This window comes from Nicotiana sylvestris, chromosome 1, assembly GCF_000393655.2.
Source record: "Nicotiana sylvestris chromosome 1, ASM39365v2, whole genome shotgun sequence".
Taxonomy (NCBI): Eukaryota; Viridiplantae; Streptophyta; class Magnoliopsida; order Solanales; family Solanaceae; genus Nicotiana; species Nicotiana sylvestris.
In genome coordinates, this window is record NC_091057.1 from 57093209 (window position 1) to 57164666 (window position 71458).

Consider the following 71458-nt stretch of genomic DNA (forward strand, 5'->3'; position numbering starts at 1 on the left):
AGCCTTACAAAATGACAAGGATCCCCTTTATATAGGAGGGGAATCCCAACATAGTACAAAATACATAAATGACAAAGAAGTTGAGATGGGACAGCTAGATGACACTCTGATTAAGGGTCATGGTAATCCACTAGGCTCTGTCAGTCCTAGCCATGTGCTTTGGGAACTCCCCATTTCTTCCGTAGTCGCGGTCAACGCTGTCCCAAGATCGAACATCGATGAACCTCGAGGAAGGAGACTCGACCATAACCTTGTAGCCTCGAGACTTCGAGATCGTCTTTTGAGGTGCCTCGATGATGAGAAATTGGGCCCTCCGATTTTACCATATACATTAGTATTATTTGGAATTATTTAACTTATGTTAGCATCCTTGATGTTGAATTGTATATTGTGGGATCGTTGTTACATATTAGTTTTCCCTTGTTGAGCTATTCTCTTTATGCCTAGCATTCTTTTCTGTGGTTATTCCTTGTGAACGAGTTCTACCGTTTCTTTGTGATTTAAATTTCTTGAGTTGATTTACTAGTCGTACCTTGTATTATTGTCATTATTGTTGTTGTACTTGTTGTGGTGATGCACGAGGTTTTTGTCATGTTGTAAACTGTTATCTCTGTTGGTTGAGCTGTATATTTAATTTGAGACTACGGAACAGTTTTTCGGTAGATCCTCCTGTTCTGCATATTTACTTTGGGACGGAATGGTATTCCGGTAGATCCCATATTCTGCATATTTACTTTGGGACTATGGAACGGTATTCCGGTAGATCCCCCTGTTCTGTAAACCTTCTACGTGTTGTTTGTTCTTTTCCTTATGCTTACTAGCTGGTATGAACTATGTTAGGACACTTGTACAAGCATACACGTAACCAAGAACCCTTATCGGATAAGAGATTTTCTTGATATTGTTGAATATAGATACACACCCTTGTTTACTTGCCTTCTATGTGAGAATGGATCTATTTGGCACGTGAGTCGTCAGTGCGGTTATGAGGTGTGATGAGGGCATATAATGCCAAGTGTTCGAGTTTAGGAATTGAGACCCGTGAGTTGTGATTTATCCGGGGTTCGGTACCTCGCAGAGCTTGTTGACTAAAATCTGATGTGAAAGCGATCGTAGTTGTTGAGTTGTTACTTGTTCTTGTTGCACCTGTGATTTTGGATTTAAGTTGTGTTTCCGTTCACTCTTCTGTATCGTTATTATGTTATTCCTCTGATACTTGTCATTTCCTTTTTATTGCAATTATGGTATTGTTAATCATATTGTGCAGTCTTTATGTAGAAATCGTACATTGTTATTCCTATAATTATACTTGTTCAGTTTATTAGACCAGTAGGTATCTTGACTGTTCTTTGTCACTACTCCACCGAGGTTAGTCTTGATACTTACTGGGCACCGCTGTGGTGTGCTCATACTACACTTCTGTATATTTTTTTGTACAAATCCAGGTATTTGATCGTTAGTAGCTGTGCGGATTCTTGCTGAGGAGACTCATGATAAACCTACTATTGTGTTCGCGGGCTTCGGAGTCACCTTCCTATTTTATATTCACACTGTTTTTACTTATTTCCAAACAGTTGTATTTAGAAGTTGTAGTAAATTCTGTAGAGCTTATCACTTGTACTACCGGTTTTGGGAAATTGTAAATTTGTAGAGGCTTCTATTTTGAGACTGTTAAATTTTAATTACTATTATTGTTATTCAGTATAAGTTAGACTTACCTAGTCCCTAAGACTAGGTGCCATCATGATACCCAACAAAGGGGAAATTGGGTCGTTACAAATACGATCCGCAGTACACAAAGTCTCCATCATGTTCATTTATATTATCCTGTCAATTTTATATTCCAGATAGATGTTGTATTATTATTGTACTTCTTAGTGGATGCTCATGTGCTTGTGACAGCGGGTTTTGAGATATTCTAGTAGTGTTAATGGTTTTGCATTAATATTGTCACCATTTTATTTTATATCTTACTAAAATTGCATGTATCCATAATTTTAAATGCGTTAGATTCTTTATTTAATAGACCTTTATGATTTTGAAAGTAATAAAATGAATAGTTACTTCGATGGTTCATCATTGGCTTGCCTAACGACATCGTTGGGTGTTATCACAACTTATAATGAATTTTGGATCATGACATTTTCAATATATATCATATATGAATGGCTGATGTATTTTTTTGGGTTACAAAGTAGAATGACCTTGTTGCAGTAGGTTTGATACCATCCATGATATTAAGGGGTCGTTCAGTATGATGGATAAGTAAATATAAGACAGAATACATTTGGAGACACTTAAAGTTAGCATCATTTTTTATTTAGACACCTAAATTGAAGGTTGTTCCTATTGAGCACTTATACTACACTAAACTTGTTCCAATTAGGCACTTTTTTGACAATTAGTCAAACTTACAAAGTGTGTGCAATGCACTCGCAGCTGACGTGGTGAATGACAAATAAAAAAAAGACATATATCATTTTGAGTTAAAAAAGAAGAAGAAAAAACTATTTTAAAATCTATTTAGTAAACAAAATAAAATAACATTCTCAAAAAGAAAAAAAAAACTTTAATTTACACCCAATTAGAAAATGACACATTATTAACAAAAGAAAAGACAAAAAAAAAAGGATACATTAGTGTTCTTGAAATCATTGTTCTTGATTTCTTCACTATCTTCATGTCTATTCTTGTTCCAACCACGATTTTAATCCAAAATTTCAAGAGAAATTTCTCCAAATTTGTTATAACTTCAACTAAAGATTCACTACCAAGACTCGAAGACAACCCCAATATTAATTTTGCAATTTTTCATCAAATCAAGTAACCCATTTTAAACCTTCAAGCTTTCTTAATGATCTCATTAATGGTGTTTTGACTTCAAATGAAGAATACGGCCCTACTTCGGTTTCAATCAACTGAGACGGTTGATGGTTCAAACTTTTGAGCTAAATTAATGGTGGAGGCGCAACAACGGTGAAAGTGGGGGAGACAATGATGGAAGTGATGGTGGAGAGAAGAAGAGGAAGAAGAAGAAGAAGAAGAAGAAGAAGAAGAAGAAGAAAAAGAAAGAAAGAAAGAAAGAAATAAAAAGATAAAATGAAGATAAAATCTGTTTTTGGGCTCTTCTCGCGCCTATTTTGGGTGAAGTTCACTCTATGTGTCAACTCAGCAAGAAGTGTCTAGTTGGAAAAGTTTAGTGTAGTATAAGTGCTCAATAGAAACAGCCTTAAGTTTAGGTGTCTAAATGAAAAATGGTGACAACTTTAAGTGTCTCCAGATGTATTCCGCCTAAATATAATTGTGAGATTAAAATTTAGTATCGCATTATTCTTTGTTTAGTTACTAATCTTGGGATAAATTATTTGAGGAGTAAAAATAGTACCAGGATAACTTATAATTGCCAGATGGTGGAATAATAATTTCAGAATAAAGCCACAAAGTTGACAATCCCAGGATTAACACAATATGCCAAACAATCAATAAAAAATAATATCAGAATAACTAATTCCAGCATAACTTGTCTTCAAACCAAACGACCCCTAAGATCTTGTTTGGTATGAGGGATAAGGGATGATTAATTTTGGGATTAAATTTGGGATTAGTTTGTCCCATGTTTGGTTGAGATAAAATTGCGGTATAACTAATCACGGAATTAGTTATCCCGTGACTGTAATATTTTTTTTTATCTATATGAGAGGGTGATATAACTAAATTAATCATGAGATAATTTATTTCCTAGTCAAAACTACCCCTAAGGGGTCGTTTGGTAGGGTGTATAAGAATAGTGCGGAATAATGTGTATTAGTAATGCATGTATTAGTAATGCAAGCATTAGTTATGCAAAAAATATTTCTTATCTATTGTTTGGTGTGCTGTATTAAAATTATAATGCATTGCATAATTTTTTTTAAAAAATAGTTGTTTACAAAAATGTCCTCCATATTCTCTAGCTTTAAGAGACTTTAAGGACAATTTTATCTTTAACCATGCTAATGCATGCATTAAAGCCTTGATATTACTAATGCCATGGTTTTCTATGCATTACTTATGCATAGGATAATGTCAAGTATGATGTATAACTAATACAAATATTACTAATACAAGTATTAGTTATACACAAGTTGAAAAAAAGTACCAAACAAGATATTAGTAATGCATAGAGCTAATGCTTGCATTATTTTTTTTAACCCCTCCTACCAAACGACCCCTAATAGTGTTACTAATCCACCTTTAATGATTACTTGATTGGTTTTTAGCACCCCAAAATGAAATCCCAATGTCACCCTTCAAACATTAGTTGCAAAAGTGCCTAAAATAGTAAAAATGACTCTTAAGGCGTGCAAAGGGGAAGAGTAATAATATAAAATAAAAATAAAAGGGGGGGGGGGGAAGAGTAATAATTGGTGGAGAGATGAATAAAACCATAGTGGGGACTGGGGACAAACAAAATTAAATGGTAGGGACTGCAATTCTACGACAAGAATAATCACAAAAATCATCCATAGCAGGAATTAGGAAAACCAAAGCTAGCTAAAAAGGTACACTGTACAAATTTATCACAGTACTAACATCCATTTGTCTTGTGTTTGTGTACTATACCTTTGACTGCTATTCTACACCACACCCCGTCTCCCAAAACAGGTTATTCTTTAGATCTTTTATTTCAGAAATTCCTATTGTTGCTGCATTTATATGGTTCAGATTTCCTATTTATTCAAGAAGATCTGCATAGTTGTAACTCCAACCTATAGCAAAATTTTCATTTTGGCCTTATTTTGTTGCAGTTTAAGGAGTTGAGGACATAATCAAGAATCAAAGAAATGGAAGTTGGTCAATTGCAGAGGAGCTTTATTGAATACATGTCCTCTTTGTTTAATGAGGTAAACCTAAAAAAGGAGAAATCTTTATGTGGATTTTGCACCTTTGGTTTTGTTTTCTTGTTATTCATAACCTTCTGCTTTTTGGGTGTTTTTAAATCTTTGATTGAATTGTTGTTAATTGTTGGAGTCAGCTTCTTGTTTTGTTTTCTTATTATTCTTTACCTTAAGTTTTTTGAGTTGTTGAATTTTGCTGAAAGTTTTTGGTCTTTTTCTCTTTGATTGTTATGTTGTTTTGATACAAAAGGGGTTCTTGGAGTCAGCTTCTGCTTTGTTTTTTTTTCTTTCTTGTTATTCTTGACCTTCTGCTTTTGAGTTGATTTTGCTGATTTTTTTTGGTGGGAATGTTGTTTTGGTTCAAAAGGGATTCTTGGATGCTCAATTTAGTCAGCTTCAGCAATTGCAAGATGAAAGTAACCCTGATTTTGTAGTTGAAGTTGTGTCTCTTTTCTTTGAAGATTCTGAAAGACTTCTCAATGATCTCACTATGGCTTTGTGAGTACTGACCCTTTCTTTTTTGCCTTATCGATCATCTAATGAAACATATCCTCTCTTTTCATTTTCTTTAGCCGAGGGTCTTTCGCAAACAGCCTCTCTACTTTACTGGGTTGTTGTTGTCATTTTCTTTAGTATGAATTTGTTGTATATTTTCCCAGAGATCAGCCCAATGTGGACTTTAAGCAGGTTGATGCTCATGTTCATCAGCTCAAAGGTAGCAGCTCCAGGTACATTAAACCTATCTTCAATTTTTGTAAATTTTCATGAGAAAAAGTTGATTCTGCTGACAGAGTCTTTTAGATATTTACTCTTCTGATGAGAAAATTTTTGTGTTTTTGACCGAGTGAACAGTGTTGGTGCTCAGAGAGTGAAGAATTGCTGCGTCCCTTTCCGTAGCGTCTGCGAAGAAAAGAACACTGAAGCGTAAGTTTTGTTGCTTTCTGGTTCTTTCCAGATGTACAGCTTACAAACATCAAACATTTTTGAGAAGTTGAAAGTTTAAGATCATGTAGCATAGCTGGTTAGTTGGTTATATCTTGTTTAGAGTAATGTTGAAACTTTTTAGGGGCTTAGATAACCTTAATGTTGTTGATTTGCTATTTTTTTTATAAGGTGCTATTGATTAGATAATTCTGGTAACGTGAGCCAATTCAATAAGAACACCCGTATAGGCTATTCTTAAAATGGTATTTTACTGATTACTTTTGACTAAGCTACTAGTTACAAAGACTCTTTCTTTGTCTTGTGAACCTTGGACTGTAGATCGTTATGCACTAGAAATTGAGTATACATGTTGGGTAGTAACTGCCAAGTGATACTCAAACCCCCCGCGCGAGTTCATGTAACATCGGTTCGTAGTGTGCCTGAAATCATGAATCTTGTGTTGTTTGGATGCAAGTTATTTACATTATTTGCTTCTTATCTTCGGATTGATGGGATATTTTAGGTGCTTGAGATGCTTGCAACAAATAAAACAGGAGTACTTGCTTGTGAAGAATAAGCTTCAAACTTTATTTGAGGTAAGGAGCTCTTTCCATTAGGAAATAGAAAGCTCTCTTCTTGATTGCGATGTGGAAATTTTGAATTTAATCTTCTAAATTTCATAGATACCTCTGAAACTTGCCTTCTTCTTTTGCAACAGTTGGAACAACAGATTGTAGCAGCTGGAGGAGCGATTCCCATGATGCAATAATCCAGTGGTTATGGGATTAGCCCGTAGTGCAGGATTAAACTTACTGAATTCCGTTTGTGACGAAGAGTTTTCTTTTGGTGATTTCCTTGTGGATCACACTATCAACTTTATCAGGTTCTCTAAGTGGTCTATGCTTTCTGTAAATTATCGATAAACAGTGTCAAGATGTGCCTCTTTTTATCCACTGCTACATATCGCTGTTTCTCTAAATGGCAAAACTTGCTATCCTGCTCTATGACCAGAGTTCGATATTTTGGTTTCTTTAGCATTCATCATATGATGGAATTTTGTTTAGAGCATACATGTTGAGGACTCAATTCTTTTTCTGGTTTTCGAACAAGAAAAGCTGCATTTGCAAATCCCCCATTGCTATGAGTTGGCAATAGCTTGAGGATTATGATGAATTCGGTGGCATTTTCTACTACTAAAGCCTTATTTACAAGCAGAGGCGGAGTTAGGATTTTCAGTTTATGGATTCTGAACTATAATCCTTTTTGTTTATTGGGTTCTAAATAGATTATTTATACATATTCAATGGATTTTGTAACAAAGATAGATATAGTGTTTGAGCCAAAACTATTGGGTTCTGCTGGACCCGTAGCTATAAGACTGGCTCCGCCCCTGTCTACAAGGGTGTCTACGTCAATGAAGAACAAATGACTAGTAGTTGTGATTATCGCATAAAAATGAAATAAGATCTGGTTCACTAGTCATTAGGTATTCTATCCGACCTCTCAATTTGAGACAGTGTAATTCAGGTATTTACCCTGATTAGGTGCTTATGATTTTTGCTAATGAAAATATAGGATTGAGAATCTCCTTTACTAGAAAACTACACTGTATTTATAAGGTCAAATTTGGTTTTTATGTCTATTCAATCTAATTAATTTTTGTTTTAAATTTGCTTGGTGAAAATTTTGGCTTGTGTAACACTCCTCAAATTTATAAAATTTTCGAGACACGCTAATTATAGAACTAAATTATTATTATTACTATTATTGTTACCTTATAGCCAATTATATATATATATATATATATATATAAAATTGGATATACAATTAGGAAAATATTAATAGTTTTAATATTATTAATTATTAAAAATAGGAATAATTAAATACTAGTTAAGTCAAAACAAAAAAAAAACAAAAAAAAAAGAAGAAAGAAAGCAAAAGAAAAAAAAAAGCCACGTGAGCCTTAAGCCCATAAAGGGCTCTTGGCAGGTATAGGCGTGAGAGTCTCAGCCATAAAAGGCTGTGAAAAAGGGATTAAACAATTTCAAAACAAAACACTTACTAACGCGGAGCAAAAAGTGCGTAAAACCTTATACGAAATAGAGGCAGCCACGAAATTACAAGGAAAGTTCAGGGTTCTTTACAAATCACTGTGAAAAAGGGATTAAACAATTTCAAAACAAAACACTTACTAACGCGGAGCAAAAAGGGCGTAAAACCTTATACGAAATAGAGGCAGCCACGAAATTACAAGGAAAGTTCAGGGTTCTTTACAAATTACTAATTCTTGAGTTCAGGTATATAAAATTTCTTATTCTCAATTACCCTATAATAGTAATAGGTAAGAATTGAATAGTAATTCCCTTCTTTCTCTGTATCAACAGTAAATCCCATGTTTAGGTGTGAAACTTTGAAATTAATAAAAATGCACTGGTTGTTGTAGAATCAATTGTTTGACGGGTATAAATTGGTTTGGGGTCTACGTATTGGCTCAAGGAGTATTGCGGTCAGTTGATATAACCCTTTACTAAAGTAGTTTAACTCACAAAAGCTCGCATACAAGGTGTTTGATGAATTGCTTAAAAGAGTTTATATTTACTTAATTGGAGTGAGTGAGTACCTATTAACTTAGAATTGTTCTAGCAAAAGTTTAGATGATTTATTATGATATATGTGCATAAATTTTCAGATTTTTGGGTTATTCTTATATGCTATTTTCGCGTTGAAAATTTATGAAGGAGCAAGAATCCTTAGAAGTACTTTTACATGTTTATTCCATTCTTATGGCATGCTTTACATTTAAGGATACCAGCATGAGCATGTACATGATGTTCTATAAAGAAAAGATTTAGACTTGAAAAGTCACAAGAAGAAGTTTTAGAAAGAAAAGATTTTTGGGAGTATCCTTAATTCTGAGAAGGGGTCATCGTCCAGGCCGAGGGTCCTGACCAAGGCATTGACTTCCTGAAACTATTTGTGCCAAAGTAGGGAGCACACGAGCCGAGGGTCTCGTTGCTGAGAATTTACTTAGCCATGCTAAGGTATGATACATGAGCGCTGAGAACCATGAAGCGAGTGGCACCTTGTGGATTAGGCCTATTCGATCAGGTTGGGATCGAACCCGTACCGATCACACGGTGACTGAGACAGAATTAAGTCAGGATAGTTGGAACTCCTAAAGTATAAAGTAAAGTATTTTTTTATAAGAAAGAAAAAGAAAAAAATTTCTTTTAGAATATTCCTAAACTGCTATTATGCAATTATTTTAGAGTTGTTCTTATAAGCTTTATGCCTTAAATGCATTTAGAATCTTTGCTCGTAATGTTTATGTTATTAAAGTTTCGTCCCTTGTTGTTGAGACTCACTGAGTATAATGGATGGTAACCTACGTTGGTCTGCGGTACAACGTAGGAACCGGTTTTGCAGGCGAGCAGGCTACAGTTTAGGACTTCCCTCCCTTCCAGTGCTATTGGTGAGCTCCGCTTTTGTTCGTGGAGTATTCCTTAGAGTCATCTTTATTTAGTTATTTCTTTGTTTACTTATAGAACTGACCAGGAAATCTCCTGTCCTGAGCAGTGCGTCAGTTTATCAGTAGAGGCTTCATAGACACAGACGATGGGTTAAGATTCAGATGTTTTCGATAATAACTTAAAGGTATTTTATTGGTTACTACTAATAAAGTTTTGAAGTTGGCTTATTTTAGATATTTAATTTATTTAAAAGTATTTGGTTACAGTAGTGCCTTGTGGCATATAAAGTTTGAAATTATAATAGATTTGATAAGCGCAGATGGTATGCTTGGTCATGTTTAGTGATTGGGTGCCGATTCCGGCTTGTTCAGAAAATGGGCCGTGACAGCTTGCCACTGAACTCTGATTGATCAAGGTAGCATTAAAGGTAGAACTTGCCAATTGCTGATAACAGAAGACAGACAAAGTTGTTTTGTGCCCTACATCTTCTACCTATATGTTCAGATTAAAAAAAAACGATTCACAAATATAACATTAATTTTTCACAAGACATGTTTGCTTTTAAAACAAACAAATGCTATGTTGAGATAAAAAAAAAATATATACGATTCACATATATAAAATCAATTTTGTCACAACAAGACAAGCTTGCTTTTAAAACAAGCAAACAAATGCTGTCCAAACGGATTTTGACAATTTCCTTGGAGGAACATGGACTGCACAATGATGACATTTCAATAAAAGATTTTTTAAAATATAATATACGATCATATTACAGCAATATGGATCTGTTTACAGATACGATTTTAACCAAGTCAAAGAGACTGCCTCTGCATAAGTGCATATCCATAACCAAGCTCATCATTTTCTGTTAAAATACCTTCTTTTTTTTAATTATATATTGGAGGTAGAGGAAGGGAAATGGGGGAGGGGATTGCATAGTGGGGAATCGAACTCTCACCTTAGTTTACCTAATATTTAAAAGTTCAGGTAGCCAACCAACCGAGATTAAGCATGGGCGAAGCCACATGGTTAAAACGTCGAAAAATTACACTATATATATAGATACAATATTACGTATTAGAGGTATATAACACATATTGAACAGCCTTTATCAGAAAAAAATTCACTTCTTTTAAACTTGAACACTCTAGGAGAAAATTTTAGTTTCGCCATTGAGACTAAGCTACTAAGATTCCCCATTAAAATACTTGAGATGACCAAAAATAGATCCAGAATGGGGGGGGGGGGGATAGAAGGAAAAAAACAAAGAAAGATCTAGTCATGTGATTTCAAAGACAATAACAAGTATACATGCATATACTGCAACATGTTCATTCGAAGTTTCTTAAAAAAAAATTAATTTTATTTAACCGTGATTTAAGTATAAAAGGTAGAAAAAATATACTATGGTATACATCAATTGGCTTGGTGCATGCATCCAATGCACTAAGTTTGCATATTTTCGCTTGATGGCAATGGTTGGTGATAGCCGCTAGGGGCTGTACAAACCGAACCGGAAAATCACACCAAACCGAAAAGTCAAACCAAATCGATTAAAAAATTCGATTAGTTTTGGTTTGATTTGGTTTGGTATTGAGTAAAAAAACCCGAATCAAACCGACATATAAATATCTAATTTTTTTATATGCTTTTATGATTTTATATATAATTTTCTTTAAAAAGTGTCTAGAAATATTTGGGATTCTCTTGTGGGATATAATATTTAATAGTGTATGAAGTGTTCCATATTTATTAACCTTAAATAATGGGTACTTTTTCATCAAGTGTTACTGAAATGCGTTAATCACTTTGTTCTTCCATATTCATATCATATGTTAAGATCTATTAAATTCTTATATCTTTTTCGAATGTGAAGTGATTATTATATTTAGGTATCATATTGATTTTTATGTTTAATTACTAAATTCGGTTAAGTTTAAAAGTATATACATCAACGAAAAATTATTTTCAGGCGACTAATAAAATAACTATTATGTTTTACTAAGAAGATTCTCCCATAAGAATATTTTAATAGATAATATATTTGTTAATTGGCGGTAGCCACTTTTGATCCTGAGTGACAGTTCAGGCGTCTACATCGAGGGTATGCCATCTCGGGATTCTTACAAATGCGACGTATAGCCTGAACTTCGGGATTTTCATGCTTGTTGAGGTCTTACAGTTTGTCATGCCTGTTGAGGTCTTACAGTTTATCATGCCTGTTGAGGTCTTACAGTTTGTCATGCTTGTTGAGGTCTTACAGTTTGTATATTGTAGAATAGATCTGGTTATGCCGAGGCTGCCCGCTAGGGGTCTTACAGTTTCGGCTTTCCCAACGCATGGCGATTGGCGGCGAATGACAGTCTCCGAGTCATTGAATTTGTTTAAGCATGAAAAACGCTTTTCCTGAGCTCGGAGTTGCCTTGTAGGGGATTTATGAGCCTGGAGTTCCGACCCTGAGGTCGTGCGGGTGCTGAATTACTGACGCTAAGTCTCCGATTATCTAGGGATGCGTTTGGTTGAGAGGCCCCTGTCGGGGATATACTTAAGATACCCTCGTTCAGAGAATAAGATGTTGAAAAGATATCCTTTTATTGTTTGGTGTAGACATATATTGATTCATCGTTGTGAGCTCGGCCCGCATGGGCGCGGCTTCTTGGACCATTTGATCCGGTACACGATTCCCGATTGGGATTTGGTCAGCCGTTTCCCAGTCCTTCCGAGGGGATGGTGCCCTTAAGAGAAGATCATCGCTCGTCGTCCGATTATAGAAGAAGGCATGTGATCTTGTCGGATCCTACTGCAGGACCCTCTTTGGGGGTACACTGCTCCGCTAATAATCTTGCTGGGGGAACCCTCTTCGGGTCTGAAGTCCGATCGAGGGAAGAGAACATGGCGGGCCCTGCTAAGGCCTTAGATCTCCGGGTGGAGTTAGAACTTCTGAATGCCCCGGCTGACTGCCTGCATATAGGTTAGTGAAAAAATAATGGGGGAGTGAAGTAGTTGTTCCTCACTACGGGATGCATAGGTAACATTTCGAGGTTCGGTATGTTTCTGCCGTTCTGAGGCACGAGCCCTAATACAGCCTTCTGCTATGTTCAACCAGGCTTGGCCAAAGGCGTAGTTCTGCTTACCCGTTGGTCCCTCTGAGGGCAGAGGCATTTATGCCGGCGATGCGTTATGTGGTGAGGAATTTTCTCTCGTCGCGTGTTGCCCCTTGCCGCCTTATTTTAATCCCTCCCTTTGCATGGGATTTCATCTTTTCGGCGAAGCGGGGTTGATGCCATCTCCGGGCGATGTGCCGACGGCCGTCTGAATAGGACGTTCGTGCCATGCGAGCTCGGTGTTTCAGTCCGAGCTTAGACGGGTTGTATAGAGGGAGCGGTCTTCCTGATTGTTGTGGTGATCGGCGTCCGAAATCCGTCAAAGATTCGAGATGTGGGAGTGACTTGGTTCGTCGGTCTGGACCGTTCAATTGATTTTGGTCCGACATTGTTGGTTTATTTGATCGAATCTTCTGAACTCATGAACATACATTTTATTGAAAATAGATTAAATGAGGAGGAGGGTTACCAATGTGTCAATGTGAAACCGAGGCGAGGTCTTTGTGTCCTTTTTTCTGGATGTAAGGGTGCCCTCTAGAATATTTCCCTGGACCCGTTTTTCCCCGGTGATCGTCGGGATCCGAGGTCCTGTCACACCTGGGGGGTTTCGGCGTTTCGGGTTTCCGTGAAGCGAGTTCCGAGACCGCTTCCTCGGGAGATGATTGTTGTATGAACTTCCACGAACCTGACTCGATCCTTTCGAAGAGATCTCCAAGCATCCTCGCTACGGTAGGGTTGGTTACCGATCTGTTGTTGCTTGATCTCTCGGGTACTCGTTCGGTGTAGGGAGATGTTTCCGGCTCTACTACGCTGGGAGTCTCCGGGTGACTTTGCAGCTGAGCGATAGCCAACCGCTGTGCCTGCAACATTTCAAAAATAACATGAAGACTAACTTTTTATTCTTCCCGGGCTGGGGTTTTTTGAGCTTCATGTTGGTCGATATGTTGTATGCTACCATCGGTGCGCGAGGCTTCGTCGACTTGATGTGTGTCCTGCGAATCTGCGTCCACCAGAATCGGTCCGAACGCAATATCAGGATTCTGTGGAGGTGCTCCAGTGGCCGGGGCAGCCACGCCATTTTCCACGTAATTTTCGAGGTTGTCGTTCTCAACTCTGTTTACCGAGCCAGACATTTTGACCTGAAATCAAAGGATCTTGGACAAGAAAAAGTGCGAAAGATAATGTGTATTTGTGCAATGAAACTAGCAAGAAAATAATCACTATTATTTTTAGCCCCACGGTGGGCGCCAAACTGTTTACCGTGAAAATGGTAACAACAATTAGATTTGTAAATGGGATTCTAAAAATACGTGATCTATTCCCGAGCTAGTTGTTAGAACAGTTGATGCTAATAATATTAAGTTTAACGATCAAGTGCGAGCTAAAACTAGGCAGTAATCAAACCGAAGGGCCTAATGCCCGGTCGCAGGGCTGATCGATGGGGACCTCGGGGTCCAGGTTCGGGTCAAGCTCGAGGTATCTGGGGCAGCCGGGGATGGGATAATAGTTGAAGGTATAATTAATAAGGCTCTTTGTGGCCAATACTAAGCAATATAGTGAAGAACAAGTAAGAGGACGATAAATATTAAAGTGGCCTCGGGCCAATGAGAACAAACGAGTTAGAAAGAAAAGAGAGAGAGAGGGAGAGAGAGAGAGATATTATTGCACTTGTGGAGAAATGGAGCAACATCAGTCCCTTACAAGGTAGGGTGAGTCTCCTTTATATAGGAGGGGGCTCGGTTACAAGTATATGGAGTTCAATTGCAAAGTATGGAGATGGGATGGATTGACGTGATGCCTCAACATAGGCTCTGGATAGGCCGGCCCTGTAAGACTTAGCCGTGTGCCTTGGGAGCTTCCCCCTCTGTCCTGGATTCGATCTCCGTTTCCTTTGAATCGGGCCTCGTCGAGACCCGAGGTCGAGAACTCGGTCGTGGCCTCCCATCCTCGGTGTCCCGAGGCATGCTTCCGGAATGACTCGACAGCGAGAAATCAAGTCTTCTGATTTTGCCGCGTACAATGGCGTCTCACCTGTGCTGGTTTTTGTTGTGGTGTGGTATGCCCATAATACCTCTGGTAGCAGTTCCAGCCATAGCCCTTTGGCGTCCTTGAGCTTTTTCTTCAAAATGTTCAATATTATTTTGTTGGAGGATTCTGCTTGACCTTCGCCGGTGGGGTGATATGGAGAGTATTCGCTTGATGTGCTATTTTTTGAAGAACTTGTTCGTTTTTTCCCAATGAACTGAGGTCTATTGTCACAACTGATTTCTTTGGGGATGTCGAAGCGGCATATAATGTTTTTCCAGGTGAATGCGATGACTTCATGTTCGCGTATTTGGGCGAACGCACCTACTTCCACCCATTTGGAAAAGTAATCAGTTAAAACTAAAAGGAACTGTATCTTACCTCGCCATGCTGGGAGGGGTCCGACGATATCTATCCCCTATTTTATAAACGGCCATAGAGAAGTGACGGAGTGCAGGAATTCGCCTTCCTGGTGTATCATAGGGGCGTATTTCTGGCGTTGCTCACATTTTTTGACGTAATCTACGGCCTCTTTTTTCATAGTGAGCCAGTAGTATCCTGTACGAATTAGACATCTGACGAAGGCCCGGTTGCCTGTATGGGCACCATAGTGGCCCTCGTGTACCTCTTCGAGCACACGCCTTGTTTGATTTGGTCCAAGGTATTTGGCTAAAGGGCCGCCGAACGTCCTTTTGTAAAGGTCGTGGTTTATGAGGTTGTACGTGGCAGCTTGTATTCGAAGCTTTTTGGCTTCTTTTTTGTCTTGTGGGAACGTTCCCTCCTGCAAATATGATATGATGCCGTTGCGCCAGTCCCAAGTTAAATTTACAGAATGTACCTCAACTTGGTCTATTGAGGAGTGGAGGAGGGTGACCACGTTCTCCTTGGTGATATTTTTAGTTGCTACTGCCAGTATGGAGAGACTGTCTGCTTCGATGTTTTGCGCCCGTGGTATTTGGTCGAGTCGGCATTCATCGAATTCTGGTAGCAGCTTATGGATTTCGGTCTGGTATTTTTTGTAGCCTCTGCTCCTTGATCTGGAAAGTCCCAGTAACTTGGTTTACGACAAGTTGAAAGTCGCAGCGGAGGATGACTCATCGTGCACTATATTTGAGGGCTAATTTTAGTCCTGCAATTACGGCCTCATACTCGGCCTTATTGTTAGTCATTTTTGGGCACCGTATGGATGGTGAATCACTTCTCCCATCGGGACTTTGAGTACGAGGCCCAATCCAGATCCCGACGCGTTGGATGCACCGTTGGTGTAGAGGACCTAGAGATCAGGTCGCCTAGGGGAGGTGCGAAGCGCTTCTCGCTCGACCTCGAACAGTATTTCTGCACTGAAGTCAGTGAGTACTTGTGATTTTATCGCAGTTCGCGGTTGACATGTTATATCGTGCTCGCTCAATTCTATGGCCCAATCTACCCGACAACTCGGGTTTGTGCAGGATGCTCCTGAGGGGAAAGTCGTCACCACCTTTATGGGGTGACACTGAAAATATGGCCTGAGCTTACGTGAAGTTACGACCAATGCCAGAGCCAATTTTTCAAGGTGGGGATACCTCATTTCGCCGTCAACTAAAGTGTTGCTGATATAGTAAATCAGAGATTGCGTACCTTTGTTTTTGTGGACCAAAACTGTGCTTACCGCATCTTCAAAGATGGCTAGGTAGACAAGGATGCATTCGCCTGGATCTGCCTTGGCGAGTAATGGTGGTGAGGACAAGTAGGTTTTCAGTTTTCTCAGGGCGTCGACACACTTCGAATTCCACTAGAGCCCGTTATCTTTCTTTAGCACACTGAAAAATTTATGACACATGTCTGATGACCGTGAAATGAACCTCAACAGGGCGACAATCTGACCTGTCAGTTTTTGTACCTGTTTTTTGCTGGTTAACATTTCTGGTATTCCTTTGATGGACTTAATCTGATCTGGGTTGACCTCGATGCCTCTTTGCGATACCAGAAAATCGAGGAATTTACCCAAGGTTATGCCGAAGGCGCATTTTTTGGGGTTTAGTTTCATGTCGTACTGGCTTAATATGTCAAAGGCTTCCTTCAAATGATCGATATGATCTTCTTTCCTTTTCGACTTAACCAGCATTTTTTGCCTAGTTGATCTTTGAACATCTTGGTGACCAGTCTTTGGTACGTCGCCCCTACATTCTTTAATCCGAATGGCATGACCTTATAACAGTACGTTCCTTGGTGAGTGATGAAAGTGGTTTTCTCCTAGTCTTCATCCTCCATGAGGATCTGGTTGTACCTCGAGTAGGCATCTAAGAAGCTTAGCAGCTCGTGTCCTGTTGTTGCGTCGATGAGTTGGTCGATGTGTGGCAATGGAAAGGAGTCTTTTGGGCATGCCTTGTTTAGGTCGGTGAAATCTACACATATCTGTCACTTTCTGTTTTTCTTCTTCACCATGACCACATTGGCGACCCACTAAAGATATTTTGACTCTCGGATGGAGCCATTTGCGAGGAAATTATCGACTTCTTCGCTGACGGTTTCATTGATTGCGGTGTTGAACTTCCTCTTTATTTGCCTCACTGGCGGGTAGAAAAGGTAAATATTCAGTTTGTGCGTGGCAATGTCTTTCGAGATACTTGGCATATCTGAAAGGGAGAAGGCAAACAGACCGGCATTGTCAGTTAAGAATTTACGAAACTTACCGGGTTCCGAGAGGTTGTGCCCGATATAAGACATTTTGTGTTGTTATTGTTGTCTAGTACGATGGGATCGAGATCCTCTATTGTCGACTTGGATGCTTCCACGATGTCGGGGTCCTTGATAACGTATGTTCGTACGTCAAGTTTGGTTCTCGACATCGCTGATTGCTATGCTTTCGCACTTGTCCCTTTTAGTTGTTGGGTGTGTGCGCAATCCTGGGCGATGCGATAGCATTCCTATGTGGTGCGTTGTTTGCCCCGAATGCTGAATATCCCCTATGGAGTAGGAAACATGATTACTTGATAGAGACTCGCATGGCGTGTATCCACGGGCGCCCTATGATAGCGTTGTAGGTTGTATCTTGGTCCATGACGTGAAACATCGTTTCCAGGTGACTCCTCTGGCTAGAACGGGTAGCACTATCTCTCTAGAAGTCCATTTGACTGCATTATTAAAACTTGTTAGTGTTATGCAGTGCAGTATTATTTTATCTTTGGTCTCATCTGTACGAGGACTCGAGGATGGATAACACACACGCCGCTCCCATCATCTACCATTATTCTTTTTACATCAGTATCTACAATGCGTAAAGTGATAACAAGAGCATCGTAGTGAGGGAAAGACAAACCGTCGGTATCTAACTTATCGAAGACGATACTATCTTCGAGGTCATCATACCGTTCTTGAGGGATCGACTGTTTGAGTTTATGTGTGCTGGTGAACTTTACATGATTGATTGCTGTGTCATCGCCCCCGCCGATGATCATCTATATAGTGCGAGGGGGAGAAGGCAGTTTTGGAGGTCCCTGGGATTGTTCGCGTCCGCGGGCAAAGTTAGCCCGTCCTCGATCGCTCAGCAATTCTTTTAGGTGTCCCTGATTTAGCATTCTCACTACCTCCTGCCGCAGTCCAATGCAATCTTCGGTTTTGTGACCCCTTTCCTGGTGGAATTTGCAGAGAGCGTTAGACTTTCGGGGGCTTGGGTCTGGCTTCATCTTTTGCGGCCATTGTACCTTTGTACCGAGTTTCTCTAGTATGTACACTATTTCTGAAGGAGAGACACAAAAATTGTGAGCAGATAGAAGCAGAGGCATACCTTTCTCGTGTCAGTGTGGAGGCATGTCGAGAAGGAGCATCTGTGTGCCACGGAGGAAGTGGGATTAGATGTCCTGATGTAGGGCTGATGCCTTTCTCGGCCGAGACGGGGTCTCGATTAATCTTTTCGACCGTCGTTGCAATGATCTTTACTTGCTTCAGTTTGAACTGACATCAACTATTCGAACAGACCGTTGAGGTCGTCCTCGTCGGCTCTTACCTCGGGGCAGTAGGCGTTACAGATTTCTTCCCAAGTGGTTGGAGGGTATTTTATGAGCCTGCTTAACAATTTTCTGGTCACTCTCGACCCGTTCCTGTTTAGTCCATTCTGTAAGGTTGCTACCGCCATTCCCTCTGACGCATTTGGCAAGATAATTCTTACCCTATTGAACCGAGCTAAGAAGTCCTTGAGTCCCTCGTCGTGCATCTGCCTAATGGTAAATATGTCGTTTACTCTGGCTTCTACCTTTTTGGCCCATGCATGGGCGGTGACAAACTCTTCTGCTATTTCTTCGAACGTTGCTATCAAACGTGCCGGTAGTTGGGAGTACCAGATCAGGGCTCCTCCCATTAGGGTTTCGCCGAACTTTTTCAGTAGCACCAATGGTACATGTTCTTTCGAAAGATCGTTACCTTTTACAGCTGTGACGTAGTGGATGATATGCTCTTCTGGATCGGTGGTACCGTCATATATCTTAAGGCATGGTGGCATTTTGAAGGTTTCTGTAATGGCGTAGGGGTCGCTTCCTCATTGTATGGTTGCTCGATGAATCGACCAACGTCCCGTTTTGGCAACAGCTTTGGGGTGCCTGGTATTTTGTCAACCCTTTCTTGATGCTCCTTCATCTGGTCGCGGAGTGCCTTATTCTCATTTTTCATCTTTTCCATTTTCTTTAAAACGGCTGCGAACGTGTGATTACCTGCGTCAACAGCTATATGAGTGTTACCTGTGCGGGGGACATCTTGCTCGTTAGCGATAGCCGTGACATCTATATGTGCAATGTCTCTATTATCCCTTTGGGAGGGTTTATCGAGTATGTTGTTTAGAGTACTCGTTATCCACTCTTCCAGTAGTCTTCTTACTACTAGTGGTGCCTCTCCTGTTGTAGACGTGGAGGTTTCCTTCTCACGCGAAGCAGTTACGCTTTCGTGCGGGGGAGGTAAAGCGTCTCCCCTGGGTGTGGTGTTTGGTGTCCCGTTTTCGTTATCTTCCCTGTTGTCTTCGTTGATTGTGTTTAGGATGTTGGTTGTGACCTGCTATTGCTTTTAGCTTTGTATCTCCTTTTCCTGCCATTGTTAGTTTGTGCAAAGCTAGAAAGAGGTGACTATCCCTTTCTACGGTCTAGATGAAACTGAAATCTAAACTAAAGAAATCCCCACAGAAGACGCCAAATTGTTTGACCAAAAGATGTCAAAACCTTTTTAATTAAAACAATTAATAATAATGATGAGGTCAATTTTAGCCAAGCACAACAAAATCTAGATCAAATGATGGAATGAGTAAGCAAGACGAATGATATAACAAGTCTATTCAAAGTGAATAAATACTCATAAATGTGAAGATTGGGGAATCTTAGGATCTTCTCTAATGAACAAGACTGCCTTTGCATTCAATCTCAGATGATTCTTTTACAAAATATTCTTTTGTCTTTTTTCTGTGTCCCTTTTTCTTCACTCACTCTTCCTATTTATAAGGGAGAATCTCCCAAGAAACCCTAAAAAGTACAACATTGAGAATATTCGAAATGCATATTCTTATTGTCTCCTACTAAGTTTACATTATAGTGGACGCCACGCATCGACTGATCGCCTTTGGTCGTTGTCTTTCGCCACGACGACCATCAGACAATGCATCATAGTAACCTCGTTCCTCGTCCTACTCGGTAATAGTCGTGGTTGTCAAATTTGGACCCATACAAGGATAATGAAACTTGAGAGCATAGATATAAGGGAAAGAAAACATTAGTAAGTCCTAGAAAACTAGCCTGTGGTTTTGTAACCTGATTAGTAACTTACAAGAAATCTCTTAGCTTAATTCGCTTCTCTTATATATGGCAAACAAAAGCTATCAGCTAAAGTTAAGTGTTAACAAAATCAAATAGTACGACTGCAAAAGAAATAGTACATATTTTGGGTGGCGAAAATCGAACCTTTGATCCTCCTAATAGATCAAAGACAAAAGAAGTAAAACTCTCAGGGATCAGTATACTAATCGGTTACACATTATTAACCAATTAAATTCGATAAAATTAGGTTTGATGTTTAACTTATAACAGCAAGAAGTAAAAAGTTAAATGCACAGGATTTCACAATATTCTACATGATGTTTAGAGCGGGGTTTGTTTTCCTGTTGACACCCTACAGTATAGAATGTCAACAAAATTCGTCGAAAGTAAACCGATGGTGGCTCAAGTTCCTCAATGTGATACAAAGAATATTGGTGTACTACAGGGCAGCCAAAGAGAAGCTTTTGTACATTCTTTATAGTCCGATCCTGCTCCTAATTCTATTATGTGATAGGAAACACCCTCAAGGAACTGCTGAAGTAACTTTTTCGATTGCATCTACGAATATCCCGCCAAAACAAGGTAATGATCAAGCCAACAGTAGGTTGAGTAATACAAATGAACACTCATTTTTAGTGTGCTTTTGCTAAAAGCATGTGACTGAAGTATCTCAGCTTCTGGTTTCTATATAATAATAATAAAAAGATGCAAACATCACAGATATCAGAATTCTAAAGCAGAAATATACGCGCATGCATAACTTCTCTCTTCAAAACAGTACATACTTTGGAGTCCGAAACTTTTTTAATCATTTTTTGGACAAAAAACACTTTTGTACTACTTTAAAAAAAATTACATAAATAAGTAAAACGCAGTATTATACGGCGAATTACTTTAACGAAAATTTTGCCGTTAAAGTAATTCGCAGTATAGTACTGTGTTTTACTTAAAAAATTATATTTTTTGTAATTCGCAGTACTATACTGCGTTTTACTAAGATACATTTGTAAAACGCAGTATAATAATGCGTTTTACATTAAATAATTGCGTTGTACTCTGGTTTTTGCCCCTAGAGTATAATGAACTGACATAACAATAATTCAATACATAAAACGTAGTATTGTACTGCGTTTTACATAGAAAAATTCTACACACCAACGTCAGACTTGCCTTATTTAAAGGCGTTTCAATTTTTTAAAAAATCATTCAATACTTTATTTCAAACTTACGTTCATACTTCTCTCTTCTTCTTATCAATTATTTTTTTACAATGTCTGAAGTGGCAAAAATAAGGGTTTCACTATATTGGGGGGGGGGGTGAGGTTGTGTTGGAAAATAACTCTGTGAGGTATAGCTCACCTCCACAATGTCATGTTAAATTTCCGCTTACTATGGAGTACGATAAATTGGTATCGTTGTTACGTAAAAAAAATGAAAGAGAGTTTTGTTCGGTTAACCTTAAAATAACCGGTAGATTTCCGTATTTAGTGACTTCTCAGGGGTTTGCTTATTATTCTGAGTTTAACATCGAGGATGATGAAACTCTTAGAGATTTTTTGCTGATTCTGGATGAATATAGAGAATTTATTGTAATAAAATTATTGGAAATGTACGTCAAGGTGGAAGACGTTCCCAATAATGAGGGCGTGCATAGTAGGGATAACCCCCAGTCATCGGGTGGTTATTCTGGAGCAGTTTTTGCTGGACAGATTGGTAATGAAAGATCTTGCCTTGATTTAAACTTGTCACCACCGGTGAATGAGCAGCCACAAAATAATTTTTCGACTTTAGATAATCAACAAGACGACTGGTAAACTTCAATTTTACTACGCTTTAGCGATGTTTAATTTATGTTTTAATTGGATTTGTATTAACACTCATATTTTTCATAGGGGGTACCGTCCGGATATGAATTTTACAAGTTATGACCCTGCCCCTAGTTGGAATATGCGTAGTTCTGGAGTATTGGACCATGGTGGTCCATCTGGGAGTCATCACCAACAAGAAAATATCCATCATGAAACGTCAAGACAGTACGACTTGTAAGTAAAGTGATATAGCTATATCTAAAGTATTTATCTAGTTGGGTAACTTATCATTTTGTTCTTTATGTGCAGTGAAAACGAGCTTCTTGAAGCTCCTGACCTCACACAGTTGCCCATAGACGACGTATTTACTCGTGATTTGGCAGATGCGCAGAGTCAGGAAGATGATAGTGATTATGACAACAATGCGGATGAGTTTGGGAATGACACACCCTTCCATGATGAGGGTGATGAGGAGGAGGAAGTGAATGTTGAACCTGAGTTGACGAGGGAGCATGTTCCTCCACCTCCAGCTAGACCAAGAGTGTATGAGTCCCACGTGCCATTTCATGAGCGGAATATTCCCTACCTTGATAATTTGCCAAGAATGCCGAACGTGGATGCCCTCACAAGGGATGATGATGAATTTTGGTCAGCGATGTGGGATGAGTCTAGACCAGCTGTTCTGACAAAGGGCATGTATTTCCCCGATAAAGCTCGCCTAATTAGGGCTATAAAAATCTACAGTATAAGAGAGTGACGTGAGATGACGGTAAGTGAATCAACTAGGGAGAAATACAAGGTTGTATGCCGTAGAGACTTTATGGGTTGTCACTGGATGTTGCGTGCCACTAAGAAGAAATCAGGTTTGTGGAAAGTGGATAAATTTATTAGCGAGCACAGATGTGAAATGGACACATACAATGAGAATCACTTCAACTTGGATGTGGACTTGATTTCTCTTGTCTTAATTCCATATTTGGAAGTGTCCATTAGGTTCAAGATTAAAGAATGTATTACAGCCGTCCACCAGGAGTATGGTTGTACTATAACCAAAAGAAAGGCATATCTCGGTCGCAAACGTGCCTTTGAACTTATTTATGGCGACTGGGATAAGTCTTTATCAAATCTGCCCAGGTACATGGCTGCACTGCAACACTTTAACCCCGGGACTGTTGTTGAATGGAGGCATGAGCGGAGTCCGGACGGACCCGAATATATTTTCAACTATGTGTTCTGGTCATTTAAACCAGCAATTGATGGTTTTGTGCATTGTCGTCCTGTTATTTCCATAGACGATACTCATGTCTATGGAAAGTATGATATTAAGCTTTTGATTGCAGTTGCAGTAGATGCCAACGGGCAAATATTTCCACTAACTTTTGCCATATGTGCCAACGAAAGTGAAGAGACATGGACGCTTTTTTTGAACCACTTGAAGTAGCACGTTGTCAAACAGCGTTCAGGTATTTGCCTAATATCTGATTAGCATGGTGGTATTTTAAGTTCTGTACGTCACTTGCCTGAATGGCAGGAACCATATGCATACCACTGTTACTGTGTGCGTCACCTGAAGGCCAATTTCCAGAAGAAATATCCTGACTAGGCATTGCATGACTTAATGTGGCTGGCTGCAACTGAGCACCAACAGTGCAAATTCACGAGGCGCATGGAAGCGATCCGGCAGTTAGAACCACGAGCCTATACTTGGTTGATGGGGCATGAGCTTCACATGTGGACATTGCATGCTGATGGCGGCAGACGATGGGGAGCCCTCACTACAAACGTGTCGGAGTCATTCAACGGCTTGTTGAAGTCTGCCCGTGGACTGCCTGTCACTGCCATGGTCGGCATGACATTCAAACAGAGTGCAGAGAGGTTTGTTGAAAGGCATGCAGCTGCATCAGCATTGATGGACAGGGGTGTTCAATTTATGCCAATACCCATGAGAAGATTTGAAAGGTCCAGGAGGCGAGCATAGTGGCATTCATTTCTTCAGTACGATCATGAACGGGGTGTTTTTGAAGTTAAGACCGCTATCCGCGGACACCGTGGGAATAATCTACAGACGGTGAATGAAAATAGAAGGTTATGTTCATGTGGGAAATGGACCATCTACCACATGTCGTGCGCACATGCGTTGAAGTGCTTTCAACAAGTTGGATATGGGGCAATAAACTATATTGATAGGCAATATAGTGTTGCTGCATACATAGACACGTATAGTGGGAAGTTGTAGTCATTAGGTGCTGAGCATTATTGGCCGCCGGAACCTTTTAAGATGGTATGTAACAAGGACTATTTGCGCAAGCTGCAAGTGCAAAAGAGAACGCGTATACGGAACCAAATGGATGTTGGTGACACCGTTTATGCGCATAAATGTGGCATATGCTCGCAAACAGGACACGACCGTCGTAAATGTCCTTCAGGTGGTGTGCGTGGCGGTGGTAATCCGGCTCCTGGTGCAAGTTCGTCGAATGTACCCAACTATCAAGGATACCCCTAGTCTTTTATTTTGGTATTGTTTTTTGTAATACATGTTTTTACTTGTGTATGTTGCAATATATATCAAATAAAATTATGTTCCACAATTTGAAATGAGTGAAGAAAAAGCTGTTTAATTGTAGGAAATGTAATATGTAAAGCGTGGTTTGATAGTTTCATATAACAACACAAGCACATAAACTTAACTTGCACTTCAATTAAAATAAAGCATTACTACAGCACAAACACAAACATAACGGGCCAACATAATAAAAATACATGAAATATGAAAAATACACTAAACACATACAAGCAAATGTTTAGTCCCGGTTGTCATTTATTCTCCGCTCCAACCACTTAAATCATTCTGCCATTCTTTCTTTTTCTTCTTCTACCTCTTTCAGTTTCGCCTTCACCTCCGCAAGTTCCCATTTATATTTTTCTTTTCGTTCCTTTTGTGCTTTACAATTCCATTGTGCTTTCCATTTTTCTTCTCCCACCTCCTTCAGTTTCGCCCTCATTTCTACAATAATTCTATCGCTTTCTCTTTGTGTTTCCCGTTGGCATAAACACATATTATGAAGAAACTGCAGTTGTTCTCTGTAGCATTCCTGATAACATGGTTCATCAACCCATTCCTGAAAATCACAAATAGGTTCGCCGGAAACCTTGTATAACTGGTTCATACAGCACCAGTAGCGGCGTCCAACTTCACCATCGTCCCAACAATTTTGCATCGAGCATTCTTTTCCACAGTTGCACTTTGGTGCACGAAGAGGTTGAGCCATTTGATGAAATATTTGCTTTTTAGTAAAAAAAAAACACTTACTTTTAATGAAATATTTGCTTTTACTAATTTTTGAGCACACAAAATAACTATAATGATGCCGTTATTTATAGGCGAGACAAAATACATAAAACGTAGTATAGTACTATATTTTATGGAGTTGTCTTGTCGTTCTAAAAAAGATGAAAACCATGTGAAAAAAACTGGTTTATTGCAGAAAAATTTAACATAAAGCATAGTATAGTACTACGTTTTATGGAGTTGTCTTGTCGTTCTGAAAAAGATGAAAACCATGTGAAAAAGGCTGGTTTTAGTTATCCTTTGTGCAGTGATGGTTTTAGTTCTATTGTTTGTTTTTCTGTGTACTGCTATCCTCTGTGCAGTGATGGTTTTAGTTCTAGTATAGTACTACGTTTTGCAATGTTTGTGTTTCTTGTGTACCGTTTAAGTAAAACTGTTGTTCAAATGCAATTAAAATATAAATGTTGTTAAAAGATAATTGTTATCATTATATACATAATGCACTATTTACACAAACTAAAAACCTAAGTAAATCCGTGAGTCCCGCAGCCTGTGTGCTTTAGTGCTGCTGCTGGCCTGAGTCGCATCCCCTGTCGACCAGGTACACTATCTGGATCATCATCATCAAGTTGCCTCTTTATGTGAGGATGTGCAGCAGCATCGACACCACAACTGGAAGGATCGGAAGAATAGGTCGTCGGGCCGTCAGCAACCTACAAAACAAGTACTAAACTTAGCATGTGACAAAGTATATTTGTATTGTACGTGTTAAGTCAAAAAATATTTTCCCACCGTGGTCTCGTTGGCCTCCTGAATATACGCATCAGTGGTGTCTCATCAAAGCATGTAGTGGCCTCAAAGATGGGCTGGGACGATGCCTTCATAAGAAAGTTAAAAATTAATTAATGGCAGCTCATTAAGGAAAAAAAACAAATTGAAATTTTAAAGTAATACAAACATACCTACGCCTGTGATAGATCCGCATCAACCGCCGGGTATGAGGCATAACTCAACCTGCGCCTACCATCCACGTCCCGGGTGGGACGATCCTCAGCTGCGGTAGATGGGCATGCAAAGTACTGGTCTACATCCCCGTCAAATGTACACGTGATCGACAATGCTCCTGACGGGGTGACCTGCGATGCTGGCAGAGATAGCTGAAGGCTGTACGAAGGCATGCTGCTGGAAGGCTCATCTTCCCGAGGTATATAACCCAGCTGATCATCTCCAAATGCCACAACTCCAAAGTCCTCATCATGTCCCTCAACAGGTGGGTCGACAGGTGCCTCAACGCCCCCTTGCTGGGGACCACCTCCTCGCCGTCCCCCGCGACCCCGTGGAGCACCCCTACCTCGTGCCCTACCCCTACCTCGTGGGACACCCCTACCCCGATGGTAGTCCTCTGGCGCCGCATACTGAGCCTCGTGGTCCAACCTCACGGCATCTCTCGCCTGAAACAGGGTCCGACGAGCCAACTGTGCCACCCGCCGGCCATAGTTAACGACTGTAGGGATGTCAATATGCTGCTGCATCTCCTGTCCCAACTAGTAGAGGTGATGATGCCCAATAGCCTATGAAATATTTAAAATATTAATTAAATAACGCAATATCACAATTATACGATATTAATAAGCCAAAAAACATACCAGTGCCTCGTGTCTCCCGGCGTATGGACTGTAGCGCTCGCCAAGTTCCCGATAATCAGTCGGTGTGATGGCGGTACCATGATGCATACATATGAATAGTGGTCTCCTAGGTAAATGTAGGTGCTGGCGGAATACGATCAGCTCGGTGCTCCTTTTAAATAAGGACCTGCTGCTCTAGCCATCCCATATATATATCGTCCAGCCTGGCACGGTCATCTCGCTGATAGTGTATAGCCACCCATCCAGGATCCCTCGGTATAGGCTGGGGACGGTGAAACTGGCGAAGCACACGCTCTGTGGCATGATACTCAACCATATCGAAGAAGATCATCGGGACGGAGGTGCTCCAAAGCATTCGATCGACTGAGCAATAAAAGGGCAGCTGAGCTACCAACTCGTCGTTGTATGGCGTCCAGATGAACTGCCAAATAATAACATAAAAGTGAGTATGCGCAACACAACTCAATTTAAACAAGTAAGTGTAGGTACATATCTACCTGTCCGTCCACCAGCATATCTAGCACATCCCTGATAAGGGGGAGATTATGATGAGCATCGGTCCCTCGGTAGTTCCCACGCCGGAGAATCCACCTAGAAGCTAGAGGGAGAAACGGATAAGCCTCACCAGGCGCAAGTGCTGGTAGAGGTGGCTGCAACGGCATGATCCGCTGCCAGGCCCAAACCTAAGATAAAAGGTTGATGTAAAATTTATGAGTCATTTCGACCATATAGAATTCGGAGAAATGAACAGAGTATTCGAAAATGTTGTCACCTGTAGGAGGGGCAAAAAACCACATATGTCCACCGCTGGGCCCATGCTCATATACAGGTATGCGAGAACAGCAGCACCCCAACTGTACTGGGTTAAACCATCCAACTCCTGAAGATGATGGAGAAAGCGCATACTCACTTTACTCCCCGAAGTGTTCGGGATCAAGACACACCCGAAAAGCAGGAGCAGCGCCAACCGCGTGTACCTCTCAATATGGAGATTCTCCGTCTCGCCGGTAATGTCTGGGTGCAAAAACGCCATATCATCTCTGATGGCTGACAAAGCAACGCGACTGCCCCCAGCGTCACCTTGAGGTCTATAACCAGTAAAATGCATCATCATATCCAAAAATTGTGCACGCGTCATGGATCTAATGTACTGGGGCAGTGCTACGGCCTGTCCATCTGCGCGCAGCCCGTACAAAATCTGAACATCCTCCAGCGTGATAGTGGCCCCTCCAGTGGGCAAGTGAAAAGTGTGCGTCTCCGGTCGCCACCGCTCTACCAAGGCCGTGATGAGAGACCAATCAAGCTGCATCCGTCCAAGCTCAAAAATCGTATAGAAGCCCGTAGCCTGTAAGCGCGCGACTACGCGGGCATGGAAAGGATGCTCCCCGATGAACTCCCATAAATCGTCAGGTCTCCTGGGGCGGAGAGGCTGCATCGATAGCTGTCCCTCCCATACAAATGAGGACCTATGGTCGCCCTACAACACTAGTAGCTGATCCTCGGCAGGTCCGGGATGCGCAGGCGGAGGAAAGTCCATGTCGTCTACTATAATTTAAACAAAATTAATTGTGTGTGTTAGCTTAATAAATTAAATAATTAATTATGTTTAAAATTGGACTGAATAATTATGTATGGGTTCCAGGCTCGATATTTGAGGCCCGGTAGCACCGAGTTATCCTTAATTATTATGCGTGTTAATTTCAACATTTTTAGAATTGTGCCTGCTAGCTTAATAAATTAAATAATTAATTATGTTTAAAATTGGACTGATTAATTATGTATGGGTTCCAGGCTCGATATTTGAGGCCCGGTAGCACCGAGTTATCCTTAATTATTATTCGTGTCAATTTTAATATTTTTAGAATTGTGTGTGCTAGCTTAATAAATTAAATAATTAATTATGTTTACAATTGGACTGAATAATTATGTATGGGTTCCAGGCTCATTTTTTGAGGCCCGGTAGCACCGAGTTATCCTTAATTATTATGCGTGTCAATTTTAACATTTTTAGAATTGTGTGTGCTAGCTTAATAAATTAAATAATTAATTATGTTTACAATTGGACAGAATAATTATGTATGGGTTCCAGGCTCGATATTTGAGTTAATTTTACAACATATAGGAATTTGTTACTTTTGTAAGTTTATTGTTATAATTAAATAATTAATTTTGTAAAGTGTAATTGGATAGAGTTTGCAGTTACTACATACTTAAACTACATAGACTCTACGCTAAAAGGCTCTACATTTTACTACGCTAAAAGGCTCTATATTTTACAACACTAACAGGCTCTATATTTTACTACACTAAAAGGCTCTATATTTTACTACGCTAAAAGGCTATTTATTTTACTACGCTAAAAGGTCACTATTACATATAAAAACAACTAACATAAAATACAAATATGAACAACAAACAAAATAAATAATATTAATTTTTTAACAATACAAATAATTTATCAAATTTTAACAATTTTTTGTACCAAAGCTAATAAATCAATCCGGATATAAATAAGATACAAATTTAAACACAAACATAACACAAATTAACATGGAAACACATTAAACAATACAAATATGCATGTACTATACGAGTTTCGACATAAACAAAATTGAAATACCTCGATTTAAGTTTTTAAAATTTGATTGAAATCGAATTTTTGCACCCGAAAGAAGGAATCCAAAGCTTGTCTTGTATGTGGGACCTACACTCCTTGCTCTTTAGGTGACGGGTGGGGCCCAAAATTATTTTTTTTTGAAGTTTGAAGTTTGACGCGGGGGTGACCAGCAGAATCGAAGGTGTTGGTTTTCTTCGGTTCAGTGGTCCAAGGAAGAAGAAGGGGCTATATTTTATTGAAGCTGTTCGCAGTATTATACTGCGTTTTAAGTAAAACGCAGTATAATACTGCGAACATCTTTAATAAAATATAGCTGAGCTCAGCATCTTAGTAAAACGCAGTATAGTACTGCGAATTACAAAAAAAAATAATTTTTTAAGTAAAACGCAGTACTATACTGCGAATTACTTTAACGGCAAAATTTCCGTTAAAGTAATTCGCAGTATAATACTGCGTTTTACTCATTTATGTATTTTTTTTAAAGTAGTACAAAAGTATTTTTTGTCCCAAAAAAAATGATTAAAAAGGTTTCGGACTCACATAGGCCTAAAAAGTGAAATTAGACCAGCAAGCAGAAATGAGACAAGAAGGTAACAGGTAGCCCTTTGCATACTCATGCAACTTTTACAATTATATGACAGGACATGCTGTGAGGTCTATTGTTTTGAATACTTTGGCTCAGTGATGTCAAAGTTTAAAAGTACACCCATAAGCCGGGCCTCAGAAATGTACGTCGAACCCTCAGATAATTGCAACAACCAAAATATCTAATACAGATATCTGAACTTTGACACAGAGAAGTACCAATCATCACTTACCAAGTCATTTGCAGAACAGCATCTATTAGTCAAAACTAGACAGTGATGGCCTGTGCCAGCACAGGCCCAATAATATAAACTCTGGAACTTTTATTTTTGAATAAATCTCTTTTAACATAAAATTGCATATAATAAGAATTGATGCAAGTAAATAACTATCAAATTGGATAAATAGGACATTGCATATTAACTATTGGACGTTATTTATTTACATACATAGAGGAACAAAAATATCCCTTCTTGAATGTTGCCTTGCAAGGTGACATATTCTTTAAATTCATGGATAATATTTACATATTGACTAAAAGTGATACATTTACAATGTTGTAATTAGTCTTCTTCGCAGTCCTTAATATATATAATGGCACCTATAGAAGCAGAAAGCGATGATCAGATGTCAATATTCAATATAAGGGGACTAATTTATTTCCCAGGTAAATGAAAAAAGAAAGCAGAAGAAAAGGAAAAAAAGGGACTATCATTGATTTAGAAAACCATTCAAAAGAGTTTGAGGTATGTGCAACGTAACCCACTACCTCAAAAGGAGAAGAATGAACGAACATATAAATAGAACAAAGGGTGCAAGGATACATAAGTGCCCTCTAACATTTTATTTTTTTCTTGAGAAGAGAAGTGCCCTCTAACATTAACAAAAGAAAAATAAACATGATGGATCTTGAAGGAGGACGGTACACTTCAATTTTTTCTTACTTGTAATTCGTGATAAAAATCATAAAGTGGTTCATTTATAAACACGTGTTTATTTAAAAAGTCATATATATGAATAAAAATTAGTCTTGAATTATAATAATAATAATAATAAAAGAATAATGAGACAGAAAATTATTTTCGCGTGAATTTAGAAGGTATTTTGGCTCAGATGGAGTCAGCAAATGGATAGTTTTTTAAATTTGGAATGGATAGTTTTTTTAATTTTAAAATTGAAGAACCTGTAGCAACTAAGGGCAAATATACCAAAAAGCACCTAAACCAAGAAGATTAATTTTAACCATAGCATGCTAGTACAGTGGGACGAGTCACACCATAAGTACTATCAAATATGAAAGTTGCTATTTTAAAGTGCAGCATTTTTCATGAAAAGTTCAAAAAAAGCTCAGCAAGACAATTCAGCAAATTACTTTTGCTCAAGGCAACAATAGCATTGGCAGTTGCTTAAAGTGTGATTGGAACCTTTAAAAATACTGAACATTGTACTTACAAGTTCCTGCTAACTATCCATACACTTATTTGCTTAGGTTCTTCATTAAAAAGGTCAACAAAATATCGTGCCCAGAAATATTATAATCACTAAAAGATGGAGCATTTTATAATACATAGTAGAAGGTTGTGTTAGAAAATAAAATCAAATGAAGCATTATAACTTTATCAATACAAAATGTCCGTGTAGCTCAATTTCTAACATGTGGAAGGTCCCTATCTGCCGTATAATATATGCACATTCTACTACAACATCAAAGCAATTTAGCCCAACTTTGAAGTTAAAATTTCTAAACTAACATGCTACCACTGTACTCACTTTGAGCTTATAAAACTCTTAACAAGTTAAGGAAATAATAGAGGAAAAAGTTTGTTCATGCTTTGCTTAAACTAAAATATAGGAAGGAAAAAAATCGTAATAGAAGTAATAACTATTAATTTTAAGAAGTTCTATCATACTTTTTTAAACCACAACATGAGAAAAAGAAAATCACAAGTTCGAAATCAGAACTCTTATTATATCAACTCAAATAATTCTATATACAGTCATAATTAGCTTAAATGACCACAACCTTTCATGGCTTAAAGGTAAAAGAGAGTGAACAAAAAGATTAAAGTTTGAGGAATCATCTTTTTTATTTTTTCCTTCTTAGTTTTGTTCTCTCAATCACTAAATAAATCACTAATTCTCAAAAGAACTAAAGTTTTCTTTATTATTCAGATTCAGAATTCCAAAACATAGAAAGTTAGCTTTTATAATCTTCCTTCTAATATTTTTTCTTTCCTCTTTGACTTCAAAAATGGTAGCAAGCATTAGTAAGTACTGAGACAGAAAAGATAACTTTGGCTAACTTAGTACACTAATCCAGCCTTACCTATTTATCAAAATCACAATTTTAAGTCGTCCCCTGATTTAAAAAACTCGGTAAATTGAAATTTAGCATGGTAGAAAAATCTCCAGTATTTATAAGTAAATTTTGACTGCTATAGAATGACACATTTGAAGTCCAAAAGGCAAGCATTCTTTAAAGATCAATGGGTTTTAAACATTTTAATTTTATTTAACACTACTCTCAGCGCACATTACTTTTATAACTCGGTATTTTGGCAAAAACTAATTGTATTGCTAATAATTCACAGTAAATTACTTATGGTGTCGATATCTTGCTACTAACTCTTTATGGCTAATGCTATATGAAGTTAGCCAATTGTGACCCATAAAATCTCTTAGAGAACATGCTATGACTCATAAACTTGCTTTACTCAACGAGCTTCTCATTGCTTTGGTTACAAAATTTTCTTGGTGCATGACTTCGTACTTTTTTTTTTTTCTCTTAGCAAGTACATCTCGAGGTACTTCTTTATTGATTTTCCCATTGGTAGCTTATCATCTTTGTCATGTATATCCATGAAAAATTCGACCTAGATAGTAAGCTGAAGTAGTTGAGAGCTGCAGGAGTTTGTTAACATTCCCAAAGAGTAATTTTCTAGCATTGTTATACGCTATACAAGATAAAAGAGTTTTAGGGATGGATTTACAAAAAAAAAAAAAAATTAAGTACCGGTTGAATGACTTGATGCGAGAGCAGCATGAGGAGATGTCACTTTCAGGAGGCTCCATTGGGATTCTTACCTGTTTGATGAAATTCTTGCTTTCAAACAAAGACATTAGATGATATCTAACAAACAATAAAGTATTGATTCCTCTAAGGATTGTAAAAGAAAGTCATAAAAATTTAGCAAATCAGACATGATTGTATATAGTTAACTCAAGGAGCTTCTTCGAGAACAAAGAGGACCAAGAATATCTTTGAAGTATCTGAAAGTCTTTATACTGGATTCAAATTTTCAGTTTCCACTTTAAATTGATTCGTGAAGATCAGTTTCTTTCATTCGTGAATAAGAAATGAAAGGCTAAAAGCCAAATAATTACAACCAAAATTCCTCAAGTCTCTCTCTATAATTATATCTCACATCCTCTGGCTGATAAAATTACAGGCGCTAAAAGTGTCAGACATTCCTTGATAATTTCCTATTTTCTCTCTTACCTTCAGAGGATGGAAAAGACCAGGGATGCATAAAAAATTAAATGTGGTCGTTGGCTGAACCAGTATTATACCAACATATAGAAATAATAGTAAAAAGCAATTAGCAGCACATACCTTTACTGCACACCAAATGACTCGAACAGCAAAGCAAAGAGGCTAAAGCTTTCTTCCCGATTATCTAGAGAGACATGTCCATTGAGCAATCAATCTTGGTCCTTTCTGACTTTTTCCGCTGCACAATGTTTCTCACAAATTGAACAACACTCCAACTTACTCTATAGCAGCAAAAACAAACCTACAAAATCAACTAAGCTAAAATCAAAGTAAGTAAAACTTAGATTGAGCACAGAGAGATGAAATCTCATATCTACGATGAAAGAGAGAGGAGCAAACTTAGGAAGGCGATAAGAATGAGGAGACTGTGCGGTGGGTGCAGGAGTAGAAGCCACGTAGGTATTCTTCATATGCGAACTAAAAATCAGCTTCTTTATAATAAAAATTTTCAAATTAAAAACGACAGAGCTTCTGAAGATGAAAAGCTTTGATCAACCACCTACTTCAAATCAATGCTAACATGTGTCTAAATGCGATATAGGATCAGTAAATTACTAAAGATCCATTAAAACATTGAAACAAATTATCAACTTTCTCATACTATCAGTAGATACAACCATTGATGGCAACGCCATAATATTGTCGTCCTACACCCCCTCCCACAATAATGAAAATGCGAATTTATGTTGTCAAATTTTCAGCTATAACCTACAGCAGTACATAAATCAAATAAATAACTTTGTGTGTTGCTAGTCAGATTCGATAAATGATTTTAAAAGATTGACTCGTCAAGAAGTTGGGACTCTATAGAATACTTAGAGCCCAATTGACTATACTTTCCGCTTAATGATTTCTGACATGAATTTGAACTACTTCAGGGGTAGAATTTGAATTAATGATAGCCTTTGAATTTAGCAGTCCTTATATATCGTATTAACAATCAAAAAAATGTCGAAGAAAAAATCTCTATTTGATAAGCCTTCTTCCTAAACCTATGAATTTAATAGGACCACCCCCAAGAACAAAAGACCCGGAGACAGAGTTAAAACTTATAGCAGCAATGAGCGGGAGCAAAATCTAAGTACAAAAGAGAAAAAATTTATCACATCGTTGAAGTTTTATATCTGTTGAAATAAAGGCAGCAAATGCTTACAGGCTACAGCAAACAGTAATCCTCCTTTCAAAATCCTATGCAGAACGAAGACCAAGAATGAGAAATTGATGATAGGGGTAGGGTTACCGCATAAAAAGAAAAATAAACAGGAATCAAACTGAAGAAGACTACCTGAGTTAAAACCTAATAATTGAAGCCTTTCTGCAGATGGTGCAAAAACTTGAATCTCGTTCCTGTTATTCAGACACAGATAAACAAAATCAGTAATAGTTTACCGTGAGAGAGCCATGAAAGAGCAGAAGAGGGGAGATGAAATTGAAGAAAGGAACATTAGAAGAGAACTAAAGAAGATAAAGAACTCCAGACTAAGCAATGTGAGGTTTTACCCAAAATTTTCTTCTTCTTAATTAGGCTTATCAACCAGATCAGTGTCAGTATCGGACTGAGATAGAGAAGCATTTAGGCTTTACAAAAGAGAAGATCAACAATGGGAAATTGTTGCAAGTGGATGAAGCTTCTAATGGGGGGGAAAGAGAGATAAAGCGAGATACAATGAAGTTTGAGGTTGAAGATGAATGGATTCTACAGCCATTGGATAGCAAAACTAAAAAGGACGGGGAAAACCCAAAAAGAAAAGAATTAAGAAAAAAGAAGAAGATATGTGCAGAATTAGTTGAAGAAGAAAAATACATGCAGCAAGAACACAAACAGATCTGGAGAGCAAGAACACAAATAGGAAGAAGACGGTGGAAACAAAAGGTGTACTCTCTAAATTGTAAGTACCAAAAAAAATATAGGAAAAAGTTAAGTTGTCAAACAGCTGTAATGATATCAAATACACGTAAAGGTATTGGAAAAAGTGAAGTTGTCAGACAGCTATAATGAAATCAAATACATGTAGGGAAATATTTCAGCGACACGTATATAAGGAGATATTTGAAAAGACTAAAATGCCCTCAAATAAAAGTTACTAATGACCTTAAGCAGCCATGTCGAAAAACTTGTTCTTCTATAATATAGAAAAGACGTACAACAACTTCACATGAACTACAGAGGGCACAGAAAACCAACAGAGTGTCTCTGTGACTTGAAATTTTCAACTTAATCATATTTGCTAAAAGGCCTTTTTTAAGAAAAGAACTAATGGGAGAACTTAAAATTGAAGTTCTTAAGAAAAGTATCTAGAATCTAAACTTAGAAATATAAATTAGTGAACTTTATAAATGAATAAGTGCATTACAACGACAACAACAGATCCAGCCTAATCTCACAAGTGGGGTCTGCGGAGGGCAGTGCGTATGCAAACCTTACCCCTACCTGATAAAAATAAGTGCATTGAATTTGCAAAAGAATAAACTACATCACCAATCTAATTTAAAAAAAATTCTGCCTCCAGTCAACGTTCCTTATCGCCAGCTCCCCACTTCTGAGTTCCATAGGCTGCCAGCTGCAGTTTTTCCCATCAAATTTGTAGGCTTTTACTTCTTTTAATTGACTATGCAAATGCTTGCTTCCATGACAAGTAGAATGACCCAAATTCTTTATATACATTAATAGATTGAAGTCGATTAGTGGGATTTTACTGGGTATGTTGTTGTTGACATTAATCTATTGAAGAAACATGTAATCATTTCGACAGTTGAGAATAGGTTGAGTCTCCTAGGATGACAACTCCATAGCAAAGCATCCACAAACATCGGGCACTCCCCAGCCGACTCTATATCTACATCTAAAACATTCGTAATAGTAAAAATGAAGGGATACTTGAGACCAAGGGATCGAGTTAGATAGAAATTTCCTCAACTTGCAAAACCACACAGCATTTAAATAGTAGTCGTAGCAATCCAGAAGGAGTTTTGAGTGCTTCAATTGGCTTGACTCTTTTGCGATTTTCATTTCAGGAAGTTGATATATATTATATACTAGTGATTCCAATTTTGGAGCATCAATCTCCCACATGCCCCCATGAGAAATAATCATCAAGTCCTTTAGTGATTCACTCCCGCGAATGTTAAACCTTTCCAACCCTACTATAGAAACGTGAACCAGTTTCAAACTCTCAAGGAACTGAGAACTAGAGATAAGGCGCTCGAGAAATCCATCAGATTTCCTGACATATGATACCTTTTAAAGACTTGAGATACTGACATTCAACAATATCCGACATAAGAGAATATTCTGAAATACTAGAATAAAACAAGTGTTCAAGAGTTGGTGCTTGAATTTTAAAACACTGGTTTCTCTTTTTCCTAAGAGAAACTGACTTGATGTTTTGAAGATTCAGCAGCTCAATCCTTTCCAACCCAAAACAATACTCAATGATGAAATCAACAATCAAGGGGCACTTACTAAGTAGAGTCTGAAGCATGTTTTCGTCTAAATGGACAACAAGTAAAGAAAGCTTTCTCAAAGAATTGCAATTCGTCGCACCATTAGATAATGAAACACCCACCTGATCACAACCCCCTAAGAACCAATTGTCATAAAGATTTTGCCACCAAGATTGTGAAAATAAGCAAGGGATATGATGAAAAAGTATCTCTATACACCAGATGTCCTACACAATTGCAAGCCACTTATCAATCAGCGGAAAACCTTCACGAGAATCAGAGTATGAAAAGTTCCAAATTTCAAACTTGTCACATGGATATTTCTCTCTCTATATATATATATCACTCCAGGATTGTATCCACTATTTTCATGTGACTGCCAAAATAAACGAATTACAAGTTGCGAAGAGTGGAACAGGCTTGCAGTAATGTTTTGGAGAGAATACTCATCAACTTTTATGGCTCTTGCCCTCCCCATGGTTTATGATTCAATTTCTCCAACAAAACCCGTGTCGGGATTTAGTGATAAGTCAGTCACAATCAAAAAAGAAGGGAAAGTTAATGTAATACTTGAGAAAATGACAAAAACTCCCGCAACTGAAAATACCATATATTCCATTATAATTAGCCGCAGCAGTAACTTCAAGAGATGCTTTACCTATGAAAATGTGATTATTCCTTTCCCACCACAAATTCGAGTTTAAATCGCATTAAGTTACTAAAAGACACCGCTTGTATCTTCCTGAGCACGTCATTTCACCTATATCCTCTCCTCTAGAAGTCATTCCATCTTTTTTTTTTTTTTTTTTTTTTTTGCAGCTTCCTCTATCTCTAGTCACTCTGCTCTATACTCTATAGTTGTGAATATTTATATCCTGCAATATTTCAAATACATAGTTTCGCAAATGGCATACAAAATCTCACATATTATAAAACATAAGCCATCTAAGAAGATGACATCTTTATAACAGGGAGAAGCAGGACCAGGTTCGACAAATATTTTGGAGAACATAACACACCCTAAAACCCATATGAGCTGTGCTCACTTGACAGGAGCAAATATTCAATATGTTAAAAGTTGGAAAAATGTCAGCATCGTGTACTTTTGTTTCTCCTTTTTCCTTTTTTCGTTTTTCATTTCTACATTTTGCCAAATTAATTTCAATTCCAACAACTTGAGCTACCTATGAGTAGTGAATAAAGGAGCATGAAATTACTCAACTTTGTTTATGAGCAATTCATATCCAGTGAAGAACAATTAGCAGATAACGGAAGTTTTGTTCGTGTCCTGCATCTTTTCCCTGTTTAAATACTTTTAGGGAGGGGAAGGAGGGAGATAGAAAGCAAGAGGTACCTGTATATGTCCTCGTCTGCACCAACGATGATCATATTCAACTCAGTTTATCAAAGGAAACACCTCCCCCAAAGTAAGATAAAGTAAAACAAATTATTATTCGAATGCAGAAAGAATTCTGATACTTCATTTAATATACTAAAATAAAGACTAAATATGACCAAAGATCTCAGATACGTAATTTCAAAGATAAAATTATTGGCAGAAGCCAAGCAGTAATTACTTTAACTTCATAATTGCTCTATGCATGAGACAGGTAAGGCCTTTTCGCAATTTATAAATGCACTGCTAGAATGCGGTTTTTGTTCGGTGTATCCTTGTTTTTGCAACCTCAGTTACCTCATATGAGCTTTCTACCTCAGCCTACGAAAATTTCATCATGCCACTGCTTTGTGTGTCACCAAAGATGAAAAATTCTACTGGTTTATACAAATCTTTCATGGAATTAATGCACAACACCTAAAATATTTATTACCTCTTACCTTGATACATAGAATATGAATATCTTTCATGGCAGTAATGCATAACACTTTAGATATCTATCACTTCTTTTAAGAGTATAGATGGCTTCTTACTAGTTAATTTCCCTAAAATTCAGTAAAAAATGGTGGTCAGTAATGTTTTACTTTCAGAATTCTGATAAGGAATAATGTATTTTCCTTGCATAGAACTACGCTTAAACATATTGCTGAACAAATTATAACCAATTAGAACGCCATAAGGTAAAACAGATTATGTCTATAAAGAAAAAATAATGGCTATGACAAATATAGTTGGTAGTTATATCCTTTCATGTACCTATGAGCTCATTCAGCACTAATATTTAATGCCAGGAAATACACGAGTAGGACAATTCGACAGTACACAACTTTCTGCACTCATAGAAGAGGGCAATATAAGAAGGAAATTATCTAGCAGCCTTAGCGTGTTTACTCTGAAAAACTCTAGATTCAACAAAGCACAATCCTTAGATGATTTTCTAACTCCGTCATCTGTAGATTTACATTAAGAAAATAAAAAATAAAAAGCATAGTAGAAGTGTAGAACAAATATAAGCAAACAAATGAATAATCCCAATTAACTGCCAACTGGGATAACTCTATTTCAATTCTATAAGAATAGCTGGCTTTTCTTTCTTATTTACATGACATCAGAATAGCGGCAGTCCAAATGATAGATGGTAGAATCAAGTTGAATATGTGGGTATTTGAAAATCATCCGATTCGATTGTCAAATCTACTGCACATCACTATAAAACTCCTATCAGCAATTTCATTATTCTTTTTCCACACAGTTATGGACAAATCCATCAAACTAAAGGTTGGATTTAACCAGCAAAGACCCAGATCCAAATTAAGTAACAAAAGCTATTCCACTTTAGAGAACTTTCACAAGAAAGCTACAACAAACACTCGTCAACCCAACTGAACATGATAAACAAAAATAATACAGACGGGTTGAGCTCACCGGAAACCAGAACAAAGAGCCATAATCTCCATCATTGATTGCCAATGCAGCCCATTTAACAGACACATCAGCAGTAATGGGCAATGGAAATGAGAATGGAGCCAGTCAGCAGGCAACAGAAGAGGACGTTCGAGGAAGAGCTCAAGTTGAAGGGCTCTATTCTCATCTCCACTTCCTTCTTATCTCTATCATTTTGCCTATTCCTCTTCCTTTTGGTTGCTACCTGCACTTGATTCTCGCTAAATCCAAATGATTGCAGAGACGAAGAAAACAGAGATGACGGTGAAGGGGAAAGATCCAGAAGGAGCATGAGAAGATGATAAGACTGGCGAACATGGAAAAATTAGTAGCTGGTTGAAAGACACGTCAAAGCAATTATCGAAAGACTAAAATGTCTTCAACTATGATTTTACTGCCATGAAGCAGCCAGGTCGATACCCATGGCTCTTCTATGTAATAGAAAAATATAGAAAAGTAGGCAGCATTATCAGTAAGATACAATTTATTATGCCTTTTGGAATCATGTACATGTAGAACAAAAGCTGAGTTCTATCAGAGGAAGCTCATTAGGAGCATTCATCATAAAATTTATTGTAAGTGGTAAAAGAAGTACAGCACGGGATGTGTGGTAGGCGCACCTCACGAATTTGAACCGTATCAATAACGGAAGATTGGTGGTATTTAAGTGGGAGGAGGGTAGGGGCAGATCGGCACTGCCTCCAGTTTCGAACATGTTTACTGACCGGGGCTAGGCCAGCTAACCCCGGGAATTTCTCAACCAAAAAAAAAAAAGAAATTGAAGAAGAAGCTTCAGCCAACGTCACATATCAATAAAACTAACAAATTACAACATAAAGTTATAGTATAAAGTATGGAAATTGCATGATCAAGGTGTATAAAGCAAAAAATCATCTCTTCCCATTTGTCCTTAGACAAGATAAAGGTGCTACAATCTGTAATACATCAACCACCTTGAATTGCACAGATAATATTTCCCATTTGCATCTCAATGTGGTGGGAGTTATCTTTGCAAAGTTTATTTACTAGAGAACGGAAAATACTTTCTCTAACAGCATAACCTAACCTAAGCATGTAATCTAAAATGAATAAAGAGTTATCCAACTTATCTGCTTGAGAAAGATGATAAATCAGTTTCTCAAAAGTTTTTCTCCTTGGTCTGAGCCTACCCTTCAGCATACTGCTCAGCCAATCTACCCCCTCTGTTACATATCCTTGCTTGATCAATCCGAGTATAATAGAATCCTGAGACGATGTTGCAGGTTTAACACCTCTATAGTGCATATCATTCCACAATGATTTCGCTTCCTCAACATGGCCGACCTCACAAAGTTTCTCAATTAACACTGTATAAGAAGCGGGTGATGGTTGCAACCCCTGCTTTAGAAGTTCATATAAAAATTGAAGCCCTTCAGCTATCTTCTCATTCTTGCAGAAACCCTGAATTAGAGAATTGTATGTGATCACATCATGGAGAAGACCTTTCTCAGCCATTTCAGCGAACAAGTTCTGAGCTTCTTCTACTCTTCCATAAAGACACAGCCCATAAATCATGGTGTTATATGTCACTGTGGTCTCTCCATATCCTTTATCACGCATTTGCTTATAAAGACTTTCAGCTTCACTTAGATGGTTAGTTGTTAAATACCCATGGATCAGTGTGTTATATGTATACTCATTAGGATTGAATCCCTTTTGAATCATCTCAAACCATAATTTACGGGCGTCTCCAAGCAATTTCATTTTACAGAGACCATTAATCATTGTTGTATACATAACGATATCAGGAGCATAGCCTCTATTCTTTAGATCATTAAATATCCGAAAAGCTTCACGCCTCTTTCTCGTTTCACATAGTCCCTGAATAACTTGTTGATAAGTGAATATATCGGGAGAACAATTAGTTGCAATCATTGCGTGGAGAAGAGCTGACAGTCTAAAGTAATCTCCGCTCTTGCATGATTCATAAATCAGTTTATTAAAAGCAACATTACTAGGGGCATGCCCAGATTCCAAGACCTGTCGAAGAAGTTGATGACCTTTTGGAACATTGTTCTCCATACAAAAAGCTTGAATCAAGTACCCAATCGTATCAACATCTGCTACAACACCGAGATCTGTCATATCCTCATACAATTTCCAGACAATGTCAGTTCTTCCAGCTCGAATACAATCTGAAAGGGCTGAATTCCAAATTTTCAATGACGGGCAGTGGCCAACACATCTCAATTCAGTAAACACATCGAGGGCGTCCTCAATCAATTCATTTGCACAAAGACACTCAATGTAGGCCTCCAAACAACTAGGTTGAAGTACAAAGTTCATACTTTGTCGAAGACATTTAGCAGCACTGGCAGCCTTAGCTTGTACAAGCCCACTAAATATTACTTCGTCCGAGAACTGATCCCTTGAAAATTCATTTTGAGAACTAAGCCAATAATAAAACCGAAGTGACAACAGAGCATTCTTTTGTGCCTTCACAACCTCCGTATAGAATCTTGGATCAGTAAAATTAACAGTGGGAAAATCGGATAACAATGTTTGTTCCCATCTTGGCCGTGTCCGGATGACTTTGCACACATCTTTAGCTATCTCAACAAAGCTCTGTTGCGCACTTTGATGATTCTCTGAACTTGATTGATCTGGGTTTTGCGCAGCAACTTCACCTTCAATCCCGCTATTAGTTCCAGCAATACTAAGGTTACGGATTGGGGAATTGCGGGTGCACAAGCTTGTGATAAAAAATGGAGGTCTGGCCATTCAAATCTGCAGATTGTTTAATAAAATTCAAATGAGTATCCAGAAATAATCAAATATTCAGCTAAAATACATGATTTTACATGTAATGCCTCTTCGTATGCACATTTAACCACATACGAATAGCAACATGAGATATAAATGCAAGAAAGAACTTCAAACCAGAAAATTCTTCAAAAAAATTCAAAAGGATACCCAGATATTCCAGCAAAATTTCAGTTAAATACATGAATTTACAAACCTCTTCATAAACACAATTAAACATATATGAATCGCAACATGAGATATAAATGCATCAAAGAATTTAAAAATCCGCAGTCTCAAAAATGCCAACAAAACCTCATCTTGAACACATGAATTTCACATAAAAGGCCTCTTCATATACACATTTATGCATATACGAATAGCACTATGAGATATAAAATGTACAGAAGATCACACTTTTAATGAAAATTTTACCAAGGCAGTCTTCAACAAATTCAAACGGGCATCCAAATAAAATTTCCAGCAAAAAATTAGCTTGAATACATAAGAGGCCTCTTTAATATACATATTAGTGCATATATGAAGAAAAAAAAACAATATGAGATATAAATGCAAAAAAAGATTACACTTTTACTTACAAAAATTACCCTTTTAGCTTTAGAAGAATTGAAAGTTAGCGTCCTGATCCTTCAAGACCCATTTTGAAATTCTTTATAACTCTGTATTGGAACCAAAGTATAGCCAAGGCAGTAGAATCCCGAGATGACGACTGCTATAGAGTAAATTTGAAAGAAAAATGCTTTAGGGATTCGAGAAAATAGCAAAACTGCGAGAAATCTTCTTGATTGGTGAGAATGGAAGGCGGGTTTGTGAAGCTACAAATGAAATCTGAGGAATAGAGGAAGAAGACGAGGACGACTATGATCTATTGGGCCTTTTCTTTTCTCTTGTTATCATTGGGCCTTGCAGAATCTTTTAGTAAAAATTGCACAGCACTTCCTGTTTGATCGCCCCATTTAACCTATACCCAAATTTTTAAAAGTTTTAATTTATATTCACTTTTTAAACAACTACAGACTCCTTTCTCCTCCTCATTGTCTTCCTTCGTTTTCTTCTTCTTCTTTTCTTCTTTTCTATGATTGCCATAAGTATATTTATCAGATTATTTAAAAATAAATTATAAATAATTACGTAAGTTAGTAGACAATAATTTATGAATATTTCCATGTAATTCTGTTCTTTTCACGTTTATTGTTTTCAAAATTTATGATTTAGATACTATTGGAAATCTGATTATTTTATAGTAGTAATACATTATGAAAGAATAAGGTGATTATTTATCTAGTATGTTAGAAAACTTTTTCCAAAACTTCAGCTTATAATTTATATAGTGCTAAAATTTTTACAAATGAACTAAATAACTTCAGCATCTTCTGCAAAAAGCTTTATGACAAAACTAATGAATCTAGGACAAAAAAACTTCAGCTTATTTAGTGCTGAAGTTTTTACAAATGAACTAAATAACTTCAGCATCTTATCTAGGACAAAAAAAACTTTAGCGTATTGCCTTTGCTACTTCAGGCCCGTCTACTAGAATGCTGAAGTTTTGCGTGATTGTCTTTGCTACTTCAGCCCCGTATGCTGAAGTTACGTGAAAAAGTGAGTACGCTTGCAAGTTTTTTTGCAAAGCGGGCACAAGTTAAAACGTGACCTAAAAGCGGGTATAGATGCAAATCCCTCAATCTTTTAGATGGGCTTCACACCTAAGATAGGGAGAAATTCAAAAATAGCCAGATTTACAAGTGGGTGTCATTCAAAAATAGCCACAGTTTCAAAAGTAATCAAAATTTAATCACTTTTCATGTAAAGATAAATCTGAACGAAAATACTATTCAAAATTCGAAAAAATATTATACTGGAGTTCCAGGATACGTATACTGGAACTCTAGCATATTAATATACTGGAGTTCCAGGATAAGTATACTGGAACTCTAGCATATTAATATACTGGAATTCCAGTATATTATACTGGAACTTTCCGTGTGTTGGAGATCCAGCATAATATGCTGGAAGTTCATACACAGGTGCACCGATCTCCAGTATATTATGTTGGAACTTTCCATGTTGCAACAAAATAGTGGCTATTTTTCTAAGACTTTGCAAACACTAACTATTTTTAAATGATCAGTACGAAAACTGGCTAGCTTGTGCTATTTTAACCTAAGAATATGTCAGAAAGATTTTTACATTAAAACTTATTTACGCTCAATTATATAATTTACTAATTATATACAAAATAATATCTTAGAATCTAACATGTCCTATTTTCTCTCCCTCTTCTTCCCCATCCAACCTAGGAAATTGGTAAGTAGAACAACTTTAGTTTCCAAAAAGAAGCATATGGTTAAACAAGGAGCGTCTACAGAGAATAAAGCAATTTGTGAGCAGAAAAAAGATTGTGGTCGGAAATTGTCTAATTTGGCTTTTATCCAATATGTTTGCTCGTTAAGGAAAGTTTCTTTTTTAATTGATATTACTAAACTCCATTGACGACTATTAAAAAATTTCGAAGCTTTAAATTCGAAAATCGAATTTTGAAAAATTACTGTTTGCATGGATTAGGTGTTGTTGCAAATAATTGGGAATATTCTCTAGAGTTTATATCTCAATTTTGATAAGATTTGGTGAAGATTCGAGGTGATTTTGGTTGGAATTTCAAATTGAAACTCGAAAAAGAAGACATAAACAAATTGTATATATTTTGTATGTCAGGTGTAGAAATGACGTACAAAATATATACAACTAACATAGTTGTATATAAATACTATGTACATTGTAGTTGTGACCGGAATTTATGCAAAAAAAAAAAAAAATTATTTAAAATGTAGATATATTGTAGATTTTGACCGAATTTGCATATAATTTATAAAAAAAATTAGTTACTTTTCGTAAATAGGAAACTTAGACAAAACTGGGTAAATAAATTTAAAATATCGTATATATGTGAAAAAGTCCCGTTGAAATAGCATGGACTAGCCAGTTTTTGGAATGGTAGTTAAAAATTAGCCTACATTTGTAAAGTAATTGAAAATTACCATAAAAATGACACAAGATAGCCTCTCTAAAGGGCTGCTATTTAAGAATTAGTCAGTGCATCCTAAATTTTAGTTTTCTAGTACAAAATTTTTGAATAAAAATGTCCTGAAAATCTCTAAACAGCATCCATGAGAATGATTATTTGTGCACTTGCCCAAAAAATAGCCCCTTAGCTGAAACACGGAAAAAATCTAGCATAATATATTGAATTATAAAATTCATGCGTATAAACTTTCAATACATTGTGCTGGAGTTCAAACTCAAAAACACCTTGTATTCAAATTCTAGCATATTATGCTAAAGTTTACATAATGTAAAGCTAACTTTTTTGCAGTTTTAATCCAGTGACTAGAAGATTGCTTTTGTTAAGCATGTATAACTCAGGTTCTCATATCTTAGATTGAGACATGGGACTAACATGGTGCAAGAAAAATCTCTGCTGCCTTTCGTTTATCACCTCCAATTTGATTGAAGCGTTTTACTTATATTGACAGTGTTGGTTGGTGTTAGTGCATTTTAATATTAAAATTATTATATTAAAATGTATTATTTCTTGTGAAATCGTGATTATAAATTGGCAAGAAAGTGATCATTACTTTGGTGTAACTCATGAAACCACTAATGTTATGATCTATTATTAATTATCGATTAAAGATTAAATTTTGTAACTACCAACAATGTTCTACAATTTTATTATCACACTACCTTATTATTTATTTCATGGAAGAGTTTTTATAAATTTTGTTGTGTTTGGTATGGAAAATATGGTAGTGTGTATGAAAAAGGTGAAATCTAAGGGTGTGTTTGTTATGAAGGAAAATATTTTTCGGAAAATATTTTCCAATTTTTTCATGTTTGGTTGGCTTAAATGTTTTGGAAAATATTTTCCTTATCAACTCATTTTCCTTCAATTGGAGGAAAATGTTTTCCTTATCAAGAGAAGGGAAAATATTTTCCAAAACTCCTTCTCAACCTTCCCCACCCTCACCAACCCACCCCACCCCCTCTCCAAAAATATTTTTTTTTCTTATCAAATTTCAATTTTTCCGTTACCACCCACCCTACTATCCCTCCACCCTCACCCCCTCCCCCTCCCGCGCAAAAAAAAATTACTTTTTTTACCTTAATTTAAATATCTGTTTTTTTTTTCGTTTTACTGCCCCCCCACCCCCACCCCCACCCCTCACGCCCGAAAAAAAATTTAAATATATTTTTCAGATTTAATTTTATTATTTATCAGTTTAAAGGCTCAAAAATTTACAAGTTCCAAAATTATGAGTTCGGAGGTTTATGTATTTGAAAGTTTACAGGTTTAGAAATTATAAAGTTTACGGGTTCGAAATTCCGCGGTTTTGAAAGTTTAGCGGTTTAAAAGTTTATGAAATTTGTGGGTCCGGAAGGTTGTTGGTTTGAAAGTTTATAGCTTCATGTTTATTATATCTACATTATTTATGAATACTCTTGAGAAGTCATTTTCCTTATTTGCGTATCAAACACCGGAAAATGAATAAGATTACTACTTATTTTTCAAGAAAATATTTTCCGTTATACCAAACACACCCTAAGTCTCCAACTTATTCTCTACAAAATAGCATATTATTTCTGTTGCAGAAAGATGTTCATTTTGGTGGAACTTTGGACTCAACAACTTGTCCAGAGTTTGTTCGAGTTATATGACGTTGTCGGGCTGTTGTATCTTGCAGGGGACAAGTCAAGTGTATTAATTACTACTGGACCAGTAAAGATGCTACCGCAGTGGGCTTGAATCTCCTTAAAAAGAGCGAAATATCCGCGCCTCAGCCTGAAGAATATTTATTTTTTCATCTTATTTTTCAACTGTAATTAATTGTATTTTCAAAGAAAATTATTACACTATATAAAAGAAAAATTTGGTCGTAAGCTTGTACTTATGTGGAGCGATCATATATATGATTAAAGTATATCGTTCATGATACGGGATATTGAAATGTAGCAAGGAATTCGAGACCTTTCGGCTACCACAATATTCTATTTCATCGCTTCCTCTTTCCTGTAGAGTAGATGCTACTTGGGCCGTAGAAGATATCTTTTACCCGATAACTGCATAAAAACATATTATATTTTGACTTTGTTGGTTGAAATTCAATCAATAGCTACTGTTGTTTTACGTGTATGTTTGACCCCAATAATGAATTCTCATTGACCACATCTTATGGAGGATCAATTAATAGCAGTAACCCCAATTTGAAGAAGCTCACATACGGAAGGCGCGAAATAATACCCCGAGCAGGAGGTTCAACTAATCAAAATTCAAAAGCCGAAAAGATTCACCTCCAGTGACTATCCAATATATTTTAACATGTTGTAACAAGTAATCTACTTTATTTTTTAGATTAATAATCCCATTATTTAATGAACTACAACAATAAACCCAGTGAATTGTTACTTGTAATTCTTTTTAAATGCCTTGATACTTTAAATATTCTTTTACACTATCGGTGTATAAAAATTAAACTCATTGGTCGTTGGCTGGCATCTGAATGTAGGGTTGTAGTTTAGCATTCTACTGTTAATGTTGATGCATCTGACCTGACTTTTGTAGGCAAAGCAAGTTTACGAAGACGGAATGATGCAAAATGAGCAATTGCATTACTAATACTATCTTCTGGTAGCTTAACTAACGTCAAAATTGTAAGCTAAAAAGAACTTCAATAAAAATCAGATATTTCTGTTATTCATGAGGCAAAGGAAGCAAAACATTTATCATTGTCCGCTCTGGTTCTCTTTCTTTTTTCAGGTACCAAAAATTCCCTACAGTTCTAGTATAGATTATACTTTATACAGACAACACTTCAATGGTGCCTTCACACAAAAAAAGGGTCAATTGAATCATGTTTGCAGCTTATAACAGTAGCACTTCAAAGATCCCGTCTTCCCTAGACTTTCCCATATCAAGTTCTAACCCGTTGTAGGCAAAAGCTCATGATTCTACTACGATGGCTGCTCTGACCACTGATTTCACAAGGACCTGATGATTTTCTTCTGCAAAAGGACTTATTCTTTGTGTAAGTTTGTAATCACCAGTTAGCTTCTCTTGAATGGAACATGTTTAAAGTCCCATCTCCCGATAGAGAGAATCCGGAATGTCACATTGAGTTTCCAGGAGCAGTAACTTGTTCATCCAGAAAATGTATGTATCGATCAAACTTTATGTAATAGGCAACCAGGTGGGTCCAAACACTTCCATCGCGATCTCATGCAGCTGCCATGGAACTAACAACCTCAATGCTCATCATAGATAAAGGGTAGAAAGCAACCAGCCATCACTATTGAGATTAGGATAGTTATTGGTTCGCCGCTTTCAATTATTAAAGAAAACTGAGTGGACCAGTTTTCTTCTTCATGGACATCTGCTAAAAAAAGAATCCAACTTTCTTCTAGAAAAGGAGTGAATGTGGAGGAAGGAGAGGAGAGAGAAGTTTGACTATAAGGTGCAGACAAGGAAAACATTTGCTTTTTAGGAGGTTAATATTGCTGGAAGGTTAAAAGGTCAAGAGGATGAATCTTTTATCAGATGATTAGCATATCATATTTCATTGTAAAAGGAACTTGGGCAAAGTGACTAAGGCTATTAGACCAAAGAGGCATGATATGGAAATATAATTGGCAACTCCATTAGATGAGTCTGCTGATAAGAATATTTTGTGAGTGGTGCTGTCTCCTCGAAAACCTCTAACAATCATTGCCTACAAGAAACAGAGATTTAGAGTAGTGCATAATAGTAAAACTCAATGCAACCAGCAGACAAACAGATTTATCCTATTTCCAGGAATGAAGCCCAAGAAATACAACCACAAGATGCTACAATTAAATTACTAATATGATCCAATAAACTAATGTTCTACATCCATCAGCATTGCCTCGACTCAGTTAAGTATGAACTCCATGTCCTATAAGTAGATCTACACATAAAAAATCCCTGGTTAATTCATATGCATTAAACATCAAACAGATTTATCCTATTTCCAGGAATGAAGCCCAAGAAATACAACCACAAGATGCTACAATTAAATTACTAATATGATCCAATAAACTAATGTTCTACATCCATCAGCATTGCCTCGACTCAGTTTATGTATGAACTCCATGTCCTATAAGTAGATCTACACATAAAAAATCCCTGGTTAATTCCTATGCATTAACATCAAAGAAATATTATTTTTTAGACATCCTTTCCAGCCTCTTAATAATGGCGCAATAGAGTTCAAACATGTTCTACATCTTTAAATGCTTTAAGTGCTTATAGTTCTATCCAATAAATTGTTGCTGGCCCTGACAGTCAGGTCATCATAAAATGTCCTTATTTCTAGTCATGACGTTGTGATGCGTTCATCTTCGCTAGTCAAGAATGAAAAATATTAACTAAAACACTCTTGTAGGGTCCAAATAGAAAGAGAAAAACATTACCACCCACTTATAGAAAATTAGCAATACCCAAAAACATGGAGAAGGAACAACTATTCTTGCAAATGGTAGATAAATGCTAAAATATGACATCACATTGAAAAGTTCATACCTGAGATATTTGCTCCGCGTGAACAAAAATATTTCTGAATATCCGACGAATATATGTGAAAAAAACTGCAAGGGATCAAATTCTGTGTTTTAGAGAGCAGAAAGCGATAGCTTTTAGGATAAAATCACAGTTAAGAAAAGATGAGGGTTTCACAAATACGAGAATGAACAGCACTTGGTTAGAGTGAAAAGGATTCGCATTTGATTGGCACAGAAGCCAGGCAAACATTCGTGTATAGTTGAGAAAAAGCAATAATACTGGAAGAGCATCATATGCACTCCATCATTCTTATTTAATCGATAAAAGGTAATTTTACATCTAATAATTTATGTACTCCCATCATTTACAAAGCAATTTATCAAGATTAGGGACAAGAATTGAACTATTCTGAGATCCTGTTGTTCTTTGGGTAGAGTAGATGGTATTAACATAGTAACTAACTTCAACTGGAATGCACTAGAGAACTATGTTGCTCGGACTCTAAAAATGTTGCCACACCCATGTCAGATCCTCTAAAAATGCACTACTTTTGGAGGATCCGACATGCACCCAACAACATTTTTGAAGAGTCCGAGCAACATAGCTAAAGAAAAGAACTGCAAAGAGAAGTGTTATTGGTGAATCACACAGTGCATAATTGCAATGGAGTCGGTTATCTTCAGGTATACACTCACCATCTATTGTCTCCAAAATTGTCAACTGCTGCCAATTAATCCTACGAGATACAATACCAAGAGCAACGTTTCTGACCTGCCAAAATTATTACCAAAATGAATCAGAATTTTCTAACTGTTTCCTGACAATAATCAGTGCATTCTACCTAACAATAACTCCATCTCTATTGAATGTGAAAAAATAATAATAAATCTTACTCACCTCATCAAACACAAGATTGATAAATCTCAAGGAGAGCAGGAGAGTAAGGATAACTTCAGCAACAGGGACGCCAAAGTTGGCCAAAGGGGCTATAAACCACCGCAACGCAAAAGCTATTTGCTCAGGTGTTGTTGTTGATAGGAAAACACTTGCACTTTGGAAGATCTTTAATCAAAAGAGAGCTATTTTATTAGAAACAGTTTTTTTAGAATCAGAAGGTTACTGGGAGTTAAATTCAGACAAAACTGGAGTCCCTCTGCACATTGATTGTTTTCTTGGGAATTCAGGAGGGAACGGAAAAATTAAAGTTTATAGGAGATAATGAGATATTCAGGAAGTCAAATCCAGAAAATTCATTGATCATACAGTTTGGGATCCATAGATTCTTCCAACTTGGATTATTTTAAGTTTTCCAAGGACTTCAGCAAGAAGTTCAAAACTTTAACAGATTCTGAATTTTAGGCAAGTCAAACTAGGAAGAATGGGCAGACAGTCATTTGCTTCGTAAAGGTGAATGCAGAGAATTTTATACAGTAAGTGGAAGATCTTCAAGTTTGAACTTAAACGTTAACAAACTGAAACAGGTTTACATCATCTAGATGAGAAAGAAGCCACGTGTTTTCATTTGAAAAGTGTACCGTAGGAGTGCAGAACTAGTTTCCTAGGTCTACTGGAAAACAAATGGCAAGTTGCTACTCACAGTGAAGGTTAAACATGCTGATGTAGTAGCGGTCGATAAGCCCTTTCTAGTGAGTTGTAATGGCCCCAACTTCAAGATTACATATTTATAACCTTCCAATGACGCAGGAAAAGGTGGTAATCCCATTACTGAAGGTGGGGGAGCTCTTGAAGAAATAAGGGAAGGTGTACTGTCTGTACTTAGGCCCAACATTATAAATAAGATCCCGGACAGCAGTGTGACTCTCCCCAGTTGATCCTGTAACCATATTAGACAATCAACAAGGGAATTCACTAACATTATCAAATTTGTAGTAGAACAAACAAGGCAGATTCTCCATTAGAATTTCAAGAAAACTTTTTGAAGCATAAAGCTCATTAAGATTCAAGGCCAAGCTTACCTTCCACACTTGTTCAGGTTGGACCAAAATAGATAGTATAGCTAAGTACAGAACCAGTGACAAACGCATGATTATATTTGATTTTGCCGGTAAAATAACCAGAGTAAAGAGCCATGCCTGCATAACCAAGAAACAGATATCCAAAGCAAAATTAGTCTTCGACAACCACAAAACGTGGATGAAGGGAATAAAATATATGAACTTTTCTTTCGTCACCGAAAAATAACCTCTTGGTGCCGTTGAAAGCAATCAATGCCAAATATAAAAAGTCTTTTAGGACTTAACAATAAATGCTTGAAGAACTCACGGAAAAACAGGTACCACAAAACTGTAGCAGTTCTGAATAAAAATATTCTACTATGCTATGGGCAAAACATGAGTCCGGAACTCAATTGTGGTCTTTTTGGACAAGTGTGACATAAATATGTGTAAAAAAAAAAGAGTGACCATTCTATATATAACGCGGTTTTATACCACGCTATACTTTAATGGTGTTTTGGCCGTTAAAGGATAGCGCGGTATAAAACCGCGCTATATGCTTTATTTGTATTTTCACGCATAGCGCTTTAAAATACAGCGCTATACATATCTATATCTATCCTTTCAAAGCGTCACTGTTTTCCAGGACTACTAATTTATGTTTAGTATAAATAAATTTAGCTACAATTGACTTTTAAGAGAAAACAATTTATCTCCCATTTTATTAATTTATTGAAGGAAGGAAAATCTGCAAATAATAAAAAATAAATAAATGCAAACAAAAAGTATAAATCCATAGTGGGACCCATCACCGGGCTCACATGCAAGCCGTGCAACTACTGTCAGATTGAAAAGGATAATGAGAATGAACAAAAAGTATAGCGCAGTATTTTAAAGCGCTATGCGTGAAAGCACAAAATAACGCCGTTTTATACCGCGCTATACTTTAACGGCCAAAACACCGTTAAAGTATAGCGCGGTATAAAACCGCGTTATATATAGAATGGTCACTCTTTTTTTTTTACACATATTTATGTCACACTTGTCCAAAAAGACCACAATTGGGTTCCGGACTCGGCAAAACATAAAGCTTTAGCAGGGATATACTCCATCTACTTCCAGCAGCAAATAATTACCACTGTTTTTCTCCAGCAAATGGGTTAAGTCTTTGACGACCAGCCTAGCCCCACCATATTTCTTATTTTAATTTCCCTTGAAAATGTATAGGATCTTCTCTATCACGCCTGCTCAATTCTGGAGTTGTGTTAAATAACTAACAATATAAATCTGAAATTAGGATTCCCGTGATCAGGGTTCATCAGTTCTACAATTATAGCCAAAATTGAATAATCCAATAAAAAATAAAAAATCAATGCAGACAATTCACAAATGAAGCTCTATGAAGCTACTTGGCATAGTGAACTGCATGTAAATCATTATTCACAAACTGCTTCCTATGAGCCAAAGTATACACTTTTTTTGGTATTCTTTAGCATAGCTAAACACGAAAACTCAATAACAGAACCATAAAATACAATTCAGAAACAACCCACGAACACAGCAAAAACAAGGAAAGCCAATGACGAACCATATTATACAGTTCAAGAACAACCCAAAAAAAAAGAAGAAGGAAAATTACACAAATGAAACAGAAAACTCCCAGTAACTAAATTCAACAAGTTCAACCCTTTTCACACACAAATCCCAAAAAGACTTACTCGTAGTGTCTCATACTGTCTCAATTTATGCAACACACTTCCCTTTTTAGTCATCCAAAAAGAATGCCACCTTTCTATAGAAACAATTTAACTTGAAAATTATTGTTTTACCCTCAATGAGATATTATAACCACACAAATATCTAAGGCTTACTTTAGAGTACAAATTTCAAAAGTCATCATTTCTTTCTTAAGCTTTGCCCAGTCAAACGGTGCCACATAAATTGGGATAGAGGGAGTAAAATTTATATCAATTTGATTCTGGGATCAACATAGTACAAGAAAGTGAAAACTACATATATGAAACACAAAACTCCCAATAATTAAATTTAAGAAAGTTCAACACTTTTCACACTAAAAACCTAAAAAGACATAAAATTTATACCAATTTGATTCTGGGGTCAATAGAGTGCAAGAAAGTGAAAGGGGAAGGTATGTACTGAGCAATGGGGCTTGAAGTTGCACCAGATATGGCTCTAAATAGTTTATCAGCACCAAGAAAGTTTTTTGGTGACCATTTTTCAAGCAATTCAGCCCAGTTCACTGAACCCTTAACACTATCACTATTTGCTGCACAGCTGATAAAGGTTCTTGATTTTTTGGGTTGAAGATGGAGATAAAGGGGCTTTGTTGTAAAGTTTGGAGTGAAGTGGTGGTTGAATATTGGGAAGGATTGGGGTCTGAAGGCATGGATTGAAGAAAGTGGGGGTGTTAGTGTGGGGTTGTTGTGGAGGAGCTTAGTATACATGGATGGGTGACGATGAGGAGGAGGAGATTATAGTTTGGAGTACAATTTACAAGGGCGTGAAATGAAAGCGTTTTTATTTTTATTTTTATATATTTGAGTTCCAATTGGGATGTTTTATGGGGTTTATTTGTGGGGGTATAAATTGCAATTTTGGTCCTCAAGCTTAGACATGGATTGTATTTCAATCCCTGGAGTTAATTTATTTTTTTTCCTTGTAAAAGTTCAAATATTATCATGACGTTATTTGATTTGTCTTACATTTGTCCTTTGTATTATTTTTCATTTCATGAAAGTCCGCCACGTTAAATAAAAAAATTTCATATTCAGTTCTTAACTAACAAATTAATTTTTATATACCTTCTATAATAATTTAAAATATACCCCCAAATAATTAAAAATATCCAAATATACTCTTACATACCTTTACTGTATGACAAAATCGTATCACTTTTGTTTCACGGTCGAAAAATATTAGTGAAAGAGATATTTTTTACACGAAAAATAATAACGAGAGCTTTCATGGACCAAAAGGACGACGGGTAAATATTAGACAAATCTTAAATCCTTGTGTATTTGGATAATTCTCTTTTCTTTTTGACTTCATATCTTAGTTGTAGCTTTTCATTTATCCTTCCGTAATTCGAACTCCCAATCTATAATCAACAGAATGATAGTTGATGCAGTCATTAACTAAATATTTAAGGTTCACTCATCGATCTAAATGATAGAAACTAAGGGTGCACCAAATGGTGTAAAGACTCAGGTTCTCTATCAATTTCCATAGTAAACAACAGTAAATAAAGAACACACAATATTTACGTGGAAAACTCCCAGCTCACGAGATTAAAAATCACGACCGATCTTAGTAGGATTTCAACTTCACTAGCTAAACAAATATCAGATTATAACCTATTGCAATCTAGGAATTAAACTCTTAGTCATTCACCTCTTACAATAACTCTATTGTAAGCCCTTTATAATAACTCTATTACAAAGCTACACAGTTGACTAACTCTAGTCAAACAGCCAAAAGCAATAATGGTTTAAATGATGTCCTACAAAATGCTTCCAAAAAGTTGTGTGGGAATTACAAGTAAATAACATAAGACAACGACACAATAATACTAAAGGACACACGACATATTCAATATTGGAATTTGGTCCTTTGTTTTGTAGCTGATTTGTTCTTCAATGCATCTGAGGGAAATAGAGGCAGCTACACATTTGAGAGAATGTATGTTTTGTAATTGCAAGTGTTAGGTTAAAGCCTTGTAACATGTTGTATATATAATTATATATGAGAGATCATGAGAGTAGTTACAAGCGCATTTCCAGTCTCTAGCAAATTGCAGTTGTGTTGTTGTACTGTTGCAAGTACAATGCAACAGCTTTAACAACTGTATAGTTGACTTCCACGACGACTTGAGGACCTGATCCTAACTGTTCCCTATGCAGTTCCCTTGTCTATTTTCCTTGAGAATAAAGCCAGACAACAGGGTATGTTTCAGTGAGCACAATGGACCTGGTTGTATCAGGTTTCTATATGGTTCTTTCATGATGTTTGACAAATTATCAAAACCAGATTCGCATAACGTATAAATTTTTCCCCTTTTTTATGATGACAAACTTAGAATTGATGTTCCCTAATCAGATATCCACATGTACCCCCTACGAATTAGACTTCTTCCCCTCGAGAACCAGTTTCTTCTCCATCAATTTTCTTCCCTCTTTTGGCATCATTTAAAAAAATCAGACAGGCATATGCAAAAAGAAGTCTAGCAACATTAGCTCATGCCACTTGTGTGCACACAACATGACTAAAAATAGAACACAAAAGTATAACATTGCATAAAATAGGCAAGCATGCTTATTAATTATAAGAGGGAAAGAAAACCTAGGAGTAGCAGTACCATAGTCACACAAATATTACAAATAAAAAAAATAAAGTACCATAATAAAAAAAATTAGAATCAACAAAAGGACATGATTAGGATAAGACTGGGAAAAGGGTGCAAAACAAGGGACACTGGATGGGGAACAAGAAGGATTAGGGAGCAAGAGCCTTGATGAGACATCCATTCGAGCATTAGCAGCCCTTTGATCATTGATCAACTGCTCTTTCAAGTTCTCCAATTGTTTCCTCAACTCAATATTTTCAGACTTGAAACGGGAAACCTCTTTACCTTGAGCACTACTGGAACCACAGGTTCCTTGCTGGCCCGAGTAAGCTTAGACTAGAATGGCATTTTGTGCTTTCAAATGCTTAATCTCTTCATTGGAAGCCTTATGAACATTGATCAATTGAGAGATAGTAGAGTTGTTTCCTACTCCTCCATTCTTCACTACATACTCACACTCTTCCAAAGTATTCATAGTGAACATTTAAAGTCTTGTCCCAACAGATGCTTTCCCTAAAGGAACCTTAAAGTGTTCAAAGACTTTGGTAAGGAGAGACCCCCAGGGAAACCCATGATTCTTATCCTTGAAATCTGCTACCTTCAGCATATGTTCAATCATAATCCCACGTAGACTGATGGAAGAGAAAGAGTCTAGTGCTTCTAGAAGAATCAGGTCTTCAATGGAGGCAATAGACCTCCTCTCAGCCCTAGGCAGCACCTTGTTCACTAGTTCAAACAACAGATGGTATTCTGGCAGAAGTCCCTTCTTGTGCACTCTTTCCCCTATTTGAATAGCTTTTTTCTTGATAATTTCTTAAAGTCAGGGGAACCAATTCCCTCCATAGTCTTCAGCCTAGCAATAGGTACCTCAAGAATCTCACCCAGAAAGTTCTCATCCATAACAAAGTCCTTTACATTCACCTTCAAGGAAATTGTGCCCCCATCTACCACAAACAAGTCAACATAGAAGCTTCTCACCTTATCTTCATAAACTTTTGAACTTTTGACTTCAAAAAGATGGGTCCACTTCTGGAATTCCACAATTTCTACCAGTTGTCTCATGCCTAGTTGTTCAAGAATCTCAAGATCAAAGACTCAAGCCCACAGAACCTTTTGCTTCTTTAGATTTGCCCTCCTCTCTAACTCAGATAATTCCGCCGTTGGCTTTTTGGAGGAACCAGGTTCCTCACTAGTACTTTGCCTCTTTTTGAGAGGCTTTTTATTCTCTACTTTCTCTTTCTCCACTTCTTCTTCCTCCTCTACTTCATTATCCTTGTCACTCACATGTTCTTTTTTAGATACTATTTTTTTTTGCTTGGCAATAATAGTTTTCTTTGAGTTTTTCCTCACAAAAGGAGTGGGTTCCTTAACAGTCTCCTCATTATCCACCTCAACTACTTCAACAGGAGACAAATCCTCCTCATTAATTGATCGACTTTTCACAAGCCTCCTTCTGTTTTTCTTCTCCTTATTTACTTTCAAGGAACTGTCAAGTGCAACCTTTCTTTGTTGTCCAGTGTTGAGACATTTGGGAACAGAATCCTTTGTGACTTTTCCCCCCATCCCTAGTAGCTATATACTGTATCACAGACAGATCATCAATATCATCATCATTATCACTAGAATTACCCTTAGACACAGACTTTATTTCTAGGTAAATAATATCTAATGGAACACTAACATGGTGGTCAAAAGGGGTAGTGTCAGCACTATCCAGGGGCTGTTTTGTAGAACCACGAGTTTCATCCCAAGTAGGAGTAGAAAACTCCCCTTGGGCTGAGGGACCAGGTCCCTCTGTAGGTTCCCTAGTAGTACTGACAGGTACTTGTTCCCCATTACCATGTTCCCCCCTCTGACTTAGTGGTTCCCCTGGGTCTTTACACCAACATCATCGGTCATAGATTTCCCAACCGACTTCTTCACAGCAACATGCTCTTTTTCAAGAGAAGTAGAATCTGATTTAAGTGCATCACTCCCATCTTTATCACCCTTAATACCCAAACTGTTGTATTAGTATAAGAAGATAGAATATTACATGATGTGGACGAGATACTCGGAGCAATCCGAGCAACACTTGGACCTTTAAAAATTGCAAACGCATGTACACCCTCATCAACACTAGGAACCGACTTATCATTCAATTGCTCTTTCTCAATATGCTGACTCGATACCTCAGCACCTTCATTCCTTTCCACAATTTCTTCTATGGTTTGAAGGAATCAAGATGTAGAGGTAGTTCATTTTGAGTCGACTTTCTCAATAGTAGCAGAAGGAGATGGAGAAGCAACAAAATTTTTGGGAGTTTGGCTCTTATGGCTGTGATGGGGACCAGAACTAGATGGTATGGGAGAAGGGACGGTGGGTTTGGGTTGGTTAGAAATTGGGGGTTTTGTGGGTGAGATTGTTGGCTTAGATACAGATGGAGGTGCCTTGTTAGATGGAGACAAGGTGGGGTTTTCTTCAGTTGCTTTGGGAGATGAAGTCTGTGGTTGAGTCATAGTTGATTTTGAGAGCATGAAGACAAGAAGAGGACTTGGGAGAAAAATATTGTGTTCTATGTTGAAAATGAAGAGAGAGACCTATTTTTGGGTATATAAAGTGAAAGGGGGGGGGGACTGTAACAAACGGGTGTGAGAGAGGGGAGACGGGTCATCGGGTTAATTTGTAACAGATGTAATGTTTGGTCTTAAAGGGCATTAGAATAGGCAGGAACAATTAATTATGTGGCACTCTAGCAGTTCAAAATGCAAAAAAGTCTAAGAGGAACTACTAACCTGAGCCATAGGAACCAAGTTCCTTGACAGTTTTTTGAAAATATAAGCATCAACTTCCAGATATTTGCAATGTCACTTGTTACTTGTTTGTCCTGAATTTGTCATGCGTGTCTACCTCTAATGGTATAGAATTGAGTTAGATGTAGCTAGAAAATACTTTTCAGCATTGTACCTTTCTTTCCTTTCATAGTCAATCATCGAGGGACCAGGTTCTTAGTTTAGCTTGATCAGCCCTAACTTTAGAAGATTTCTTTCAAAATGTTCTCTACTGAGTGCTTTGGTAAAAACATCTGCTATCTGGTCCTCCGTTTTGCATAACTACAAAAATAAGTCCTTTTCGACATTGTCCCTCAAGAAGTGATGTTGCACATCAATGTGCTTTATCCTTTTTATGCCGAACCGAGTTCTTTGCCAAGTTGAGAGAAATCACACAACAATGACACACAATCTGTAAACCCACCAAAATCTTCTAGTTATTGCTTGATCCATAGCAATTGGGCACAATAGGAATCAACAACCATATATTTAGCATCCGCAGTAGAAAGAGCCATAGAGTTCTATTTTTTGTACCTTATGAGATCAAACATGACCCCAAAAATGTGCCATTTCAGATGTGCTCTTTATATCCACCAGATATCCATCATAATCAGTATTATCATATCCAACAAGGTCAAAAATATCTCCTGAGGGATAGAAGAGGACTAGGTGCTGCATTCCTTTGAGATACCTGAGGATTCTCTTGGCAGCCTTCAAATGAGATTCTTTTGGACTTGATTAAAATCTAGCACACAACCCAACACTAAACACAATGTCAGTCTACTGGCCGTCAGGTATAGAATAGATCCAATGATACCCTTATACATAGTTTTATTTATAGGAGAACCAGGTTTGTCCATGTCTAGGAGAGTAGAAGTAGCAACGAGAGTATCAATGGTTTGAGCTTTCTATCTCAAATATTTTCAGTAGCTCCTTGATGTACTTTTATTGACTTATCATAGTACCTTTTGAGGTCCGCTTTACTTGTAACCTAAGAAAGAAGTTCAGTTCTCATATTATGCTCATCTCAAACTCACTTCCCATGAGCTTTGCAAACTCCTCACAAAGGGAATCATTTTTTGCACCAAAAATAATATCATCAACATAGACTTGTACGATCAATAAATTTCTCCCTCTTTTCTTCAAGAATAGAATATTGTAAATTGTCCCTCTAGTGAAGCCATTCTCCAGAAGGAACTTGGACAATCTTTCATACCATGCATGAAGGGCCTGCTTCAATCTATATAAAGCTTTGTCAAGCTTGAAAACATGTTCAGGATGTTCATGATACTCAAACCCAGGTGGTTACTTGACAAAAACTTTCTCCATTAAATATCCATTCAGAAATACAATTTTAACATCCATTTGGAATGATTTAAATTCCATATGATATGCAAAAGCTATGAGAATTCCGTTCGAGCAACAAGAGCAAAGGTCCCATCATAGTTAATCCCTTCTTCTTGATTGTAACCCTAGACCACCAGCCTAGCTTTGTTTCTTGTTGTGTTGTCAAACTCATCAAATTTATTTTTGAACACCCACCTAGTTCCAATCAATGTTCTGTCTGAGGGCCGGCGAACTAGGTGCCACACTTTGTTTCTCTCAAACTGATGAATCTCTTCTTACATAACAACAATCTAGTGAGTATATTTCAATGCTTCCTTGATATTTAGGCTCATTTTGAGACAAGAAAGCTGAGAAAGCAAACATATTTCTTGCCTTAGATCTAGTTTGAATACCAAATTCCAAGGGAGTGATCACATTTTGAAGAGGATGTGAACTCATGTGCTTCTAGTTAGATACTTGAACTTCAGAATGTGAGGGACCAGTTCCTCCGTATTTGACCCATCATTGGCATCAATATAAGTATGAGTTCCGCTTCTTTGTCCTGCATCAGGAGTGCCTAATACAACATCAACAAACCTATGCTCAGCTTCAGTTGTAGTGATAGAGGGACCAGGTTCCTCTATTTTGGCTGGAGATTCTGCTGCATCTTCTTCACCAACATCCTTGACTTGATTCATTAGATTAGTGTTCCCATTTGCCATATCTATGACTTCTCCAGGAACCTTTGAGAAATCTCCATCTTGATTATCCTTATCATGTGAATCCTTCCCACTTGAGTGGTGAGATTTATCAAAGATCAAATGCACACTTTTCTCTACACATTGAGTCCTTTTGTTGTAAACTTTGTATGCCTTGCTTTGAGAAGAGCAACCAAGAAAAATTACTTCTTCACTTTTTGCATCAAATTTTTCCAATGCATCCTCAGCATTGTTGAGAACAAAGCATTTGCATCCAAACGCCCTTTGGTAGGTGATAAGTAGGGATTTTGACTACTTATTTGTACTCTTTTACTTTCGTTTTAGCTCAAAATTGCTTAAAGTTATTCCCGAAAACTAATGAAATGTGCTTACTTGCAGGAGTGTTGGAATATGAGTCAAAGAGATGAAAATTAACTCAAGAAGGGGTAATTTTGGGACAAGGACTACAACAAAGCAAAGAGCAAAATGCGGGCCGCACAATATTGAGTGCGGCCGTAGACCATGAAGAAACCTCTAATAGATTTCCTTTGCAAAGTGCGGACCGCACAATTATTGTGCGGACCGCACAATTATTGTGCGACCGCAGAAGATGAGGTTCAGAGAGATGTGATTCTGGGTCCATGAAGAAGTGCAGACGCACCATTATTGTGCGGCCGCATAATTTAAAGTACGGCCGCACTCAGAAATGTGCGGTCCGCAGAAGTCTCTCATGTCAATCTCAAGTTCAAGAGTGCGACCGCACTCAAAAATGTATGGTCCGCGGAATCTGAAGAAGTGCGACCGTAACCCAGAATTGTGCGGCCGCAGAAGTCCATCCTGTCAAACCAACTTTAAAGTGCGGAACGCACATAGAATTATGTGGTCGTAGAACCTCCGCAGGGACAATTTAATCTGATAATTTCAGTTGTGTATAAATAGTCTTTTTTGTCAAAATTAGGTCAAGTTGGAGCTTCAGAAAGTTTGTAGCCATTTTTCTTTACTGGTTTTAGTAACTTTAGCTTACTTTAGTGATTAAACATTAGATTTTTGTCTTTTAATTTTACAATATATGTTTATTATCATTTCTTCTTTAATTTCTTTATTTTCATCTATGAGTAGCTAATTTTCTAGCTAGGGTTGTGACCCAACCCTAGTGTGGGTACCTAATGGGTGTTTGATTTAGGGCTTATTTATGGTTGGGTGTGTAATATTTAGCCTAATTCTTGCTTTAATTTTAGAATTAATGGTTGCAAACATTGATTCAAGCCTATTTGACTTAGTCTCTACTTGAGAAGGAAAGATTGAGTCTAGGAAAACTTAGCTAACAATAATTGGGGTGAACTCAAGAAATTGATAGTCCCAGTTAAAGGGTTGAATCTAGAGATAGTAAGACCCGACTTGAGCATCTATCAACTATTTTGTGAATTATCCATTTGGACTTGAGAAAGCCAAATTGGGCAAAACTACTCTCTTACCGAGAGGTATTGAGTGGATAATTGCGTGCTGATTGCTATATTGCGTCCTGACCAACGAAACTTGCTCTAAAGTCCACAACCCATTAGGCAACCACCTAGGTGGAAGTCACAGCCCTAGATTTTTTACAACTTGAAAAACAACACCAAAAATATCATTCTCTAGTTTTATATTTGTAAACAATAGCTTAATTTAGAAGTATACAAAAATAACAAAGTATGTGGAAGTGCATTTTGGACACATTATACGCTTAGTCCGAGTATATACCTAATCCCATCTACGCTCCATGTGGATTCGATCCCGACTCCTAGTTGGGTTATTATAATTGCATCGACCGGTTCACAACCCCAATTTGAGGTGTGAACTTGAGCGACATCAATTTTTGGTGCCGTTGCGGGGGGGCTAAAAACAGATTTAGCTATATATTTGGTTTTGTGTGTGGTTTGTCTTCCTTTCCTTCCGGGTTACTAATCTTTTTGTGAAACAATTGTAGGTGATACAATGTCTCTCAACAATAATGATCCTCTTGGAAACATGCCACTGGGGGATGACAGGGATGATGACCAAGTTGATGAGGTTCCTCTTGAATCTCAAGCAATTAGATGAAGCCGTCTACCTCAAGACAACATTCCCGTTCCACCCCCACCTCCTCCAAGAGCTGTGGCACATCGGGTGTTACCGATGAAGGATAGACAAGTGCTATAGTCCCGCCCCGCATTAGGGCAGGAAACTTTCAAATCACAAATGTCATGCTTACATTGGTGGAAAAATGGGGATTCTTCACTGGAGCTCCGAGTCAAAATGCATATAAGCACTTGAAAGGGTTTGTTGACACTTGCTAGGGAGTAAACAAACAAACGTCTCCGAGGATGCTTTGAGGTTGAGGCTATTCTCTTTCTCTCTATGGTGGAAGGCCTTGGATTGGTTAGAGCGTTTGCCATATCATTCTATCCATTGATGGGATGAATTGGCCGAGAAATTCATTTCCAAGTTCTTTTCTCCCGGGCATATGGCAACTCTTAAGGATGAGATTCTAGCTTTCAAAAAAGAACCCAATGAGACTTTGCATGAGATATGAGAAAGGTATCGTACTATGGTGAAAGAGTGCTCGAACAATGATATAACGGAGGCTATAATTAAACAAACTTTCTATAGGGGTATAAACACTACCAATCAATGCATGTTCAACCAACTTGCCGGTGGAAACTTCATGATAACGCCATATGCGGAAGCTTGTGAGATTCTTGATGAAATGGCGGATACTTCATCGGCATGGAAAAGTAGAGCAAACATTCCTCAAGGTGATCCAAATGTGATTCACTTGCATAAAGAATTACATGATCATGGGAAAGCAATTTCTGAGTTGACCACCACAATAAATCAACTAGCAAAAGCTCAACTTCAACAAGTGCAAGGTCCCAAGCAAGTAAATGCAATGGAAGGAGTGAGTATGATGGTAAATAAGAGAAGGCAAAAGGGTCCTCAAGTGCAAAACCGGGTTAAAAATTATGTGTAATATGATAGTTTTGATCAGGATGAACAATACAATGAGCAAGAAGAAGAGGTAAAATATGTGAATAACTTCCAAGGGCAAAGAAACAACAATCACATCCCGAATCAACAACAATGGCGACCACAAGGAAATAGGAATTCAAACAATCAAGTCAGTTGTAACAATCAAAACAACCAAGGGAATTGGAAAAATCAAAGCAATTAAGGAAATTGGAATGGTAAAAATAACCAAGGCAATTGGAGTGACAATAATTAAGGCTATTGGGGAGGCAACAACCAAGGAGGGTGGAACAACAACAACAACCGGGGGTCGGGTTTTCAAAGGCCTCCGATGTTTCAACAATCGAGCAATCCACCTCCCTATCCTTCCCAAGGTCCAAGTTTTTCTAATAATGAGATGGTCCAAATAGAGAACATGTTCAAAGAAATGATGGAGAAGAATACCTACTCTGATGCTCAACTAGTCTCTCACAACACTTCAATTCGCAATTTGGAAGTTCAATTGGGCCAAATCTCACATGCTTTGAACACTCGTCCTAAAGGGGCTCTACCAAGTGATACGGTGGTGAACCCAAAGGGTAGGAAAAACATGGGACATGCCATGGCCGTGACTATAAGGAGTGGAAAAGGTGGGGAAGCAGCCACCTCAAGTCAAAAGAAAATTGTGGATGATGAACAATTGGTACAAGAAGATGAGATGCCAAGCAATGAAGTGAAAGCAAATGATAAGGTGATAATTGATATTGATGACAATGTGGAGGAGATTGAACCCGTCTAGGGAGCACATTGTTGACATGCCGGAATCGATAGTGTCAAGTCTAAGACGCCAATGCCAAGTCCTCCTCCTCTATATCCTCAAAGTCTTGCCAAACAAATGGTGAGAACCAATTCAAAAAGTTCATTGACATGATGAAGAGTTTGTCTATTAATATGCCATTGGTTGAGGCCTTGGAAAAAATGTCGGGTTATGCAAAGTTCATGAAGGACTTGGTGACAAAGAAAAGATCGATGAATTGTGAGACTATAAAGATGCCACATCAAGTGAGTGCAATTGTGCACTCAATGGCTCCTAAATTGGAAGATCCGGGTGCTTTCACAATCCCATGTACAATTGGAAGTGTGGACTTTGCCCAAGCTTTATGTGATCTTGGGGGGAGTATCAACTTGATGCCCTATTCGGTGTCCAAAACTTTGGGAACTGGGATACCAAGACCCACGTCCATGAGTGTTAGGTTGTATGGATCCACCAAATTATAGAGTACATGATTCTCTACAAGATTCTGTTGAGAGAACTTAGTAAAGCAGTAAGTAAATGAGGCAGAGGATTTTTAAGTGGAAAAATCTCACACAAGGGGATAAAAAAATCACGACCTACCTTGTAGGATTTTAACTTCACTAACTTGTAATCTTACCTATTATAAGACACTTTACAATACTTTCTATTACAAAGAATTTACTCAACTAAATTGTGGTACCTTTACCACAAGCCACTTTGTGACTATCCTAGTTATAAAGGCTTTTTCTAACTTGTGATGCTATCACCACAAGCCACTTTGTAATTCTATGATTACAAAGACTTTTTCTTATGACTAAATCTAGTCACAACATAAACTCAACGAGTTTACAGATTTACAAGAGGATTCCTAATTAGTATGCTTTTAGATAAGCGATTTAGGAGATATGGTAAGTACAATAGCAAAGTTACAACTCAACTAGGACATCAAACATCAATCTTTTAGGAACTGGTCCGTAGTGGCGTTCAACCTTGTTCTTCAAGCTTGAGAGGATGATTTTTCTGTATGAGGAAACCACAAAAGCATCAGGTCCTTGTTTGGTTCCTAGTTCCTGAAGCTGTAGCAATTCATTTTTAGCTGAAATCTGTTAATGCTTGCAGTAATCCAAGTAGGTCAGGTTCCCTATCTGGTTCTTAGCCATAAGTTTGTTAGATCATCAAAACATTATGCAAGAGCATTTAAGATTTATCAGTGAGGTTACAAATGGCGGATCGTACAATGAAGAGACCTTTGGGTATTATTGATGATGTGTTGGTTCGTGTTGACAAGTTCATAATCCCGGTGGACTTTATGATTCTCGATTGTGAAGTGGAATATGGGGTGCCTATTATTTTGGGTGGACCTTTCCTTGCTACGGGGAAGGCTCTTGTTGATGTGGAAGTTGGTGAGCTCACCTTCCGGGTGGGTGATGAAAATGTGGTCTTCTATGTGTGCAAATTTATAAGGCAACCGAATAGCAATGAAGTTTATTCATTCGTGGACTTGGTGATCGATGTGATTATTGATGATGCTAGTGCCACAATAAATGTTGAGGATACTTTGGAAGTCGTTTTGCTCAACCTTGATAATGATGAGGAGAAAGAAGGCTATGTGGAATGTGAATGCATTACACGGGATGGGGTCGTACACTTATGAACCCCGCAAGTTATCCTTGGATCTTGAAAATCGGAAGAGTCCTCCAACAAAGACCTCAATCGAGGAGCCTCCCACTTTGAAGTTAAAGCCATTGCCTTCGCATCTCAGGTATGAATTCATTGGCTCTTCTTATACTTTACCGGTTATTCTTTCCTCTTGTTTGACTAACATACAGGTAGAGTCCACATTGGAGGTGCTACAAAGGAGGAAGAGAGATATAGGATGGACATTGGCGGATATTCGGGGCATAAGCCCCACTTTTTGCATGCACAAGATTATTTTGGAGGAGAGTTTCAAACCCTTCGTTGAACATCAAAGGAGGCTAAATAAAGCGATGCAAGAGTTGGTCAAAAGGAGGTCATAAAGTGGTTGGATGCCGGGGTTGTTTACCCCATTTTCGATAGTTCATGGACTTCTATGGTGCAATGTGTCGCAAAGAAAGGGGGCATGACTGTGGTTACCAATGACAAGAACGAGTTGATTCCCACAAGAATGGTAACCAGATGGAGAGTGTGTTGACTACCCCAACCTCAACAAAGTCGCAAGGAAATATCATTTCCCACTTCCCTTCCTTGATCAAATGCTTGATAGGTTGGCCAGCCATGCTTTCTATTGCTTCCTTGATGGGTATTCCGGCTGCAATAAAATTCTTATTGCTCCGGAGGATCAAGAAAAGATTATTTTTACATGTCCCTATGGTACTTTTGCATTCTCGCAGATGCCATTTGGGTTATGCAATGCATCGGTGACTTTTCAATGGTGTATGATGGCTATCTTCACCGACATGGTGGAGGATTTTCTTGAGGTCTTCATGGATGACTTTTTTGTGGTCGGAAATTCTTTTGATGATTGCTTGAAAAACTTGGATAAGGTCTTGGCAGAAGTGAAGAAACGAACTTGGTATTGAATTGGGAGAAATATCACTTCATGGTCGAGGAAGGAATGCCTTGGCCATAAAATTTTAAATAATGGTATTGAGGTCGACAAGGCCAAAATAGAGGTGATTTCTAAACTCCTACCCTTACATCCAGGAAGGGAGTGAGGAGCTTCTTGGGTCATGAGGGGTTTTATCGCCGATTCATCAAGGATTTTTCCAAAGTGTGAACCCCTTGTGTAAGCTTTTGGAGAAGGATGCCAAGTTCCATTTCAACGAAGATTGCATGTAGGCATTCGAATTGCTTAAGTTCAAGTTGACTACTACTCCTATTATTACCACACTGGATTGGAGCTTGCCTTTCGAGCTCATATGTGACGTAAGTGATGTAGTGGTTGGAGCAGTTTTGGGGCAACGAATCAACAAAATCTTCCATCTGGTCTGCTATGCTATTAAGACCACGAATGATGTCCAAGTCAATTACACGGTGACCAAAAAAGAGCTCCTTGCTATTGTCTTTGCTACGGAGAAAGTTTCGCCCGTACTTGATGGTACATAGGTGATTGTCCACACCGATCATGCGACGCTTCGGTACTTAATGAGCAAGAAGGATTTAAAGGCAAGGTTAATGCGGTGGGTGCTTTTACTGCAAGAGTTCGATATAGAGATCCAAGACCGCAAAGGTAGTGAAAATCAAGTGGCGGATCACTTGTCTCGATTGGAATAGGAGGGGGGCCACATGTCAGCCTTGAGATTAATGATTCCTTCCCCGATGAGTAGCTTCTAGCAATTTCAATAACCAAGATGCCATAGTTCACTGATTTAGCAAATTATCTTCTGAGTGGAATTGTACCGAATGAGTTCTCTTCAAACCAAAGGAAGAAGCTCAAACGGGATTGTCTTGACTATTATTGGGATAAACAGTACCTCTTCCGGATTTGTATCGATGGTGTGATTCGAAGATGTGTATCAGAGGAGGAACAAGTGAAAATTCTTGAGGCTTGCCACTCTTCACCATATGGTAGTCACCATGGTGGAGCTAGAACGACAACAAAAGTGTTGAGTTATGGATTTTATTGGCCTACTCTCTATGAGGACTCTAGTGATCTAATCAAGCGTTGTGATAAATGTCAAAGGGCCGGTGGGATTTCTAAGAAGAATGAGATGCCCCTCACCACCATCTTGGAAATTGACATCTTTGATGTGTGGGGCATTGATTTCATGGGATCATTCATGAGCTCTTGTGGAAATACTTACATTTTGGTAGTTGTGGACTATGTGTCAAAATGGGTTGAAGCCGTGACTTTACCCAACAACGAATCTCGAAGTGTGGTGGCATTTTTGAAGAAGAATATATTTACAAGATTTGGTACTCCAAGAGTTATCATAAGTGATAGGGGTTTGCATTTTTGCAATAAAGCTTTTGATACCTTACTCACTAAGTATGGTGTCACTCACAAAGTCTCGACCCCCTATCACCCTCAAGCAAGTGGTCAAGTGGAAGTCTCCAACCGGGAAATCAAGAGTATTTTGTCAAAGACAGTGAATGCCAACCGGACGGATTGGTCAAGAAAACTTGATGATGCTTTATGGGCTTATAGGATAGCTTACAAAACATCGATTGGGATGTCTCCATATTGGTTGGTGTTCGGAAAAACTTATCATATTCCGGTAGAACTTGAGCATAAGGCCATGTGGGAATTGAAGAAGCTTAATCTTTAATGGGAAGTCGCCGCATACTTAAAGGTGACATAATTGAATGAGCTAGATGAGTTTCGATACCATGCATATACATGTTCATCCTTATATAAGGAGAAAATGAAGTACCTCCATGACAAGTACATTTAGAGCAAGGAGTTTAAAGAAGGTGATCTTGTGTTATTATTCAATTCTCGGTTACGGATGTTTCCGGGAAAGTTGAAGTCAAAATGGAGTGGCTCGTTTGAGGTTGTTGGTGTAACACCATTCGGTGCATTGGTCTTGAAAAATAAGAATGACAAAGTGTTTAGAGTCAATGGGCAGCGGGTGAAACACTATCTTGGAAAAGTTAATGATGGCAACGTCGTGGCGGTTCTTCATTTCAAATGATTGGTAATTTGCGTTGTGCCGCGACGTTAAATAAGGCGCTTCTTGGGAGACAACCCATATGTCTTTTTCTTTATCTTTTTCTTCTTTTTTAGATAGATTTTGTTTTGTGATAACTAGTTTTGAAGTGTATGCAGGAATGAGTGTGCTTTGTAGGGACTGTGCCCGAAAAAATAGCTAAATGTTGACAAAGTGCGGACCGCACATTTATTATGCGGACCGCAAAATTTTGTATTCCACAACAGAGAGGAATCTATGGCCGCACAACTGGAGACCCAAAAATGCAACTCTCTGAAGTTTGAAATAGCAGAGAAATGTCCATTCTGCACCGCACTTGAAATTGTGTGGTCCGCACAGATTTCTGCGGCTGCACTCACTTTTGTGCAGACCACAGAATTTCAGTTAGGCTTAGGTAAAGAGTGCAGACCGCACTCAAAATTGTGCGGCTGCACTCAGCTTCACTTTTGACCTAATTTGGTCAACCTATAAATAGGTCCTCATAGCACTATTCACAACTTTACACACTCTGAACTCTTGAGACCTAAGCAAGCACAGTGCGCACACATTGTTTCACTTTCCACACTCATTTCATCAGTCTAGATTCTTCCTTGAATCCTTCATCACTGGTATGTTCAATTCATGTTTAGATTTTTCAATTTTTCTTAGTTTTTGTTCTTCAGTAGAATAGCTATTTTTAGGCCTAAAATATCAAATATTCTTCATGTGTACTTAAAATTATGTGGGTAATATCATATGCACTCATTGGGGGCTGGGTAAATCATGTATCATGTTTAATTTTCCAATACCATGTCTACCTTGTGCAAAAAATTGAAAATCTTTAGTAAGTGCCATAGGATTTCAAATTGTGCAGGCGCACATTAAATTATACGGTCCGCAGATTCTGAGTTGGGCATAATATTGAGCAGGCAATGTGCGGACCGCACTTAAAATTTTTGGGTCGCAGAAAATTGTGCGATCTACATAAAAATGTGTTCGACCGCACTTTGAAACTTTAGAGAACCAGTAGTCTGAACCTGGTTTTGTGTGGCCGCACTCAAAATTATGTTGTCCGCATAAGGCAGTCTACGACCACACTCAATGTTGTGCGGTCCGCACTTTCACATCTGTGAACTGTCTTGTTTTTCTGCAACTGATAACTGCTTCTATACTTTAACTGACCTATGTGCTTTGTATTGCAAACAATGGTTTGGTCACGAGGTAGAGGTGATACTTCTAAAAGGAGGGGTGAACCCTCCCTAGGCCGAGGCAGGGGCAACCTCCCACTCTTAGTCCAAAGAGCAATAAACAAGAAGGCTACTTCCAACAGAGTCCTCGAACCCTCAGAATCCAGTGAATATCTCTTGTCTAAGGAAGCCTTAGAGGGCAACTCTGTGCAAGCACAACCCGTTGCACAATCTCAACCAAAACAGTTTCCGGGTAGACAATAATTGAGAGATGAACCCTCATCCTCTGCTATTTATTCTAAGGGTTAGGAAGAGGGTAGCCAAGATTCTGAGCCCTCTACCTCACATGGCCCCACAACACCTATCCCCGTTGATGATTATGATGATGCTCCTGATGATGGTATAGGAGGTGACACTAAAGT

The 71458-nt window shown here is 37.8% G+C and overlaps 5 protein-coding genes across 31 annotated transcripts; 1 reads left to right on the forward strand and 4 right to left on the reverse strand.

Annotated features, from left to right (window-relative positions):
- Positions 1-4436: 4436 nt before the first annotated feature.
- Positions 4437-6805, forward strand: LOC104221128 (histidine-containing phosphotransfer protein 1). 2 transcript variants are annotated; one of them, XM_009772119.2, is made up of 7 exons: positions 4437-4541; positions 4788-4883; positions 5245-5375; positions 5537-5605; positions 5730-5801; positions 6325-6397; positions 6520-6805. In XM_009772119.2, exons 2-7 carry the CDS (start codon positions 4824-4826, stop codon positions 6568-6570), a joined length of 456 nt encoding a protein of 151 aa, XP_009770421.1. In that variant the 5' UTR covers positions 4437-4541; positions 4788-4823; the 3' UTR covers positions 6571-6805. The 2 variants fall into 2 exon arrangements, with proteins under 2 accessions (XP_009770421.1, XP_009770419.1); XM_009772117.2 differs by having other exon boundaries at positions 4509-4644.
- Positions 6806-25777: 18972 nt separating this feature from the next.
- LOC104231741 (serine/threonine-protein phosphatase 7 long form homolog) lies at positions 25778-35651 on the reverse strand. Of its 20 annotated transcripts, none has more exons than XM_070155836.1 (11): positions 35173-35651; positions 34958-35019; positions 34826-34860; positions 33733-33913; positions 33133-33203; positions 27690-28462; positions 27415-27600; positions 26918-27338; positions 26234-26842; positions 26064-26149; positions 25778-25984 (listed from the first exon to the last, which is right to left on the reverse strand). In XM_070155836.1, exons 6-8 carry the CDS (start codon positions 28350-28352, stop codon positions 27072-27074), a joined length of 1116 nt encoding a protein of 371 aa, XP_070011937.1. In that variant the 5' UTR covers positions 28353-28462; positions 33133-33203; positions 33733-33913; positions 34826-34860; positions 34958-35019; positions 35173-35651; the 3' UTR covers positions 25778-25984; positions 26064-26149; positions 26234-26842; positions 26918-27071. The 20 variants fall into 20 exon arrangements, 10 of the variants coding, with proteins under 10 accessions (XP_070011937.1, XP_070011961.1, XP_070012006.1 ...); XM_070155860.1 differs by having other exon boundaries at positions 33133-33218; XM_070155905.1 differs by having other exon boundaries at positions 33133-33222.
- A 5095-nt stretch (positions 35652-40746) lies between these two features.
- Positions 40747-43599, reverse strand: LOC104231740 (pentatricopeptide repeat-containing protein At5g18950). Of its 2 annotated transcripts, none has more exons than XM_009784792.2 (2): positions 43345-43599; positions 40747-42721 (listed from the first exon to the last, which is right to left on the reverse strand). In XM_009784792.2, the coding sequence occupies exon 2, from the start codon at positions 42713-42715 to the stop codon at positions 40901-40903; it is 1815 nt and encodes a 604-aa protein (XP_009783094.1). In that variant the 5' UTR covers positions 42716-42721; positions 43345-43599; the 3' UTR covers positions 40747-40900. The 2 variants fall into 2 exon arrangements, with proteins under 2 accessions (XP_009783094.1, XP_009783093.1); XM_009784791.2 differs by having other exon boundaries at positions 43336-43599.
- A 4880-nt stretch (positions 43600-48479) lies between these two features.
- LOC104231739 (protein ABCI12, chloroplastic) lies at positions 48480-54813 on the reverse strand. Of its 6 annotated transcripts, none has more exons than XM_009784788.2 (8): positions 54385-54806; positions 53419-53526; positions 52304-52420; positions 51925-52161; positions 51225-51389; positions 51023-51098; positions 50349-50413; positions 48480-49518 (listed from the first exon to the last, which is right to left on the reverse strand). In XM_009784788.2, the coding sequence occupies exons 3-8, from the start codon at positions 52370-52372 to the stop codon at positions 49366-49368; spliced, it is 765 nt and encodes a 254-aa protein (XP_009783090.1). In that variant the 5' UTR covers positions 52373-52420; positions 53419-53526; positions 54385-54806; the 3' UTR covers positions 48480-49365. The 6 variants fall into 6 exon arrangements, with proteins under 6 accessions (XP_009783090.1, XP_070012297.1, XP_070012236.1 ...); XM_070156196.1 differs by having other exon boundaries at positions 54440-54458; XM_070156135.1 differs by having other exon boundaries at positions 53419-53569; positions 54385-54456.
- Positions 54814-57740: 2927 nt separating this feature from the next.
- LOC138870151 (uncharacterized) lies at positions 57741-58208 on the reverse strand. The gene has a single exon (XM_070147865.1). The coding sequence runs from the start codon at positions 58206-58208 to the stop codon at positions 57741-57743; it is 468 nt and encodes a 155-aa protein (XP_070003966.1).
- Positions 58209-71458: the final 13250 nt, after the last annotated feature.

What these genes read in the sequence shown, in the direction of transcription:
- LOC104221128 (XM_009772119.2), top strand. Translation starts at nt 4,824, where the DNA reads ATGGAAGTTGGTCAATTGCAGAGGAGCTTTATTGAATACATGTCCTCT. An exon ending in TGTCCTCTTTGTTTAATGAG is followed by an intron (nt 4,884 to 5,244) that starts GTAAACCTAAAA and finishes TTGGTTCAAAAG; the next exon opens with GGATTCTTGGATGCTCAATT. An exon ending in CTCAAAGGTAGCAGCTCCAG is followed by an intron (nt 5,606 to 5,729) that starts GTACATTAAACC and finishes CCGAGTGAACAG; the next exon opens with TGTTGGTGCTCAGAGAGTGA.
- LOC104231741 (XM_070155885.1), bottom strand. Translation starts at nt 28,352, where the DNA reads ATGCAGCCTCTCCGCCCCAGGAGACCTGACGATTTATGGGAGTTCATC. An exon ending in GTTTTTTGCCCCTCCTACAG is followed by an intron (nt 27,601 to 27,689) that starts GTGACAACATTT and finishes CTTTTATCTTAG; the next exon opens with GTTTGGGCCTGGCAGCGGAT. An exon ending in ATATGCTGGTGGACGGACAG is followed by an intron (nt 27,339 to 27,414) that starts GTAGATATGTAC and finishes ATTATTTGGCAG; the next exon opens with TTCATCTGGACGCCATACAA.
- LOC104231740 (XM_009784792.2), bottom strand. Translation starts at nt 42,715, where the DNA reads ATGGCCAGACCTCCATTTTTTATCACAAGCTTGTGCACCCGCAATTCC.
- LOC104231739 (XM_009784787.2), bottom strand. Translation starts at nt 54,747, where the DNA reads ATGTATACTAAGCTCCTCCACAACAACCCCACACTAACACCCCCACTT. An exon ending in TCAATCTTGTGTTTGATGAG is followed by an intron (nt 51,099 to 51,224) that starts GTGAGTAAGATT and finishes TAATTTTGGCAG; the next exon opens with GTCAGAAACGTTGCTCTTGG. An exon ending in AATTTTGGAGACAATAGATG is followed by an intron (nt 50,414 to 51,022) that starts GTGAGTGTATAC and finishes GATCCCTTGCAG; the next exon opens with TTTTTTTCACATATATTCGT.
- LOC138870151 (XM_070147865.1), bottom strand. Translation starts at nt 58,208, where the DNA reads ATGGGGGGAAAAGTCACAAAGGATTCTGTTCCCAAATGTCTCAACACT.